The sequence below is a fragment of the Pan troglodytes genome, chromosome 8 (assembly GCF_028858775.2).
Source record: "Pan troglodytes isolate AG18354 chromosome 8, NHGRI_mPanTro3-v2.0_pri, whole genome shotgun sequence".
NCBI lineage: Eukaryota > Metazoa > Chordata > Mammalia > Primates > Hominidae > Pan > Pan troglodytes.
The window spans coordinates 36,076,239-36,148,327 of record NC_072406.2 but is presented as its reverse complement, the minus strand read 5'-3'; the positions used below and the strand labels follow the sequence as shown (position 1 = coordinate 36,148,327).

Below are 72,089 nucleotides of genomic sequence, written 5' to 3'. Positions count from 1 at the left end.
ACATATAATATCTATCATATATTACATATAATATCTGTCATATATTACATATAATATCTGTCATATATTACATATAATATCTGTCATATATTACACATAATATCTGTCATATATTACACATAATATCTGTCATATATTACACATAATATCTGTCATATATTACATATATCTGTCATATATTACATATAATATCTATCATATATTACATATAATATCTATCATATATTACATATAATATCTATCATATATTACATATAATATCTATCATATATTACATATAACATCTATCATATATTATATATAACATCTATCATATATTATATATAACATCTATCATATATTACATATAATATCTATCATATATTACATATAATATCTATCATATATGTAATATCTATCATATATTATATATAATATCTATCATATATTATATATAATATCCATCATATATTACATATAATATCTATCATATATTACATATAATATCTATCATATATTATATATAATATCTATCATATATTATATATAATATATATAATATCTATCATATATTATATATAATATATATAATATCTATCATATATGATATATAATATATATAATATCTATCATATATGATATATAATATCTATCATATATTATATATAATATCTATCATATATTGTATATAATATATACAATATCTATCATATATTATATATAATATATACAATATCTATCATATATTATATATAATATATACAATATCTATCATATATTATATATAATATATACAATATCTATCATATATTATATATAATATATACAATATCTATCATATATTATATATAATATATACAATATCTATCATATATTATATATAATATATACAATATCTATCATATATTATATATAATATATATAATATCTAAGTGTATGTGTAGATATATGGGTTTTTTTTTACAACCTATTTTCTTTTTTTTTTTTCTTTTTGAGTTTAAGACTGAGTCTTGCTCTGTCACCCAGGCTGGAGTGCAGTGGTGCAATCTCAGCTCACTGCAACCTCTGCCTCCCGGGTTCAAGAAATTCTTGTGCCTCAGCCTCCCAAGAAGCTGGGATTACAGGCGCATGCCACCACACCTGGCTAATTTTTGTATTTTTAGTAGAGACAGGGTTTTGCCATGTTACCTAGTCTTGTCTTGAACTCCTGGCTTCAAGCAATCTACCCACCTCAGCCTCCCAAAGTGCTGGGATTACAGGCATGAGCCACCACACCCAGCCTACAACCAATTTTCTTCCAAAGGGTCTTGAAAAAGGGAAACTTTTTTAAAAAGTTTATCAAAATATGAGTCCTAGTACTTTTTATTATTGTAACCATAAAGAAAAGGGCTGCCAGTGATGAACAAGTCTAGTGGTTTACAGGTTTTTAGAACACGTTCCTAGATATTCTAACATTAGTGAGATAGGATCAAGAAGAATCTCCAGAAATCTTGTTGGCTGTATTCCTACATTTGGATAATCTTCTGGAAACCCAGGTGATTTATCCTCAATGGAAAACTGTATTTATTGCTTCTGGGGAAATGTATTTGTTATTCATCTCAGTGACAAAAAATCCAGGAGTCATTCCAAAATGGAACAGAATAAGCAAAAGAAATGGGAGAGAGTCTCATGGAAAATGAAGCCCTCCAGCTCAAGTTCTCGTCCATCCAGGCTGCTGGCAGTGCCCAGCCACAGGAAACTCCTTAATGTCTGCACCTGCTATTGGGCTGGGCCAAGGCCGAGCAGGCACCAAGGTTAGGTGTGCCCCAACCGGCTCTAGGCAAGATGACAAATCGTGTGAACAGCAAAAAGATGCGCGGGTCAGAAAGGGTTACGTGCTGCCAGGCAACTTGCACCTCCTAACCATGCCCACCCTCCATCACCCCCTGAAGACTCTCTGACAGACAATTAGAGCTTTTGATTTAGTGGTGGCCACAGTAATGGATCAGGTCCCTAAAGGAAAATGATGACAGGCTCTCCTGGTGGACAAGCTTCTGTTTCTCAGCAGTGAGCAGAGCAAACAGAGCTTTGCACCCCAAGGCTCTGACATCTGCAAAGTCCCCGAACCTTAGGGTAACACCTACCTTATCATGGCCTGGAGCAAATTCGCATGCAGAGCAGTGACTGGAGCCTATCACTTGCTGCGAGACCGTCCACTGGGACGAACTGTCGTGGGACTCTGCGGAGTGAAAGCATGCCGAAGGAATGTAAGCCATTCCTGTTTACGCATTCTTGCTTTCCATATCACAATGTGGCTCAAAGCACCAGAGAAGGCACACTAGTGGCCGCTTTTATTTGGTTCCCACTCCTCAAGCTGACAGGAACTAGCTGTGGGACCTCAGCTGATCCCTAACTCCTCTGAGCTTCATTTTCTCCATCTGAGAAAATAGAAATGGACCAGAAAGATCCTGTTTGACGTCCAAATTATATTTTATTTCAACTTGAATAGTAGGCATAGAATGAGTCCTAGATATTATTATGTGCCAGATGCTGTGCAAAAGTCATCCATTGTATTCTAGACTCTTTCCAATAACCCTCTGGGGTAGGTTTCAGGGGCTACTGTCATCTCTGATTTTACACACAAGGAAACTGAGCCACAGAGAAGTTAAAGCCCTTTCCTAATGTCACACAGTCCATAAGTAGCAGAACCAGGATTCAGACAGCTGCTGCCTGCAGAGGCTTAACTTTTAGCTGCGCTGCTATATACCATGAGACCGGGGAGGGTCAATGTCAGTCTTCTTTATCCCCCAAGGGACCTGTCTAAGGCTGCACAGCTGGCAAGTGGTGTGGCCCCAGACAAAAAAGCCAGTTTTTGTCTGAATGTAAAGTCAATCCTCTTCACCACTGTAGTATCACCGATGTCAAACTCCCAGAAGCATAAATGGAAATGTTCAATGGCAAGGCATTTGTTAAACAGCAGCATAGCCATACAAAAGAATATGCCTTCAGATTATAGGGGCGGGCTGGGCACGGTGGCTCACGCCTGTAATCCCAGCACTTTGGGAGGCCAACATGGGTGGGTCACCTGAGATCAGGAGTTCGAGACCAGCCTGGCCAACATGGCGAAACACCGTCTCTACTGAAAATCCAAAAATTAGTTTGGCGTGGTGGAGTGCACCTGTAGTCCCAGCTACTCAGGAGGCTGAGGCAGGAGAATTGCTTGAACCTGGGAGGTGGAGATTGCAGTGAGTCAAGATCACGCCACTGTACACCAGCCTGCCAGCCTGGGCAACAGGGTGAGACTCAGTCTCAAAAAAAACAAACAAACAAACAAAAAAAACAGATTACAGGGAAGAATAATTATGTGAGAAGACGTTCAAAACACACTGTGGAAAGCAGTTACAAAACAGTGTGTGGCTTAAACCTATATGCAACCATGGAAAAGGTAAGGAAAAAGAAAAGTGAAATGCAATTTCTCCCCTATTTGGTTCATAAATGTGAACAGTCTAGCAATACCAAGGGATGATGAAGATATGTGGAAGTGGGAACTTTTTTTTTTTTTTTTTGAGATGGAGTCTCCCTATGTCACCAGGCTGGAGTGCAGTGGCGCAATCTCAGCTCACTGCAATCTCTGCCTCCTGGGTTCAAGCAATTCTCCTGCCTCAGCCTCCCGAGTAGCTGAGACTACAGGCACATGCCACCACGCTTGGCTAATTTTTGTATTTTTAGTAGACACAGGGTTTCACCATGTTGGCCAGGTTGGTCTCCATCTTTTGACTTTGTGATCCACCTGCCTTGGCCTCCCAAAGTGCTGGAATTACAGGCGTGAGCCACTGGGCCCGGCCAGAAGTGGGAACTTTTAGATGCTGCTGGAGTGAGTGTATATGGGCAAAAACTACTTCAGAAGTCAACTTGTCAATCTTGAAACGTGTATACCCTTCAACCCAGCAATTCCAGTTCTAAATACACATCTTGAAAAGCCCTTAAGAAGTGCATAAGGAAACTTGTAGAGGAGTTTCTTTGCAGCATTGCTTGTAATAGTAAAATACTGGGAACTGTCAACATTTTAACAATAAAAGAAGAAATCAAATTGTATATATTGACGCAACAGAATGCCACACAGCTGTTTAAACCAATCAGTCCGTGCTACATATATCAACATGAAGATATTACAGACATGTAGAGTAGAAGTAAAATCAGTGGGCCCAGCGCGGTGGCTCACGCCTGTAATCCCAGCACTTTTGGGAGACCGAGGTGGTTGGATCACCTAAGGTCAGGAGTCTGAGATCAGCCTGACCAATATGGTGAAACCCCTATCTCTACTAAAAATACAAAAATTAGCCAGGCGTGGTTGCGTTCGGCTGTACTTCCAGCTACTGGGGAGACAGAGGCAGGAAAATCACTTGAACCCGGGAGGCAGAGGTTGCAGTGAGCAGAAATCATGCCCCGGCACTCCTGCCTGGGCAACAGGGTGAGACTTCGTCTCAAAAAAACAAACAAAAAACCAAGAAGTAAAATCAGTGGCTGCAAATCAGTATGCATAGTAATTACCATTGTGTAAATTATATAAACATGCACACTGCACACGTGCGCACACGCAGACACACGCACACATGCACACACACGCACACACAGGCACACGCACGTGCACACACATGAACACACACATGCATGCGCACACATGCACGGGCACGCACACGCACACACGCACACACGCATGCACATGCACGCACACACGCATGCACATGCACGCACACACACACACATGCACGCACACACACGCAGGGCCTAGAAGGATATATATGAATTCATGTTATTGGTTGCTCCTGGCGAAGGAGGAAAGAGACTGGAACATCTGGGAGAGGAACCAAGGAGATGCCACCTTCCCCTGCAGCATTTCATGCACACACACAGAAAAACATACACACCCCCGTATTATCACCAGATCTCACATTGATTCATTCTGCTGGTGAATAGTACAGATGTGTTTGTTAGATTACTCTGTACTAATTTTCTTCAACTCCCCCAAGTCTTTCATTTTTATATAATAAAAAGTGTGTATTTACCTGGGGGGAAATGATCTCCAAAGACACACGGTGGCTATTTTTAGAGGTTGGAATTGTGGTGATTTAGATTTTCTTCTCTCCATTTTTTACTTTTGTAATAAGACAAAAAGTGAGTTATACGCAAATTTTTGTTGAATCTAGGAGCAAAGTGACAAGGAATTTAGACCCCTGAGTGAGGTATTTTCATCACCGCCCTCTGTGGTGGTCAGTGTTTCCACTCAGGACTTAAGGGTTAAGATATTGGGAAGAAAATGGAATTATGACGAAGTCTCTCCTGCAAAAAGAAAAGTTGAGTCAGTAGTGACCTTTATAAAATGCATGGGGAAGCAGCAGGCTGGTGACAACTTTCTGCAGACAAGAGAAAATAAAAACTTCTATTTTTGTTTCTAGCTTAGAGCACAGGTCTAAAACACCTGACGGCTGGACAGTATAAAAATTGGTCAAAAATATGGATACCTTGAAGGGATTTTAATTTCTTCATTAAGGTGTTTTTATTTAATAGGAAGAATAATTTGAATTGACAGATACTTCTACTAGTGCATCCAAATCACTTGTCATCTAAACTTGGACATTCTCGAGAGAGAAAGGACAGCTAACGTGGATCAGGACTCTCCTAGGCATGGGACATAAGGTCATCCTAACTATGATTGTCAGAAGTACTTTGTGCAGTAGAGCACCAAGGCTGCCATGCATCCAACAAGCATTCAATCATCCAATGAGCGTCTAGTGAGCGTCTACCATGAACCTGGCACTATGCATGTCCTGGGAGAGCAGCAGTGACCAAGACAGACTTGGGTGGCCTCCACTGAGCTCATCACCTCCATGGAGAGGACCAGCCCTGCTTTCAGAGACTCCAGAGCCCAGTCGCTCTGAGGCACAGCCAGCTCACACCCTGGCTTTTAAAGTCACACCTGAGACCTGCTATTCAAACCTGCATTGATTCCTGCATAGGTGGTGGCAGGAGCCTAGCGGCAGGGAGCACCACTAAGGAGAAGCTGGGAAACCATATCCAGACACTTGCAGCCCATCATCTAGCAGGGGAAGAATGCTGTTAAGCAAGTAACTACAAAATTCATGAATTGCACGTCTACTGCGTGACTTGAGAGCCCAGAGTGTATAACAGGAATATCTGACCTGGTTTAGGAGCTCATGGGTTTTTCCCAAGGAAGTGGCGTCAAGCCGAGACCTAAAGAGTGATAGGATTTAACCGGGTAAGAGGGAAGGGGCTTCGTGCAGAGCCCCTGCATACTTAAAAGCAAGAAGGAACACAATGCGTTTATGGATCCAAAAGAGGCCAATGTGGCTAGAGAACACAGAGAAATTCATATGCTTGGTTTATTTCTCTAGTTTCGTGTGTGTGTGTGTGTGTGTATTTAAAATCGTATCCTGTTCTTAAAAACCACACTTCACTCTGAGCATTTTACCCAGCAATGAAAGGCTTTCTGGAGGCTTCGAGTGAAGCTGTGTACAGACACAGTTTTTTTCCTGGGAAGTGCACAGGAAGTGCACGGCTGATGGGATGGGAGTAACAGAAGCCCTTCCCAGTGCTGGTGCAGAGGTGAGAACCCACTTCTGCCCCAGGCAGGTAAGACCTGGCACAGTTCCACAGTAGCCCGGGCCGAGCAGCTGTGTGCGGTCAGGGACCTTCTGTGCACTCTTAGGAGCTTGCTGGTTTTTACGTCCCAAACGCCCTCTTGCTGCTTCCTTGGTTAGGGTTTCATCTTTCAAGTGGCCTAGAAATCCTGCGTCCCCTGGCCAGCACAGCGAGAGCGGCCAGCTCAGGAGAAAAACGGCCGATCACAGTGACAGAGCCAAATCTGACGCTGAGAAAGGCAGGCATCTTGCCTCCCCGTGGCTGGCTCTGTCATTTTTTTCTGGGACAGCAGTTTCCCTCCATTGAGTATGTACGGCTGGAACTGAAGCAGTGTCGATCTGGGACGTTTGATTCCACGACACATAACTGGTTGGGGACAGAGGGTCCATCAGAACGATGAGTGGAGCTCTGGGAGCTGGGACCAGCATCCTGGGGTCAGCACAATGGCTGACACCCACGTTCCTGCAGAGTGCGCTGAAACCAGGCTCTATCAGCAGCAGCTCCCCACCCAGCCGCCCGGCGAAAGGACGGGTTACAGGATGGGCGTGGCTGCCAACTTCATTAGGCTCTCTCTCTGATGGTCTCTCTGTGGCTTCCGCAGGGAAAGATTATAATAGTAGGGCTAAAGAATTATGATAGTTGGCTGGGCGTGGTGGTTCATGCCTGTAATCCCAGCACTTTGGGAGGCGGAGGCAGGAGGATCACCCTAGGGCAGCAGTTCAAGACCAGCTTGGCCAACATGGCAAAACTCCGTCTCTACAAAAAAAAAAAAAAAAATATATATATATATATATATAATTTGTATTTTATATATATATAATTTGTATTTTTTATATATATTTGTATTTAATTTTGTATTTTTAATTTGTATTTTATATTTATATACATATATATATGCAAAAATTAGCTGGGCGTGGTGGCGTGCACCTGTAATCCCAGCTACTCTGGAGGCTGAGGCAGGAGAATCTCTTGAACCCAGGAGGCGGAGGTTGCAGTGAGCCCAGATCACGTCACTGCACTCCAGCCTGGGCGACAGAGCAAGACTCCATCTAAAAAAAAAAGACTTATGATAGTTAAGTAGTGCTAAAAAAGAAGCCTCACAGATTTTGGAGTCAGAAAAATCTGGGTTTGAGGCTGGTCCTGGTGCCTCATGCTTATAATCCTAGCACTTTGGGAGGCCTAGGTGGGAGGATCACTTGAGGCCAAGATTTCAAGACCAGCCTGGGCAAAATAGTGAGACCCCATTTCTACAAAAATAAAAATAAATTAGCCAGACATGGTGGTGCATGCCTGTAGTCCTAGCTACTCGGGAGATTAAGGCAGGAGGATCCCTTGAGCCCAGGAGTTTGGGGCTTCAGTGAGCTATGATCAAGCCATGGTACTCCAGCCTGGGTGACAGAGCAAAACTCTATAGAGAAAAGAAAAAGAAAAATCTGGGTTGAAATCTTAACTTGACCTGCTAGCTGGGTAACCTTGGGCAAGTCATTGAACTCTTTAACTGTAAAATGGGACTATCAACATCTATCTCATAGGATGGTTGTAGGGATTATATGAGATCATGTATACCAAATATTTAGCATGGTGCCTGACAGGTAGTATGTTCTCAGTAACCGCCTGAGCTAGGGAGAAAATTGTTTCTCTCCCTTATTATTCTTAGCAGAGCTGTGTTGGAGGTCACTGGCTTGAAGATTGAACCAGGGACAGTGGGGCTGTGATGGAGAAAGACAGCCAAAGGCTTTCACACTCTACCTGTTACTATCCATGGGCTTTTAGAACTCTGATTTAGGCTGGGCACAGTAGCTCACACCTGTAATCCCAGCACTTTGGGAGGCCAGGGCAGGTGGATCACTGGAGCTGAGTTCAAGACCAGCCTGGGAAACATGGCAAAACTTCGTCTGTGCAAAAAAACAAAATTAGCCAAGCATAGTGATATATGTCTGTAGTCCCAGCTACTTGGGAGTCTGAGGTGGGAGCATCGCTTGAGCCCAGGAGGTAGAGGCTGCAGTGAGCCATGATGGCACCACTGCACTCCAGCCTGTGAGACACAGCGCGACCTTGTCTCGAAACAAACAAACAACAACAACAAAAAACCCCCTGATTTAGGGAACTTTCAGGAGTTGGTCATCCTCAAACCCCAAATCAGTGGACTGCCTATAATTTAAAACCACTTTTGTCTGTCTGGTTTGATCAGGTCTTCCAAATGACAAAAACAAAACAAAACTTCCATGTCCCAGCCAGGTTATTGAGGGGAGATGTGAAGTAAAAATGAAAAGAGGTGGTCATCTAGATGTTACAACATTTGGAGAATCTTGTAAATTTCTTATTGCCTCAAAAATATTTGTTTAAAAAGCTCCATCCAAATTTGGTTATTATGATATGCATCCACTTGGTGGTCTCAGCCTCTGGTGACCAGAGCTAGGTGTATGGGCTGAGTCCCGTGGTCTGCATGCAAATATGCAGAGTGAGGTCACGGAAGGTGGACCCTGGTTGCCATCTGCAAGAGGAACAAGCCATCAGAACCCTCTGGCTTTCAGCCTAGGTCTCAGTTATTTGTCTCACAGGGTGCAGTTGATTTAAAAAGTTATAAAAGTACCCAGGGGTGATGCTCACATGGAATCAGAACCTTAGGACTATAAAATAAAGATCAATAAAAAAATCTTTTATGGATCCGTTAGCAACTTTCTGTGGGATGTGTTCTGGCCTTCCTTGTTTTTGACTGGGCAAGCTGCATTCATGCCCTCCTACGGGGGTGGATAGATGGCGAGGCATTTTCTTAAACACAGAAAGCAGGATTTTCCTGGCACGAACAAAGAGTGATCTCAAAAAAATAACTCGTCCTGGTGTTCAAGTACTGCCAACTAAAAGGGCCACAGAGGCAGTGCCCTAAAATGCAAGGCATCATTTTTGAAATTTAACTGGCTTTAGCTAATAACTCAATGTGGTCATTTAATTTATTCACATTTAATCTATGTGCGTATTAAAGATTATTACAAAATTAATATATTTGATGAAGAAAAATGAAAAAAAAAAACCAAATAGTGCAAAGTGAAAAACTCTTATTATGTCACCATCCAGAGGCTATGGCTGTTCATAAAGTGATGTAGATCCCCTCAGTGTTTTTCTATGCCCTTAACCAGAGCTTTCGTTATTTAGTGGTGTACAAAAGTTGAAGCTACAGCAAACATGCTGGCTTGCAACCCATCCTCCTCCTTATTTTAACTTCACAATTTCCCTTGAACATTTTCCTATGTTATCATGTCATTCATCTGCGACTCTAAAAGCTGATGGATATACCACAATTTTTCTTAGCCTGTCCTCTATTGCTGGACTTGCGTGCTTTTCCCAATATTTTACTATTATACACAACAGTAGCTATAGAAGTTATCTACATATACATCTCTGCATATATTTCAGATTATTCTTTTAAGGAATTACTGGCAAAGATATGCTATATATAAAAGGCATTGACAAATATTGCTAGGGGCTGGTTCCCTTGAATCCCTGCAGTAGTATATAGGGTACTTCTTGTCTACACCTGGCCTATACTATTGCACTCACTTTTTAAAATCCTTGCAGTTTGATGTGTAATGCTGAGGTTTGGGGTGCAGTTGAACCTGTCACCCAGGTAGTGAGCATAGTACCCAATAGGTAGTTTTTCTACCCTGGCCTCCCTCCCTCTCTTCTTCCTCCTGTGTCCCCAGTATCTGTTATTCTCATCTTTCTGTCCATGAGTACCCACTGTTTAGTTCCCATTTATAAGTGAGAACACACAATATTTGATTTTCTGTTTCTGCATTAATTCGCTTAGGATAATGGCCTGCAGCTCCATCCATGTTGCCACAGAGGACATGATTTTGTTCTTTTCTCTGACTGTGCAGCATTCCATGGTGTATATGTACCATGTTTTCTTTATCCATTCCACTGTTGATGGGAACCTGGGTTGATTGCACATCATTGCTATTGTGAATAGTGCTGCGATGAACATGCAAATGCATGTCTTTTTAGTAGAGTGATTTATTTTCCTTTGGGTATATACCCAGTAATGGGATTACTGGGTCAAATGGCAGTTCTATTTTAAGTTCATGGAGAAATCTCCAAACTGCTTTCCACAGTGGCTGAATTTACATTCCTACCAACAGTATATAAATATTCCCATTCCTCTGTAGCCGCACCAATATCTGTTGTTTTTTGACTTTTTAATAATAGCCATTCTGACTAGTATGAGATGCTATCTTATTGTGGTTTTGATTTGCATTTCTCTGATGATTAGTGATGAACCAAAGGATACTGCTGTTAATCACTCCCTTGCATGTCTTCTTTTGAGACGTGTCTGTTCACGTCTTTTGCCCATTTTTTAATGGGGTTATTTGGTTTTTGGTTGTTGAATTGTTTAAGTTCCATATAGATTCTGGATATTAGACCTTTATTGGGTGCATTGTTTGTGAATATTTTCTCCCATTCTGTAGGTTGTCTGTTTATTCTGTTGATAGTTTCTTTTGCTGTACAAAAGTTCTTTAGTTTAATTAGATCTCACTTGTCAATTTTTGTTTTTGTTGCTATTGTTTTTAAGAACTTAGTTATAAATTCTTTGCCAAGGCTGACGTCCAGAGGGTATTTCCTAGGTTTTCTTCTAGGATTTTTATAGTTTGAGGTCTCATATTTAATTATTTAATCCATTTTAAGTTAATTTTTGTATATGGTGAGAGGTAGGCATCCAGATTTATTCTTCTGTATATGGTTAGCAAGTATCCCAGCACAATTTATGGAATAGGGAGGCCTTTCTCCATTGCTTATTTTTGTCAATTTTGTCAAAGATTGGTTGGTTGTAGATGTGTGGCTTCATTTCTGGGTTTTCTATGTGTCTGTTTTTGTACCAGTACCATGCTGTTTTGGTCACTGTAGCCTTGTAATATAGTTTGAAGTCTGGTAGTGTGATGCCTCTGGCTTCTTTTTAAATAGGATTGCTTTGGCTATGTGGACTTTTTTTGTTCCATATGAATTTTAGAATAGTTTTTTCTAATTCTTTGAAAAATGACCTTGGTAGTTTGATAGGAATAGCATTGAATCTGTAGATTGCTTTGGGTAGTGTGGCCATTTTAAAGACATTGGTTCTTCCAATCCATGAGTATGAAATGTTTTTTCATTTGTTTGTGTCATCTGTGATTTCTTTCAGCAGTGTTTTGTAGTTATCCTTGCAGAGCTCTTTCACCTGCTTAGTTAGATGTATTCCTAGAAAATGTTTCTTGTATGGCTATTGTAAATGGGATTGAGGCAGTATTGTTTTAATTAGCATTTCATTATTAGTAATGATTCTGAAGCTATTTTCTAATATATTTTGGTCATTTTTAATTTCTGCTCTTGAAAATTGCTTGTCAATGTCTATTGTCCATTTCTCCATAGAATTTGTCTTTTTATTACTAAATTATAAGAGCTCCTTATTTATACTACAAAAATGTTCCCCATTTTGTCTTTTTCCTTTCAATCATGTTAATAAAAACAGAAGTTACCAAGTAAATGCAGCAGGCATTTCTGGTCTCTCCCTCCGACCTCTCCATAGCATTTCACAGAATTGACCATTTATGGCCTCTCTGGTCACTCTTTTATCCTTGGCTTTCATGACCTCACACTCTTCTGCTTTTTCTCCTCCTTCTTTGGCTGGTCTTTCTTATTCTCCTTGTGGGATGCCCCCCTCTGCCCATCACTTAAGTGTTCATGATCTTCAGGCTTTTGTCATTGCTCTTACCTCTCCTCACACTGTACACCCTCCCTAGGCAATCCACATCCACTCCCTTAACTTCAGCTATTCAATTACAACTATAGGCTGATGATTCCCATGTCTAGAACATCAGCTTGGATCTGCCTCCTAGGCATCAGATCCATATATTCAAGGGTCTATTGGACATCTTCCCTTTGGTGTCTCCCAAGAACCTCAAACACAATAGAAATCACCATCTTCCCCTTGTAGTAATACTCCTTCTCCTCTGTTCCTTATCTTCTTAAGTGGCTCCACCACCATTCTGGTTGCCTAATTCAGAAGTCCGGGTATCAACTGTGACTCCTCCCTTGCCCCCTTCCACACATTCAGACAATCAACAGGAATTGGAAGATTTTACCTCCTAAATTTCTCTCATTTCCACTTTCTCCATCTCATACTTGCAACACCAGTCCAGAAGATAATCATCTCCCTCTGCGTTACTCCAAAAACCTCCTAAATCTTCTCTCCATGCTCTCTTCCTTTCTATCCTTCCCATTACAGATAGAGTTATTGTCTTAGTCTGTTTGCATTGCTATAAAGAGATACCTGAGCCTGGGTAATTTATAAAGAAAAAAGATTTATTTGTCTCACAGTTCTGCAGGCTTTATAAGCAGCATGGTGCTGGCATCTGCTTCTGGCAAGGACTTCAGGAAGCTTCTATTCATGGTAGAAAGCGAAGGGGAGGAGGCATCCCATGGCATGAAAGAAAGAAAGAGAGAGAGGGAAGGGGTTCCAGGCTCTTTTAGACAACCAGATCTTCCAGGAACTCACAGAGCAATAACTCATTCATTACTACAGGGATGACACCAAGCCATTCATGTGGGTTCCACCCCCATGACTCAAACACCTCTCACTAGGCCCCATCTCCAAACTAGGGATGAAATTTCTTTTTTTTTTCTCTCTCTCCATTGCACTTTTATTTGAATGTAATATTTGGGATAATTATCCAAAAGGGCCAATATTTCCCAATTTAATCTGAGGTCATAATAAAACAAGCAACAAAACAGTGTTTGGGATTTCAGTTTCTCACCCTTATCAAGACTCACTGCCTCCCATCATCATATTTATTGAGCATTTACAGTGTACTAGGCACAATAGAACATACAGAAAACATTGTCCCTGCTCTTGAGGAGCTTACATTCTGAAATAAAAAATACACCTCTTTTAAAATGGCATTTTTGTTTGGTGTTTTCTGCAAAGTACTGACGAAATATTTTGTAAAGTGAGCTTTGGGTATAACTTAGCCCCATCATTATTTAGAGAATAGAGGGAGAGAAAGAGGAAGGATTAAAGGCAGACAATGACAGACCATTCGGGATAGGTAGGGTTTTAAAGGGAGATAAACACAGTATCATCAACTAAGGAGAGATTTGCTGCAGTAAATAGGATGAGGGAAATAGTGTGTGGGATGCAAGCAAAGGAAGCAGGGTGCCTTAGACACTGAGTGGAGCCAGAAAGATCAAGCGGCCTTTTCCCAAGTACATGGCCACCAAGTAGGAATGGTTGGTGACAAGACAGAAGGCTAAAAAAGGAGGGTAATCTTGTGCACCTGACAGATAGAAAGAATAAAGGATCAACACTGAAGGCAGGCTATAAGAGTATCAAGAAATTGTTAAAAACCAAAAAGTTATTTGGAAGCACAAAACTTATAGTTAATGCTACCCAATGTCATGATGGGCCAAGAACACTGTGGCTTCCTAAGTTAGAAAATGCCATATACCAATATTTCAAATGGAACATATTACATTTTTTTCCAATCAATCTCCCCCTCTCCCAGAAAAAATAGGAACTCATTTTTTTCAGGGTGGGGAGGAAGAGAGGGAATCATGGGACATGGAAACAGTAGTTATATTAGTAGTATTTTTGTTGTTATGATAAACTTTGTGTTTAAACTTGGTAAAAGCCCATTAGCTGCCAAGAGAGAATAAGGAATACACTTCAAAAAAATGTACAATTTCCTTTAGAGAAGTTTCAGAACCAAAAGACTAATTTACATGAAAAGCTGTAGAGAAAGTAGTTGAAAAGTCCATTCATAAAACGTTTATTCCACTTCCATGAATTTAATACGTGTGTTCTTAACAATTATGCTTGGATTGTTCATGAAAATTTCATAAGACATTAAACAAAGCTAGCCATCATCTCAAGTTATTTCCCTCTTCACTATTTTTACAGCACATGCATGTTAGGCAAGTATCAAAAAAAATCACAAAAGCAAAAAACCTAAAAAAAGTTAAATACATGGGTTTTTGTTTTACTGCTGTGCTTGATATACATGAAGTAGTGAATACCAAGCAATTCATTTTTACTGCATCTTTACTTTTACATTTGTTCTTAGGTTGCCTAAAACATTTAAATACAAATAAAATGAGTGTAGCAAAAATAATGAATGCTAACAGCAGGTAACTTTATAAATAATGGAATGTGAACCATTTCTGCCCTTATACAGAGTAAAATGGGTCACAACTGTGTCTAAAAGAACACTTCTGCAGCTGTGGTCAAAGGTATGAGATTGAGTATTCCACAATTATACATGGTTTAACATGTGGTATCCATGGGGCATCTGTTTCTACCACAGCCTTGTAAGTGCTCCATACCTTAAAGTACCCACAATTACTAAACCTGTGACTGGAACCAATGATCCCTTTTATTCCCCACCAGGACAAACCAATATGTAGGCAGTTTTCTTTGCTTAGACATGGAAGCAGTTTTAACACTGGCCCTTGTGAAGCCACAATATACCAAAAGTACTATGCCAAACATTTATAACTTGTATAAAAATTCCACGTCCCCATATTGAACACCTCAAGATGAAAACAGATAACTCCCTAAATGTTAACTTCCTCTCCTCCCCTAATATTAAACATAGAAACCATATGGGAAATACAGAAATTCAAATAGAAGTAACATAAACCTGTCATAAGTCATAAACAAAAAACTATTTGTGGGACAGCATGGATGACAAACGGTCTACTGTGTAAATTTTAGAATGAGGCAGACAAAAGCTGGAAGGCCGGTTAATTTTCCACTCCTTCTCCTGCTTCACCTTCGTCTACTTGGGTATCTGATGTCCACAGTGTCAGGTTGTCCCTCAGTAATTGCATTATTAGCGTGCTGTCTTTGTATGACTCTTCACTTAATGTATCAAGTTCAGCAATGGCTTCATCAAAAGCTGTCTTTGCAAGAGAGCAGGCTTTCTCTGGGGAGTTCAGAATCTCATAATAGAACACAGAGAAGTTAAGGGCCAGACCCAGTCTGATAGGATGTGTTGGTTGCATTTCCTTTTTGCTGATTTCAAAAGCTTCTTGGTACGCTTGTTGTGACTGATCCACAATCCCTTTCTTGTCATCCCCAGCGGCAACCTCAGCCAAGTAACGGTAGTAATCTCCTTTCATTTTCAAATAGAAGACTTTGCTCTCTGCTTGTGAAGCACTGGGGATCAAGAACTTTTCCAAAAGAGACAGTACATCATTGCAGATATCTCTTAGCTCCATCTCAATTTTCTCTCTGTATTCGCGAGCCATCTGCTGTTTTTTCTCAGCTCCTTCCGTCTTTTGTTCAATACTTGAGATGACCCTCCAAGATGACCTATGGGCTCCTACAACATTTTTATAAGCAACTGAGAGGAGATTCCTTTCCTCATTGGATAATTCAGCTCCTTGCTCAGTTACAGACTTCATGCAGGCTGCCATGTCATCATATCGCTCAGCCTGCTCGGCAAGTTTGGCCTTCTGAACCAGCTCATTTTTATCCATGACTGGATGTTCTGTGTCCAGAGTGGGTGGTGGCGGTGGACAGACAGGGGCTCAGCAGTCTTTGGGCAGTGGCAAGACTGAGACTCTGGGGATGGAATTTCAACATGAGATTTGGAGGGGACAAATATCCAAACTATATCAGTTATTTTCCAAAATATACAAATCTGATCAAGCTAGTCCACTATTAAAATCCTTTAATGGCTTCTCATTACACTTGAGATAAAATTCAACCCCTTTACTACTAGATGCATGGTGTGCCCACCTGTTGAGTTCTTCAGCCTTTTTTCCTGTAAGTTCTTACGCTTTTTCTCGAGTCTAACACGACTACCATATTTCAGTAAATCTGAAATATCATCAACCATAAGATGCAACATTATTTTATGTGACATTAAGAAAAAACAATTCTGCCAATTAAAATGGTAAAATCACTTCATTGCAAGAGATGTCCAATTTCAGAGATGCAAAAATGGGAGAAAATCTGGGTTTGGTACCAATGAAACAGTTCTTTTCTTAGCTCTGTGGAACCAGCTTCCATCATGTCTGGGCCTCCCCATGTGCTATTTCCTCTTCCTCCTTCCTCACACTCCCCCTCGTCCTCATAACATCCCCCACATCCATCTTCAGCAAAATTAAACATTAGGTAAAATTGGTCCAGTGCACCCATTCTTCTTTTGTTCTCTTTTTTACTAAAATCGCATTTCCTTCCCCAACTGAGCTGAAGTTTGGAAGAGATGTTGGGGCTTGACTTTAGGCTTTGACAGGGCATGGCCTTATTCTTTTTTTTTTTTTTTTTTTGAGGCAGAGTTTCGCTCTGTCACCCAGGCTAGAGTGCACTGGCGCGATCTCGGCTCGCTGCAAGCTCTGCCTCCAGGGTTCATACCATTCTCCTGCCTCAGCCTCCGGAGTAGCTGGGACTACAGGCGCCCGGACTGCGCCCGGCTACTTTTTTATATTCTTTTTAGTAGAGACGGGGTTTCACCATGTTACCCAGGATGGTCTCGATCTCCTGACCTCATGATCCACCCGTCTCAGCCTCCCAAAGTGCTGGGATTACAGGTGTGAGCCACCGCGCCTGGTCGGCGTGTCGTTATTCTTAAAGCCTATCTGGGATCTCGGCTTGGTGCCAGATGCATTGAGAGGTAATGAAATTTCTCAGACAGGGCATTCCAGAATGCCCCAGCACTGCTAACCCTCTGCTATCGGCATCACCTTCAATCCTGAAGAAGTTGCTGTCTGGTAAGTAGACAGCAGCTTCTACCATGGGGAGCTGCGTCCTGTGCATGTACCATCCAGCCATGCCACGTATTCCCAGAAGGCACCCTCCTGAACTCCCAAGGGCCCCATCTGCACAGCTCCCTCCTTTCTGATGCCTCTTCATCCAGATTCCAAACATTTCAGCTGATCCAACTTCTAGTTTCTGATCTCTGTCTCCTCAGCTCAGCAAGGTCACTGTGCTCTACTTGGAGTCTGGCTCTCTGTGTCATCCCCAGGCAGAGAGTTGGGTGACTGCGGCTCACTTGTGAAATTTCCCTTCTCTTGCTGCTAGTATAATGAACTCTTCTGACCTATGTATCACCCAGCTTCAAAATCATCAACATTTGGCCAGTCTTCTTCAATCTATATCACTAGATCTAGATTACTACCTCTAATCTAGACACTATCTCTGCTGTCTAATCTAAATCACTGTGCAAATTACTTAGAGCAAATCCTAGACAGGTCATTTCACTTATAAACATTTCAGCATGCATCTCTAAACAGTAAGAATTATTTAACAAAACCCCATAAAACACTATTTTACACAACATAATAACAATATTTTCTTAATATCATTATATATATGGTAATGTTCAAATTTCTCCAGTTCTTTCATAAACTCTTTATAGTTTTTTCAAATAGTGATCCAAGTAAGGTCCCATACATCGCCATTGGTTGCTGTTTCCTAAGACTTTTAAAAATCTTTGGGTTGTTTCTCTCTCCTCCTTACAAATTACTTATGGAGGAAATCAGTCTGGATTTTCCTAACTGCAGCCCTGTTGTATTATTTAACATGTTCCTCTGTCCCCTGTGTTTGTTCTGATAGACCAGCAGCTCTAGCTAGAACTTGATTAGATTCATGCTGGAATATTTTGGTAAAACTACTTGCCCCTCTTTTTGTGATGATCATTGCCTAGACCCATTATTTCAGTAGGGATTGTGACATGGTAATATAGAATGATAGATCAAACCATTTATTAAGTGGATTACTTGTATAAAGAGAAATTGCTTCCATTTTTCCCTTTATTTACCATAATTTTTCCCTTCCTTCCTCTTTCTTTCTTTTTCTTTCTTTCTTTCTCTCTCTCTCTTTCTTTCTCTCTCTTTCTCTCTTTCTTTCTTTCTTTCTTTCCTTTCTTTCTTCTTTTTCAAGGCAAGGTCTTGCTCTGTTGCCCAGGCTGAAAGGCAGTGGTGTGATCGTGGCTTACTGCAGCCTCAACCTCCCAGGCTCAAGCTATCCCCCCTGCTTCAGCCTCCCAAATAGCTGGTACAGCAGGTGAGCCTCACCACACCCAGCTATTTTTTTTATTTATTTTTAGTTTTTTAGCAATGGGGTCTCACTAAATTGCCCAGGCTCATCTCAAACTCCTGGCCTCAAATGATCCTCCTGTCTCATACTCCCAAAGTGCTGGGTTTACAAGTATGAGTCACTGCACCCAGCCCCAATTTTCAAAATAATCATTTGGTTATCTAATAGCCTCAAAAGTGAGCCAATAAAGGTTTTCTTTCTATTATGAACTAATGGACTTAAACATATTTAAAGTGATTCACTATATTGTCGATACTATTCTTATTGATCCCCAACTTTTCCCATTTTTAGTCACTGTGAGCCCTTGCAAGTTGGATCCTGAGTTCTTTTGACACGATTCTAGTTAAGTGGTTGTTTTGTTTGAGACAGGGTCTCACTCTTGCCCAGGCTGGAGTGCAATGGTACAATAGCTCACTGCAGCCTTGAACTCCTGGGCTCGTGCAATCCTCTTACATAGCTGGAACTACAGGCATGAGCTGCCATGCCCACTATTCTTTTTTTTTTTTTTTTAATTTTGTAGACATGGGGTCTTTCTCTGTTGCCCAGGCTGGTTTCACACTTCTGACCTCAAGCAATCTGCCCTCCTCAGCCTGTAACCCTTAAAGCACTGGGATCACAGGCATGAGCCACCCCAACTGGCCTTAGGTAAGTGTCTGATAGCTACCTTGCTTTCTGGTAAGAAGCCTAGATAACCCAGGCTCATCTTATACATTTCCCATCCCAGATCTGGAGAAACCCATTTCTTCAAGGAGCCCTGGTTCCTTTCATGGGGAAATATTTAGAGATCACAAACTGCTCACTGTCCCTGGCTTGCTCCTTGATTTAAGGTCTTTTCATGGACAGAATTGGGAAATAATTTTTAAAGATAAAACATAAAATGTGTTTTATATTATTACATACTAGTATTTCCAACTCAAATGGAAAATTGTAAGGTTTTTAAATTAACTTTTTGAAATCTTCCATCAGTTTCTTCTTTCTTATGGAAAAACCCATACTGCAAGTCCCAGTTCCCAATGATACTAACATAATTACTTATTTACCAAAAGTAAAAGATAGTGAAAACAGTTTAATTTTTTCTTCTTTTACAGTTCTTTTTGTCCGAGGTAACAGCCAATTATGGATATAGAGTGGAATTACCATGTTTTTAAATTACTTAAAATTCCTACTCTCTGTGTGGTCATGCCACTAACATGACGTAGAATTGGGTTCACTGTCTCATTTTGCTTTTGGTTGTTTGGGGATTGCTTTTTGAAATTTAACTTTGTTTTAAAATTCTGTGAAATGTTTCCATAGTTTCAAAGGCAAATCTACAAAAGAAAGTTTATTTGGAGAAATCTCCTTTTTATTAGAAGACTATCAAGGTAGGCTTCATTTCTTTTCATAATTTGATAGTACCCCATTATGTGGCTGTACTATAGTTTATTTAACCAGTACCCTACTGATGGATATTTGGATTATTTCCATCTTTTGCTCTTATAAACAGTGCTGTGATGAATATCCTTGCACTTCTATTTTGCTTATTTTTGCCAGTATATCTTTGGGATTGATTCCTAGAAATAAAATGGCTGGGTCCAAGTGTAAATGTATATTTTTGGTAGGTATTGCCAAATTGCCTTGGATAGGGGCTATGCCACTGTGTATTCTGATTAGCAATGTATAAGAGCATCTATTTCTGTATAATCTGACCAATGGAGTATGTTAGCAAACTTTTGAACTTTTGGCAATCTCATAGGTAAGAAATAATATCTCTATGAAGTTTTAATTTGCTAAATGTAATTTTCTTTTTACCACTGAAATTAGAATAAAGAGGTATAAATTGTTTTATTTTGATAATTTTCTCTTTAATTTAGCATGACAATCATCATAGGTATACAAGCTACATCCAGGCTTGATTAGCCTGTGGCTACAACCCATTACCTTTTTTTTTTTTTTTTTTTTTAATCACAGGGTCTTGCTCTGTTGCCCACACTGGAGTGCAGTGTTGTGATTATGGCTTACTGCAGTCTTGACTCCTGGACTCAATTGATTCTCCCACTTCAGCCTCCCGAGTAGCCAGGACAACAGGCACAAACCACCACTCCTGGCTAATTTTTTATTTCTTTGTACAGATGGGGGTCTCACTATGTTGTCCAGGTGAGAACTCCTGAGCTAAAGTGATCCTCCCACCTTAGTCTCCCAAAGTGCTGGGATTATGGGGGTAAGCCACCTCTATGGGCTAACTTTTAATGCCCAAACTACAGTAGACATGCCTGAAAAGAAACATAGCCATCCTTATGTCTCCTAGTTATTTTGGGAAGTCTCCAAAAACTGGAAGCTCAGTCAGCCTGTTTCCTGTTTCTGATCCTTATCCAGTATCTTATAAAGAATTTCATAAATAGTTCCTTCCTTGGATGGTTCAAATCCCATCTAAGGGGCTAGAAGGAGATCTGAGACCGTCTTCCACTCTATCAAACAAAACATGGGTATCCATGAAGCAAGCAGACACAGGAACATGATACATCACACTGGCATCTTAGCTGCACTCACAGCATCCCCTGAGCACTGAATGTCCTGCTGCACTGGCACTGCCAGTGGTCTCGCTAGCACACGGGCATGCATTTACAATCAGCTGACTGTAGGACATGATTGAAAATGACTTAAAAGTCGCAAGTCTGTAGTCCCAGCTACTTGGGATACTCAGCAGGCTGAGGCGAGAGGATCACTTGAGACCCAGGAGTTCGAGCTCAGCCTGGACAACATAGAGAGACCTTGTCTCTAAAAAGGAAAAAAAAAAAAAACAGACAAAGAAAATGACCTTAAACCAGTGTTTTATTTTTTTAACTTTTATTTTAAGTTCTGAGGTACACATGGAGGTTTGTTTTATAGGTAAACTTGAGTCATGGCAGTTTGTTGTACAGATTATTTTGTCACCCAGCTATTAAGCCTAGTGCCCATTAGTTATTTTTCCTGATCCTCTCCCTCCTTCCACCCTCTGCCCTCCAACAGGCCCCAGTGTCTGTTGTTCCTCTCTATGTGTCCATGTATTCTCATTATTTAGCTCCCACTTATAAGTGAGAACATGTGATGTTTGGTTTTCTGTTCCTGCATTAGTTTGTTAAGGTCGGGAGGTGGCCTCCAACTGTATCCATTTCCTGCCAAGTACATGATCTCATTCCTTTTGATGTCTGCATAGTATTCCATGGTGTACATGTACCATTTTCTTTATCCAGTCTACAATTGATGGGCATTTAGGTTGATTCCATGTCTTGGCTAGTGTGAATAGTGTGCAGTGAACATACGTGTGCATGTGTCTTTATGATAGAACGATTGTATGCCTTTGGGTATGTCCCCAGTAATGGGAATGCTGGGTCCACTGGTAGTTCTGTTTTGAGTTGTTTGAGGAATCACCATGCTGCTCTCCGCAATAACTGAACTAATTTACACTCCCACCAACAGTGTATAAGTGTTTCTTTTTTCCAAAACCTCATCAGCATCTGTTATTTTTTGGCTTTTCAGTGATATCCATTCTGACTGGTGTGAGATGGTATTTCATGGTGATTTTGTTAAATCAGTTTAACAGGCGAAATAATGGAGAAAGTGGACAAAATTACCTGACAATACATTTTAATAGAAAATCATCCTGGAGTGTAAATGTTAGCAATACAAATACTAAGGATTTGAAAGATTCATTTTTAATGAGTATTCTTTTAGAGATTTACTTGGAAACAAAAATCAAATTAAAAATTCATGGAAGGTTCATGCCTGTAATCCCAGAGCTTTGGGAAGCCAAGGTAGGCAGATCGCTTGAACCCAGGAGTTTGAGACCAGCCTGGGCAACACGGTGAAAACCTGTCTCTACAAAAATACAAAAAAAAAGTAGTTGGGCTTGGAAGCGTGTGCCTGTTGTTTCAGTTACTCAGGAGGCTGAGGTGGGAGGATCACCTGAGCTCAGGAGGTCAAGGCTGCAGTGACCAGAGATCACACCACTGCATGCCAGCCTGGGCACAGAGTAAGACCCTGTCTCAAATTTAAAAAGATGCACTAATGACCATCAAAAGCTGCTTCATAACACTTCAGATGCCTCCAATGAGTCTAAGAGCTGTGAAATTAGGGAAGACGGGACTCCCCAGCAGCGCAATACCTAAGACTGTGAAATCAATCAAGCAGCCGTGTTTATATAGTAAAAGGTAGAAAATAGATTATTTTAATTGCTAATTGTTCTTGAGACCTTTACCAAGATATATTTTTAAATGTGGCCTAAATGCTTCCCTCGACAGGCATAGTGAAGGAATTACAGTTTATTCAGAGGCTGACATGCTGCTGATTGAAGTACAAAGAAGAGTAATCAAGGTGGTGGGTTTTTTTCATATGGCTTTCAACATTTACAAAGAAAATGATTTCAAGGGGTACATGCTAGAAAGAAACAAGTCTATAAACAGTTACCAATCAGCCAAATACACCAATTGCTAGGAATATTCCCTCCACCCGCATCTCTTACCAACTCCCATACCCCGTAATCAGCATCTAAATGCCGCATGCATTATTCTTTTGTTCATAACTCTGAGGGAAGGGAATGAAGAGTCAGACTGTGTTCAGAGACCCCAGAACCACATCTTAGATAACTTTACAGACACAAATCTACCATGATAGTGTTGGGGAGGCAGCCACGCAGGATGCTTCCATTTAGGATAAAATGAGCAGAGACCAAGAAGCAGAAGGCTGCACAGACGAAGCCTTGCACTGGCTCTGCTGTGGAGGTTGGCCTCCTGTCCTCCTTCGGAACTAGACTCAAAGGGGCCTCAGACAGTGAGTTTTAATTGGAGAAAAGGCTAGAGACTGTGAGGGGAGGAAATAAGACATACATACAAAGCAAGCCTGTGTGGACTACCCATTCTTATAGAATTCCTCACTCCTGGGTGTCTTGAGAAAAAGACCTTTTCCTGGAGTCCCAAAGCCCCCTTGGTGTCTCATGGGACACCTTGTGGTATCAGTGGGTTAATAGACTTGAGAATCTCTGAGTCACTGGCCATGTCAGGTGTTCAAATCCTTCTTGCATCATGGGAAATGGATCATGCTCTTAAGGCCCATGCAGAGGCAGAATCCAGCCATGATGACCCTGGAGACCCATCTTGAGATATTCTTAGACAGGCTTCTTAAAATCCCACAGACTGATGGTGGGTTCTAACATGCCTGTGAATTATAGGAAGAACATCTTACAGAACCATCAGTTAGCCTATAGGCTGAGGTAGGCACTTTTAAATTTTATGTTGTTTAATTTTTTATTTTTTAAGAGTCTTGCTATATTGCCCAGGCTGGACTTGAACTCCCAGGCTCAAGTGATCCTCCTGCTTTGCAGCCTCACGAGTAGCTGGGATTACATATGTGAGCCACCATTCCCAGCTTAGGTCTGCAGCTTTTTAAGTGCCTACTGGGTCAAATTTTAGACTTAGTTTTAAAGCCAAGCATAACTCTGTGACCCAGGACAAGAAAAGCAGTGGTGCCCCCTTGGCTTCACTATTTCATTTTTTTATCCTAATTAACTTTTTCCAAATTTAATCTCTGCCATTCCCAGTGGGATGTCATACATCTGGTTTACTCTCTTGGCTGAGGTGGCATAGTTTTAGGGGTTTCCACTTCATCCTTCTTATCACGGTTGTCCTTACTCCACAGTCAGGTAAACCATGTGAGATCTCCCCATCTAGGAAGTCTATCCATCCCAATAATGTCCTCAGGGACCAGCAAAATGACCACAGGGTGAGTCCCATGAACTCAATGGCTCTCTTGTGGGATGAATCTGGAGGAGGTTCATGTGCCTGTGTGCACCTGCACTAGGACAGAGGGGCCATGATGCTTTTTAGGTTCCACTTGTAGGAGCAATGACTAACACCCTTCCAGAGGACTATGCTCCTCAGAAAACAACTGCAAAACCTGGACTCAATACAAAAGCAACTCTGAAGTACTGAGTGAACAGAAGCAGACAGTCTCTAGTGAAAAGTGTGAGCTGGCATGAAGAAAGGATGATGGGGAGCCGAACAAATTGGTTCTCATCTGTCCAGACTTTAGCCTGAGGCTAAGTGAATTCCATGTGGTGCACACAGTGGAAGTGGGGGTGCAAACATGGAAAAAACCTGCAGCATTTGTGGTCTGAGAAGCCAGAAAAGTGAAGCCAAGAAATTGTGAACATTGAAAAGAGAGGGGGAAAGTTTACAAGGGAAAGGCAAGAGAGGGGATCCCCACATTTTGTGTGTCCACGTTTCTGACTGACTCCTGAACTATGTACCATGGAACAGACAAGCCTTCACCAGACGCCAAAACTGCCAGTGCCTCAATCATGGACTTTCCAGCCTCCAGAACAGTGAGAAAATACATTTTTGTTCTTTATAAGTTCCTCAGTCTTCGTTATTTTGTTATAGCAGCACAACAACAAAAGACAAAAGCCAGAGATAGCACGCAAAACTTGTAAGCAGCAAGAGGAAAATGACAGATTGTACCGGGGAGCAACAATCCTAGTAACATCCAACTTTTCTTCAAAAATCATGGAAGGCAGAAGAGAGTGGAGCAAAAAACCTGTCAACCCAAGATTCTATAACCAATGAAAATAACATTCAAGAATAGGCCAGGCATGGTGGCTTATGCCTGTAATCCTAGGACTTTGGGAGGCCAAGGCAGATGGATCGCCTGAACCCAGGAGTTTGAGACCAACCAGGGCAACATAGAAAGATCTCATATCTACAAAAAATAGAAAATGTAGCCACGTGTGGTGGTGCATACCTGTAGTCCCAGCTACTTGCGAGGCTGAAGTGGGAGAGGATCACTTGAGTTTGGGAGATTGAGGCTGCAGTGAGCTGTGATCACACCAGCGCACTCCAGCCTGGGTGACAGAGTAAGACCCTGTCTCAAAAAAAAAAACGAACAAACAGACATTTTCATTTAAAAGAAAAGTTACAGAATTAGTTACCAGCAAACCTGCACTGTAGGAAATACTAAAGAAAGTCATTCAGTCTGGAGAAAAACCATATAGAAACTTGGATTCTCTGAAAATAATAAAAAGCATGAGTAATGGCAAGTACCTGGCTAAACACAAGTTTTTTTTTTCTTTTTGCCTTTTACCTCTTAATTATTTTAATAAACCACATTTAAAAAATTATAACATGGTCTTGTGGGGTTTGTAATGTTATAGATGACTACATATAAAAACCATAAAATAGAAAGGAACATGGACTAATAGGATTGCAAGATTTCTATATTTTATGTGAAGTAGTGAAGTAATCATTATAAGCACCCAGTGAAAAGTTAAGTGTGTGTGTGTGTATTCCTTCCACAACCACTAAAAAAAATTAAGAAGTCTAGCTAAATGAAAACAGGAAAATTAAAAAGGAATTCTGAAAAATATTCAAAGAATTCAAAAAGAAAAATCACAAAAGAAGGAACAAAGGCAAAACAACAGAAGAGACAAAAATAAAAAATAAGACAGATCCCAAATGCAAGCATGTGAATGATTGCAGTAAGTGTTGATGAACTAAACAATGCAATTAAAAGGCAGAGATTGTCAAAACGGACCAAAAAAAAAAAAAAAAAAGACCCAACTATATGTTTATTAGAGAAGAACCAGCAAATATATTGACTAATATGTTGAAAGAAAATGGGTGGAAAAATACACCATGCAAACAGTAGACATCAAAAGGCTAGACTGGCTATACTGATATCAGACAAAATATACTTAAGCCAAAATGTACACTGCATATTTTTAAGTGGAGAATTTTATATTATATGAAATTTTATGTTATGTCAATTATATCACAATAAGAAATGTATTATCATATAATTTCATTACTCCATAATGATAAAAGTCTTATTGTCAAGGACAACACAACAGTCGAAATTTGTATGCATCCAATATATGAAGCAAAAATACATGAAGCAAGTAACTGACAGAATGAAAGTGCAGAAGAGATAGTTCCACAAACATCACCGCAAATATTAACATCTCTACCTAGCAGCTACTAGAACAATTAGACCAGAAAATGAGTAAAGACATAGAAGTTTTGAACAATATTATCAACCAACTTGACTTGATATTTATAGAACACTTCACCAAAAATGGCAGAATACACATTATCTTCAAGTGCACCTGGTGTGTTTGTCAAGATAGGCCATATTTTGGGCCACAAAACACAACTCAATAAATTTGAATAGTTTAAAATCACGCAGGCTATGTTCTCTGTCCACAAAGGATTAAACTGGAATTCAATAATAATGAGATAACCAGGAAAATTTCAAATATCTGGACTTCAACATACTTCTGAATAATCACTAGATCAAAGAAGAGTCACAAGTAATATTAGAAAATATGTTGATAATATATCATATACATATGATAATGAAAGCATATCAAAATTTGTGGGATGTAGGGTAAAACAGAACATATAGGGAAATATGTAGCTTTAATGCCTACATGGGAAAAGAAGCAAAGTCTAAAAATAAAGCTCAGTGATCTAAGCTTCCACCTTAAGAAATTACAAAAATAAGTCCAAGTTATGCTCAAAGTAAACAAAAGGAAGGAAAGGATAAAGGGTAAAAATCAATAAAATAGAAAAGATAAATGGCACGAACCCGGGAGGCGTAGCTTGCAGTGAGCCGAGATCGTGCCACTGCACTCCAGCCTGGGCGACAGAGTGAGTCTCCATCTCAAAAAAAAAAAAAAAAAAAAAAGAAGTAGAGAAAAATCAATAAAACCAAAAGCCACGTTTTTGAAATAAATTCAATAAAACCGACCAGCTGTAGCCAGACTAGTGAAGAAAACAGAGGAGACAAATCCCCAATATTAGGAATGAAAGAAGGGGTTTTTCTACACGTCCTTCAGACATGAAAAGAATAATAAGGGCATACTGTGAACAATTCCATGCTGATAAGCTTGACAATCTAGATAAAATACTACTTAAAAAGCAAATTTTTTTTTTTTTTTTTTTTTTTTTTTTTTTTTTGAGACGGAGTCTTGCTCTTGTCACTCAGGCTGGAGTGCAGTGGCGCTATCTCGGCTCACCGCAAGCTCCGCCTCCCGGGTTCATGCCATTCTCCTGCCTCAGCCTCCCGAGTAGCTAGGATTACAGGCACCTGCCACCACGCCCGGCTAATTTTTTTGTATTTTTAGTAGAGACGGGTTTTCACTGTGTTAGCCAGGATGGTCTCGATCTCCTGACCTCGTGATCCGCCTGCCTCGGCCTCCCAAAGTGATGGGATTACAGGCATGAGCCACCTTGCCCGGCTTAAAAAGCAAATTTACCAAAACTGCCTCAAGAAAATTTGGCAGCCCTATTTAAATTAATAATAAAAACTTTCCCACATAGAAAACTCCCGATCTAGATCACTTCACTGGGGAATTCCACCAGTTATTTAAGGAAGAAATGACGCCAATCTTACACCAACGTTTTCAAAATATAAAAGAGGAGGGAGCATTTCCCAGATCGTTTTATGGGGCTAACATTACCTTTATTAGAAAATCAAATACATCACAAGATAATAGAACTACAGAGCAATATTACTCATGAGCATAGAAACAAAAAGTTCCTAACAAAATATAGCAAATAAGAACCAATAACATGTAAAAAGAATACTATCTATCATATCCAAGTGGGGTTTATCTCAGAATGCAAGGTTGGCTTAACATCAGAAAATCAATCAATATAATCTACTCTATGAATAGAAAACAGAAAAAGAACCATATAATTATTTAAATGGATGCAGAAAAAAACATTTGATAAAAATCAACACTCTTTCATGACTAAATCTCTCAACAGCTAGGAATAGAAGTCTTCCTCATCCAATTAAGGTTATAAAAAAAATCTACAGCTAACATTAAACTCAATGGTGAATATTTAATGTTTTCTACCTAAAATCACAAACAAAGCAAAGCAGGCATATCCACTCTCACTATTTGCATTTAAATTTGTATTGTAAGACCCAGATAGTGAATAAGGCAAGAAAAAGAAAAAGGCAAATTGGAAAGAAGAAGTAAAACTGTCCTGTTTGCAGACATGATTTTGTATGTACAAAGCTCTAAGAAATCCAGAAAAAAGTTAAAAGGATTAATATAAGTCTATTTAGTAAAGTTGCAGGATACATGTTCAAAACACAAAAATTAATTGTATTTCTGTATATAGTGAAAGAATAGAAAACAAAAATGTAAATAACAATTCAATTTATGACAGTATTAAGAAAATTAAAATATTTTGGCATTAATTTAACAAAATATGTGCAAGACCCACATAGTAAAAACAACAAAATATTTAAAGAAAAACTAAAGCATACTTAAATAAACAGAGAAACATACCAGGCTGGTGGACTGGGACACTCAATATTTTTAAGATGCCAGTTCTCCCCAGATTGATATATCAATGCAATACCAATCAAAATTCCAGCAAGACTTTTTGTAGAAATTTCCAAGCAAATTCTAAAATTTATATGGAAATGCACATGTTTTGGTTATGTTTTTCCAATTGTGTTCTTTTTTCAAAATTGTTTTAGCATAAAACAACTAGCCAAGACTTGCTATAAACCTATAATTTCAATACAGTGTGGTATAAATGCCATAAGATTTTCAAGACTTGCTATAAACCTATAATAATGTCAAGACTTGCTATAAACCTATAATAATCAATACAGTGTGGTATAAATGCCATAGGAATAGATATATCAATGGAACAGAATAGAGAGTCCAGAAATAGACCCATGCTAATATGGAAATTAATTTTTTGAAAAATGTCAAGGAAATTCAAGGAAGTCTTCAGTAAACAGTGCTGGGATAATTGGCTATCTGTAGAGGAAAAAATTCTAATTCTCCAAATTAGAACTCTATACTCAGGGAAAATATTCCTCAGAATGAAAGGAGAATAAATACGTTTTCTCACCAACAAAAACTGAAAAAAAATCATCACTAGGAAATATGAACTAATGGGAAAAATAAAAGAAGTTCGGCCAGGCACGGTGACTCACGCCTGTAATCCCAGCACTTTGGGAGTTCTAGGCAGGTGGATCACAGGCTCAGGAGTTCAAGACCAGCCTGGCCAAGATGGTGAAACCCCGTCTCTACTAAAAACACAAAAATTAGCCGAATGCGGTGGCAGGCGCCTGTAATCCCAGCTTCTCAGGAGGCTGAGGCAGGAGAATCTTTTGAACTCGGGGGTGGCAGAAGTTGCAGTGAGCCGAGATCGCACCACTGCACTCCAGCCTGGACGACAGAGTGAGACTCCATCTCACAAAAAAAAACAAAAAAAGAAAAACAAAAAGAAGTTCTTCAGGCAGAAGAAAAATAATCACACAGGGAAACACAGAATTGCAGGAAGAAATAAAAGAGCAACAAAAGAGGCAAATATGTAGGTAAATATAAATGAGTATCAACCACATATACTAAAAACATATTATATATTAGTATGTTATATATTAGTGTATATTTATTAGTATACATATTAGTGTATATTATATATTTTATACTGATTCATTATATACTAATTATTAGTATATATTAGTACATATTTTAGTATATTATTATAATGGTTTGGGGGCTTTAAAATGTGTGTGAAATGAAATACATGAGAATAGTAAAACAAAATGTGAGAGGATGTTAATAAAGTGTTCTAAGGCTAACATTCCTGGAGAACTCAAAATAAGTAATAATTTACATATGATGGTAACAAGTAAGGAAGCATGTTGTAATTTCCATGGTTGCTACTAAAAGAAATGTAAAATAATATATAACAAGTTCATAAAGAGAAAAAAAGTATAAACAAGTTTCCTTTTTGCCCATAAAGTCACAAAGAGAATGATTTATATACTTTCAGTAACAAATTATTCAAGACTCTTGATTTGTGAAATACTTGAGTTGCTATTAGTCTTGGTATAACCAAATGCCTGCTACCATGTGAGCCAATTCTTATTTGTCATTTTTAATTTAGAGGTTTTTTGTTTTTTTGTTTTTTTTTTTGTTTTTTTGTTTTTTTTTTTTTGAGATGGAGTTTTGCTCTTGTTGCCCAGGCTGGAGTGCAATGGTGTGATCTTGGCTCACTGCAACCTCCACCTCCTGGGTTCAAGCAATTCTCCTGCCTCAGCCTCCCAAGTAGCTGGGATTACAGACATGTGCCACCATGCCCGGCTAACTTTGTATTTTTAGTAGAGATGGAGTTTCTCCATGTTTGTCAGGCTGGTCTCAAACTCCTGACCTCAGGTGATCCGCCTGCCTTGGCCTCCCAAAGTGCTGGGATTGCAGGTGTGAGCCACCACGCCTGGCTAGAGTTTTTTTTTATAAAAGAGCATGTTCATTGACTTAGCCAAAAAGCAAACATAAATTTTAGTGAATATTTTATTTGGACATTTTAAAGTTTAGCTTTGTAACCAGAAGGTATGAAGGTGAACATTTATTCATAATCATTTAAATCTAACCAAGTCCTATTGCAGTTTATTTGTGGGTAGAATGGTTGGAAGTAGCATGCTCAAGACATTTAAAATTTTGAAAAAAAAGTCATGCATCTGATTGATCACCATATATGCTCCCAGAGCACAGCTCCTCCGTAATCCTGCTCTTCAGTGCTAGCATTGTTGATTCCTTGGATCCTGTATTTTCCTTCCTCTTCTCACTTGATCCCTTACTTATGTCTGTCAAGGACTGAAACGCAGTGGAAGGTGCAGGGAATTTTTGTAGGAATTGTTTGGCTTAATAGTCCATCAGCCTCCTGATGTTCCCAGAGTCATGCCCTTGTCTCAGGTGAAGCTGTGGAAGTGTTTGATGGAAACAGCTGTCCCTCTGTCGTTTTGTGAAGTTCTACTCCAAGTGGGAGTTGGGTGATATGGTTTGGATGTTTTCCCTCTCCAAATCTTAAGTTGAAGTATAATTCCTAGTGCTGGAGGTGGGCCCTGCTGGGAGGTAACTGGGTCATGAGGGTGGATCCCTCATGGCTTGATGCTGTCCTGGTGACAGTGAGTGAGTTCTTGAGAGATCTGGTTGTTTAAAAGTATGTGGCACCTCCCTACCACTCTCTCTTGCTCCTGCTTTGCCATGTGAGACGCCGGCTCCCCCTTCACCTTCTGCCATGAGTAAAAGCTCCCTCAGGTCTCCCCAGAATCCGAGCAAATGCTGGCACCATGCTTTCTGTACACCCTGCAGAACTGTGAGTCAATTAAACCTCTTTTCTTTATAAGTTACCCAGTCTCAGGTATTTTTTTTTCTTTTTAATTTTGTTTATTTTTCTAGTTTTTCTTTTTTTTCAAATTCTCCCAGATCCTGATCAGGTACTTCTTTATAGCAACACAAGAACAGCCTAACACACAGGATTAAGTTGATTCCAGGTAAATAAATTAAGAGAAGCAATGACTCGCTGGAGACAGCAGCAAATTCAGCCCAGTTTTATTGCAAATAAAACAAGTCATTCAAGTGAATTGTGGAAATTGAGGGTGCACATGAAGGGGTGGCAAGGGAACAGGACTCTTGAAGATGGTCAGTGTTTCCTTGGTTTGAACTTCAAAGCCACACTGTTGATGCAAAACCTCTGACCATTGGGCCCAGGTCCATCAGGAAACACGTGACCTAGATGAGCTTCACACTGCAAAGGACAGAAGCCTCTGTTATCTCCAAATGCAAACAAAGCTCTTTATGTAAAACCAGACAGACGAACCCCCCCAGAATCACTCCACTCCGGAGTCTGACATCTGTGTTAGGAGAAAAAGTCTATTGCATCCGAATTCAATTAAGAAATGAAAGAAAGCAGAACACAGTCATGGTAAATAGTTTTACTTTATCAATAGGATGTGAGCAAGTTATTAAATTTGGGCCTTTACAGTTACTCATCTAAAAATGGGGATAATTATCATACCTACATAAGAGAGCTGTGGGGACAATTAATTGATATATTACATGTAAAGCATTAACATAATTCCTGGGTAAGTACTGAATAATATTGTAGTACCCAGTGTATTATTATTATTTATTACTTAAGGCAAAACCACACTATCTTAATCAGCTTGCCTCTAATGTTTTACAAAACCCATGAGTCAGAAAATGTGAGCAGCTAAGGATATCAAAATGAATTTGTGATCTGGATTTAAGCCACTCTCTCCTACGGGGCTCACAGAAGGCAGAGGTGCTGACGTCACCCGCAGCATTGCTCTGCAGGCCAGTGACACGCTGCAGGGTGCAAAAGGAGGGTGGAGAGATGGAGGTGCCAGTCACACTGGGTAAGTCAAAGATGAGATGCCAGTCACTCTGACAGGATAAGGACTTCCTGCTCCTTATCCCCGCTCAAAAGAAGGTGAAGATCCTACCTCTGTTCTCATCTCTGTGGAAGGTTAGAACCAGGAAAGGCCACATAAGAGAGAGGCTGGAGAAGCCTTTTCTCTTTTTTGCAGTGCCCAGATTGAAGGGAGAGAGTGATCGTTATTGGCATGTGTAGAAACCCCATGTGTTCTGGGCTGGGTGTGGTGGCCCACGCCTGTAATCCCAGCACTTTGGGAGGCCGAGGCAGGTGGATCATTTGCGGTCAGGAGTTTGAGACCAGCCTGGCCAACATGGCGAAACCTCATCTCTACTAAAAATACAAAAATTCACTGGGTGTGGTGGCAGGCACCTGTAATCCCAACTACTCGGGAGGCTGAGGCACTTGAACTCAGGAGGTGGAGGCTGCAGTGAGCTGAGATCATGCCACTGCACTCTAGCCTGCAAAACAGAGCGAGACTGTCTCAAAACAAAACAAAACAAAACAAAGCAAAACAAAAAAGAAACCCCACGTGTTCTGAAGACAAAAGTACCCCTATAAAAGGACACCAGATTTGCCAAGAACAAGAGAGCTCTTTGTGGCATTGGGGGCAGCGTCAGGGAAAGTAAAACAAAATGAGAAACCTCACCTGCTTGCAGACAACCTCTGTGCGAGCTGATCCTAACGAGGTATCCAGACGTCTCAGGATCCCTGTGTGGCTTTCATCAGAGCCAGACGTACCGTGAGCCTCGGAAAACGAAGGCCACCCAGTGCCAGAGCAGTACTTTTTCTCAGAACTGTGGAAGACATAAACGATACTACAGCTGCTAATGACACTGTCATTAACATGCCAAGAGGTGCCCCGATGTGTTGTTCCAGGCAGCAGGATCCGTTCCCACTCTCCTCTGCCAGATCCCATGCCCAGTTATTCGACAGTCAGTCCCCCCGGAATCGTCCTCACTGCACCTTCACTATCAAAGCCATTGCCTCTCGAAGTGGAAGGACTTCTTGATCCTTTGATGCTAAAGACTTCTTTCTGGATATCCAACAAGGATCTAAAAACACATGGTGTTTTGTGAACTGTGTTGCATATTAGGTAACACAGATCAAACCCATGTGTTGAAAATGTCAAAAGGGGAGAAATCAAAACGAAATACTAATGCTCGGAGGAAGTCATCATCATCTTAGAGCAGCGCAGAAGTGTAAGGTCTGATGAGAAAGTCATGCTTGGCAACAGGAATTTCAGGTTATCTCAACACAGAAGCCTGACCAGGGATTCAAAAGCTGCCTCTGGCCACTTCTTAGCTGTGTGAAACCACAGCTCTTGAAGCCTCAGTTTGCTCACCTAGCAAATGGGAATAATATCTACCCTACAGGGCTGTTTTGAGGATTTGAGGGGAAACTGAAGTGTGATATAAAGCTTAGCACAGTGCTGGGCACACGGTAAGTTCCCTGAATGCTTGCTGTGATGGTGATGATTAGTATTAATTAATACGCCTGGGTACCTGGCATCAATCACTGCAGTGAAACCTAACCCTCCAGAAGTCTCCCAGGGACTCATGATGCTGGCACAAGGAGAAGGACAGCAGGCAAATCCACTCACCAAAGACCCACCCTCTAAGTGCTCTCATGGATAAGCTCCCTTAAATGGCCCTGGGAAAATAGACTTCAAAAATTGCTGTGACAAGGAAATGGCTCTCTCTATCTAAGGAAGAAAGAGAAGAACTGAATGTTAGACCCAGCCAAAAAAAAAAACTAATCTAAGAAGAAAAAGTAGCAAAGAATCAAATCCCTAGACTATGAACACAGAAGGAAGCCTAGCTGACAGCACAAACTCCCACAGAAACAATTGTGTGATGCAGCAATTCTCAAACATTTTGGTCTCGGCACCCCTCATGTCCCCTCTGTGTCCCCAAAATTAATAGGGATTGCTGAGAGCTTTTGTCTGTGAGTTACGTATGTCAACATTTAACAAATTATACATTATAAATGAGAATTTAAAAATATGTGTGCATTAATTTTTTTTTAATATAGGTTGAGTGCCCCTTATCTGAAATGCTTAGGACCAGAAGTGTTTCGGATTTCAGATGTTTTTGAATTTTGCATTTTACTTGATGGCTAAGCATCCTTAATCTGCAATACTCCAGTGAGCATTTCCTTTGACTAGCATGTTGGTTCTCAAAAAGTTTCTAATTTTGCTGGCATGGTGGCCCACGCCTATAATCCCAGCTTTTTAGGAGGTGGAAGCGGGTGGATCACTTGAGCTCAGGAGTTCGAGACCAGCCTGGCCAACATGGTGAAACCCCCTCTCTACTAAAAATAGAAAAACTAGCTGGGCATGGTGGTGCATGCCTGTAGTCCTAGCTACTTGGGAGGCTGAGGCAGGAGAATAACTTGACCCCAAGAAGCAGTGGTTGCAGTGAGTGGAGATCAGTCAACAGAGCGAGACTCTGTCTCAAAAAATAAAAAAGTTTCAGATTTGGGTGCATTTCAGATTTCGAATTTTCAGAGTAGAGATGCTCAACCTGAAATAAATTTATTATATGTTAACATAACATATATTTAAGGCAAATAATTATACTTTTCAAAATGAAACAAACATTTCATGAGAAGAGTTGCACTGTTTTACAATTTTGCAAGGCTCTTTAACATCCAGCTTAAAAAAAAGACAACTGAATCTTCATATGTGCCTCTGAATTCAGTCTGTTGCTATGTTGTTTTGATTGGAGTATAAGAGGATGTGGCCTCAAGTGGTCTCAAGTGTGGTTGGAAAAGCCCCTAGAAAGGTCCCCCCCAGGAATCTCTGGGGTCCTCAGACCAGGCTTTAAGAACCACAAGTATAGCCATTAGAGGAAGGGCTTTGACTTCTGAAAGATTTGTGTGTGAATCTGGGATCTGTCTGTTACATCTGTATCACCTTGGCAAGTCATTTACTTTTTTGAAGCCTCAGCATCCTAGTCTATAGATAAGTATAAACTAAAAATAAAGTTCTAAGCCACCCACTGACTGAATAGAGCCCTTCTTGGCCAAGAGGACTCCAGAAAAACCTTTAAATCGAGTTTCCGGTCATGATGGGACAGGAGGTCAGACACACCTCATTATACCCCCTCCCTTTTGTGGTTTAGACACAACAAATGACCAGCATTAATGTTTAAATAGAGATCGTAAGACTGGCAGAACAGCCTCTTTGTGGCAATAATATACCAAATTATAAACAGGACCTAAGGCCATGCCAGGCGAGGGTGAAGTCATGCACCCCTACACTTAAAGAATCAACTCTAACTGCCACAGGGGTTTTCTTCTTCTCTAGCAGCTAAACAATCACTGGCCTTGAGATAAGCAGTGTTGAAGCAATTGCAGCTCATCTACCATCAGACACTGACTAGCTGAGACCCTCTGTTCCACCAACCGTAACTACAGCTTTGATTGCACAAGAGACTGATTTTAGTAACTTTCTCCTGATTAAAAGACCATGAACTGGTTCTGGATGGTTTACAGAGGCTGTGCACTTGTGGGCCTTCATATCCTGAAAGACCTTTTGATGTATAGGATCTAATTATAATACATTTAAATGTTAAGTTTCTACCCCCAAATAAACATAGGTCATATGTTACATGCATGTTTGTTCAATATGTGTATGTCAGGACCATCTTCACAAATTTTCATAGCCCCTCCTGTGATCTGTTAAATAGGTATATTTAGCCAACCCTCTCAGCATAAAGCTCCTACCCCAGCTGCTCCCCCTTCCAAGTGCCTGCATCTGCTCTTGGCTGGGAGCTCGCTTCCCAGCCTGTGGGATGGCCACCTTGAAGGCTGTAACCCTTTAGAAGAAATAAAGTCTCCTTTTCTAAATTTACAGATTGTATGATTGTTTTAAGCTAACAATAGCAATGGCATTATCACCTCACTTTCTGTGTGTGCGCTTAGCATAGTACCTGACACATGGCACTTGAGTCGGTAGCTATTTTTTAATATTTTTTTATTATTAATACCAGAAATCTATGGAATGTGAGCAGTTGTGGGTCCAGCTAGAAATGTCTGCATATTCAGGTCGGATTCTTTGCAACCCTCCTCCAGGGGTGCAGAAACATTCATCTGGCCACTCTGCTCAGGGAAAAACATCATTAAGTATCTTTTAATCCCAGTCTTTCCATCCTCAACATTATAAATCAACTAGTGATCATTAAAGGTATTTTGATTGAGAATTATGAATACAATAAAATTTTTTAAATAAATGAAACTAAGGCTAATAAAAACTCATTAAAGCATTTTATGGGAAACAATAAACCTTTATTGATGCAATTAGCAGAATCTGGAGATTTTTACCAAGTAATATGAGAGGCCTAACATATATAAGTTAAGACTGGGAACCAAAATATTAAAGCCAATCAGAAATTCCAATATACATATTTAAGTGATTAGCAGATTGTAAGGTTTGCCCTTGAAGAACTAAAACCATTCTGAATCATATACTCTAAGGGATTTTTACTTTGTTTCGTTTTATTTGCTTTGGTTTTCCTTGATTTCTGGAAGTTCTGCAGGTCCCAAACCAACAGCACAGGCACTTGGTGATAACTGACAACCCTAACCTCTTAGAAGAATTTCTATTCCTTTGAGGGAATGGAGCATACAGAAGGTTTTTTAACAATATTACTTAGTTACTCATGGTACATACGACATCAGGATATTACGTAAAAGGTGAACTAGTATCAGGCTCTGTTTCCTCTTATTTTAAGAAGATTTGTGATCATGAAATATGTGATCCCACAATAGATTTTAATAAACACATTCCAAATAGGCTCATGTAGAAGAAGAAAGGGAGAAGGAGGAGAGGAAGTGGCAGTGATGGGCAATGTCACTTCATTCCGAGTTAAGGAAAGAGAGTCTGGAGTCCCTAGGAGTGTGACAACACATTCTGGAAAGTGTTCTTGACCCAGACACCTTTGATTAAAGGTCTCTGATTTGGAGAGGCAGAAGCTCTCCAAAACTGTGCACCAAACTCATTCCAACAATTATAGGATGATGAGGAGAATGACGCTAAGTCTGGTGGATGAGGCTGGGAACAAGGCTCTGGGAAGGGAACTCATGAGTTACACTGGCTGGGATCACTCTCAGAGGCTGGTTATGTCTTCTGGGAAACTTACACCTGTAATAAGGAAAGCAGGCACCAAAAGGCGATGGCACCTATGTCAACGGAGCTGCCCATGTGGCTTAATGGAAGCTCAGCTAGTGAAGAATGTGGGCTCTGGAGTCCAAAACTGTGGGTTCATATTTTGGCTGGCTACCTGTGAGCTGCAGAACCCTGGACAAGTTATTTCATCTTCCTAGCTCTCAGTTTCCTCACGTGAAATGAGAATGATAATAACACTACGGGGAGCTGCCGAGAGGTCTGACGAAACGATGCACATGAAGAGCCTGGGCATGGCACCTGCCGCATGCCCAGAGGGCTCCTTCATTGCTGGGGTGCTTCCCACTCTCAAGAAGAGTGCAGTGGAGCCTAAATCCCTGCACTATCACTTACTAGACAAGTGACCTGGAGCAAGTTAGTTAAATTCTTTAAGCCTCAGTTTTCACATCTGTTAAGTGGGGGTCTTAATAGCTCCTTATTGGAGGGTGAGGATTGTTTACAAAGTACTAGAGCCCAGTGTCTGGCATGTAAGTGCTCAAGAAGTTGCAGCCACTTCCCTCACATTTTCACAGTGATTTCATAATCACAGCTTTTTTTTTTTTTTTTTTTTTTTTTTTTTTGAGATGGAGTCTCACTCCGTCACTCAGGCTGGAGTGCAGTGGCTCAATCTCAGCTCAATGAAACCTCTACCTCCTGGGTTCAAGCAATTCTCCTGCCTCAGCCTCCCTAGTAGCTGGGATTACAGGCGTGTGCTACCACGCCCAGCTAGTTTTTGTATTTTTAGTAGAGACAGGATTTTGCTATACTGGTCAGGCTGGTCTCGAACTCCTGACCTGCAGTGATCCACCCGCCTTGGCCTCCCAAAGTGCTGGGATTACAGGCATGAGTCACCACGTTCAGCCCGTAACCACAGCTTCTGATAGTCCCAACATTGCTATGATGTCTAAGCAGCAGGATGGATATTATTAATCAACCAATCAATAAGTACTTATGGAGCATCTAAGTATTAGTTTCCAAGGTGGCTGTAACAAAGTACCACAAAATGGGTGGTACTCTCTCACAATCTTGAAGATAGAAGTCCAAAGTCAACGTGTCCACAGGGCTCTGAAGCATCTAGGGAATCCCTCCTTGCCTCTTCCTACCTTCTAAGGTAGGCAGTCTTCGGTTTGTAGCTGCGGATCACCAATCTCTGCCTCCGTTTTCACATGGCTGTCTCCTCTCTGTCTGGGCTTCTCTTCTTCTTATAAGGACAGCAGTGATTTTGGAATTAGGGCTGACCCTACTCCAATATGATCTTATCTGAACTAATTATACCTGCAGCCACCCTATTTCCAAATAAGGTCACATTCCCAGCTTACAGGGGTTAAGACTTCAACATGTCTTTTTGGGAGACACAATTCATCCCTTAACAACTTCCATGAGCCTTGTCCAAGAAGCATAAGATGGCCAAGGGACTCAAAAGCTAATCAAGTTTATCTCCTTAACTAAATAAAATACTTGATCCAATAGGAGAATAATTAGGTCCTAAATTGTGTGATACTGATAAATTAATAGGAATTTGAAGCAGATTAAAAAGAAACCCACAGTGTGTGCTATCAGAGAAGGTTTCAGGAGAAATCTGGGATCCAAAAATAAGTGGAATTTCAATTAGTATTAGTGGGGCTGAGCAGATCCCAGGAGGCCAGCTCAGCATGAAGGGAAGTCCCAGGCAGGAAGCAGCCGAGCTGGAGCAGGGAGCTCAAAGGAGTGAGCCCTGCATTTACTTGTTAAAAGAACTACTTAGTTTTGGTTGACCAACTTTCCCTTCACTTTCACTCCACACAAGCATTTGAAGGAATTATTTTTTCTGTACCTCTGCTTCCTACTATAGATACTGGAGACCAGAGACAGAAAGAGAAGGAAAATGAGAGGCAAAACCAGAATATATTTCTAAAACTCCTCTTGAACAGGAAGAAGTCTCAGGAATATAGTCTGCATTTGTATGTTCTCATTAATTAGAATATATCCTCCAGAATTCCTCAGGATCAAAAGCGCATTCATGTATACAGCCCTAAGAGGGATCTATTGCTTAAGAACACATCATTACGCCCGGGTGCACTGGTTCACGCCTGTAATCCCAGCACTTTGGGAGGCCAAAGCGGGTGGATCACCTGAGGTCAGGAGATCAAGACCATCCTGGCTAACATGGTGAAACCCCGTCTCTACTAATAATACAAAAAATTAGCCAGGCATGGTGGCACACGCCTGTAATCCCAGCTACTCAGGAGGCAGAAGAATCGCTTCAACCTGGAAGGCAGAGGTTGCAGTGAGCCGAGATCGCGCCACTGCACTCCAGCCTGGGCGACAGAGCGAGACTCCATCTCAAAAAACAAAACAAAACAACAACAACAACAACAACAAAAACATCATTACTAACTTGCATCAAGTGCCTGGCCTGAGTCAGTCATGTCTGGCATTGCTCTATGCTTTTCCATGTATTAATTCATGACTCAGATTATCCTCCCAACAACCTTATGAATTAGGTACTATTATCTTCATTTTACAGGTGAGGAAATCAGACACAGAAAGGTTAAGAAATTTGCTCAAGGTCACACAGCAATGGAGCCAGGATATACACCTTGGCAATCTTAACCATTCTACTGCCTCTCCCATAAATGAGTGCATCTTTAAGAATAGTATATTCTAGAACATAAATAATCTTCAGGAATATATTATTTCCTTCAGCTGCAGTAGCAGCAACAGGAAAGGGGAAGAGATACAAACTCAGAAGTCTTTAAGAATGCAAAATGGAAACTTTTCAACTCAAACAACTAAATGGTTACACAAAAACAAATAAGGTTGGTGAATTGGCAGTCTCATAAACTGGCCACTTGGTCAATGGGCTTTTGGAGAATCAGCTGGTTTTCCTATTAGTCTTGGCTGCTTCGCAACCTCCAGGACCTGGGGTTGGTCACTTAACTTCCTTAATTTGAACTAGCATTGTGCTAATATAGTAGCCTCTGGCCACATGTGGCCTTTTAAGTTTAAATTAATTAAAATTAAATGGAAAAAGTCAGCTTCTCAGCCATGCTAGCCACACCTTGAGTGCTTAACAAGCTTATGTGATGAGCGGCTACCACATGGCCAGATACAGACATCTCCATCACCACAGGAAGTTCTACTGGACAGAGCTTTCTGCTCTGGACTCAGGACCCTCCTGGCTCCAGTATTCTGACACCACAACTAAGCCTGCAAGGTGAAAGGAAGGGAAGAAGGCCCCCCCTTTTTCAGATGCAGAAACCGGAACATCAAGGAAGGGGAAGAGTGAAGACTGTGATTTAAGAGAATGCTCTTGCGAGGATGATTTATCTTCTGTATTCACAGTGCGAAGAGAGGGAGATAGAGCACTGCCTGGTGCCTGCGGTAACAAGGGAGCCCTTGACACGCTGGCAGCATGGTTCTATGGCTGAAAGCTCATGGGCCATCTCAAAATCCTACCTCTCCTCTTTAACACAACCAAAGGTCAAGAAATAACTATTGTCTCAGAAACCTGAGTCCCACATTTTACTGTGCAAAAATTAACCTCCTTCTAGTTTCCCCCATGCCAACGTGAATGCATCCGGGCAAAGGCCCGCCCATCTGTGAGCACGGAGGAAAATCGATGCTAATCGCTCCTCATCCTTGCAGGCAGGTCCGGCTTCCTAAGGCAGCCTACATCAGCAGCCAGCCGGGCAGGAAGGCCCAGACTGCTCAAAGCCCAGAGGACAGAAGGAAGCACTGCCTAATGGGCGATGCACAGAGCTGGCTTGATTTATATTTTATTCTAAACCAATTTAGGGTTGATGCAAAAGAAAGGAAAACATCTTTGAAGTTCTGAAAAATAGGACTTCAAAGATATTTTCCTTTCTTCTCCATCGAATCTCCTTTTTTTTAAGACTGTTTCCTGCATGTCTAAACAAAAAAGCCTTTGTTGAGAGATTTCAGATCCTGATTGACTTAAAAGAGGCTTTGAAATCAAGGGACAAATAAATTTACTTTTAGCTATATAGAAGAGGGTATGGTATTCGCTACTGTCAAGCATTGTGGGGAATCTATCCTCATAAAATTCTACATTTCCTAAATTAAATTATAAACCCATTTTCCCTGGGAGAGAGTTTTAATCACATGGCCCAGCAAATATAATCATGGTTTAGATTTCTTTAAATACTTTCCCTCTAAAAAAAAAAAAAAAAAAAAAAAAAAAAAAACTCTAATAGCTTTATCATAAGGTGCCCACTGAGTTTTATTTCCTTGCTATTTCTTGAGGATAGAGAAAGGAAGAATATAAGCTAAGAAGTCTTGTTAATGGCTCTAAATGCTAGAAAAAAAAAGTCAAGACAGGCAAGTATCTTATATGAATAGCTCTCCTTACAGCAACAACGCAAAATGAGAAGAGCAATTTAAAAAACAAAATGGGTATTATGGGTATTTATTTATCCAAGATCTCAAATGAAACAGAGCAGTAAGAACCTGGAGGTTTGGTCTCCTTCCGTAGCTCTCGATTCTTTATCTTACCTGAAGAGTGGACTGTCGCAGCACACGCAATGATACATTCCTGCTTCCTTGCTATTCAGGTAGATCCCACTGAAAGGCTGAAAGTAAATTAGATATGTCACGTTCAGATTTCTCATACTACTGGCAGGAGTTGAAACAGCAGATTTAAATCCTGGGTAAGTCCCCAAATCAAGGAATTTCTGTACTAGTTTGACGAAGTGCAAATAACGCCAGAGAGAAAATTATAATGTACCCAATGAAGCAGCCTGCAGATGTATTTACAGCCTGGGCTTTATTGCACCCCATATTCAAATTATGACTTTGATAATCTTTGTATTCATACAGGACTTTTCATCCAAGAGCATCAAAGTCGGTGAAAAAGCAAGAAAACAGAGTCTTGTCCTCTGTGATTGTGTGAGATTTCGGTCTCCCTTTTAAAAGAGTTAATACAACAGGAATCTAGTCCACTGTCTAACATACTTTGAAATCTCCAATTAAAGACAGAATATAAATACATAAAAAGCATAGTTCAGTGAGATCAGGCATTTTGCCTTTAATATGCTTCACATAATGTTTAGGACACAGCATACTTCATAAATGTTAAATAATGAGCTAGATTCCCCACCCCCTCAGTGCCCAGGTTACTACTTAGATGAAATTACTGCGTTCATTGTGGGTTACAGGGTTTGCAAGTTTTCAGAGGTATTCTGAGAGGAGAACAAGGAGACAAGTCAATGAATGAGCCAAGTCAATATTTTTTAAAATGTTATTTCTCAAACTTGATTTTTTTTTTTTTTTTGAGATGAAGTCTCACTGTCACCCAGGCTGGAGTGCAATGGCACGATCTCAGCTCACTGCAACCTCTGCCTCCCAGGTTCAAGTGATTCTCCTGTCTCAGCCTCCCGAATAGCTGGGACTACAGGTGCACGCCACCACGCCTGGCTAATTTTTGTACTTTTACAGGGTTTCACCGTGTTAGCCAGGCTGGTCTCGAACTCCTGACCTCAAGTGATCTGCATGCCTCGGCCTCTCAAAATGCTGGGACTACAGGCATGAGCCACTGCACCCGGCTGATGACTTTTTTTTAAAGACCATTTTTGCCCAATTTCTTTTGTCATCTCCCCTGTCAAAGAAAATTAAAGAAAAAACAACCCTTGCACAAGCTGACCATGAAGATCCGCTATCACAGGGCCTGGCGGCAGGCACTGTCCCCTCCTATGGGCCAGAGGAAAGCCAGAGCACAGAACAGCTCACCAAGTGACAAAGCTGACTCAGGAAATCTTCAGATCCCTCCAGGCTTCCCAACTCAAAAAATTCACAGTTTAAACATCCAAATTCCCTGTGGTAGTATTAACAGCACATTTGCAGTGAGCTGTATAAAAGACAATTTCAAATTAACCTACTGAGCCTACCATCTGGGTACACTTGGATGTTTTCCTTCTTTAAAACCCTAAACTTAGCTGCAGAAATCCGAACAGTAGTGAGCTGGTCCTTTATGGCCGGTCCCCTCAAATGCCTGCTTCCAACACTGGCACTAGTTAGCAGCTGTGAAGAAGAGGAAGTTGGCCAGGTGTGGTGGCTCATGCCTGTAATCCCAGCACTTTGGGGGGCCGAGGCAGGTGGATTACCTGAAGTCAGGAGTTCAAGACCAGCCTGGCCAACATGATGAAACCCCATCTCTACTAAAAATGCAAAAAAATGCCAGGCATGGTGGAGCACGCCTGTAATCCCAGCTATTCGGGAGGCTGAGGCAGAAGAATTGCTTGAACCTGGGAGGCAGAGGTTGCAGTGAGCCGAGATTGTGCCACTGCACTCCAGCCTGGGCGACAGAGCCAGACTCCATCTCAAAAAAAAAAAAAAAAAAAAAAAAAGAGGAAGTTTCCCATCCTTCCCACCTGGGCTGAAGATGAATGCATGCAAAACAGGACTGCCAGTCCTAAGGCTGATCTAGAAAAGCCTTTTCATAGGATCCAGACAGCCTGGAAAGACTCAAAACATAATTTCATTATTGCAGGGGGGCAGCTGGACAGAGGAAGTGATAGATAACTGCTATCACAGTAAGCAAAATAAAAATTAAAACATCAGTGAAGGCCAGGTGCGGTGGCTCATGCCTGTAATCCCAGCACTTTGGGAGGCCAAGGCAGGTGGATCACCTGAGGTCAGGAATTCAAGACCAGCCTGGCCAACATGGTGAAACCCCATCTCTACTAAAAATCAAAATATAAGCCGGGTGTAGTGGCAGGCACCTGTAATCCCAGCTACTCGGGAGGCTGAGGCAGAATCGCTTGAACCCAGGAGGTAGAGGTTGCAGTGGGTCAAGATTGCACCATTGCACTCTAGCCTGGGCAACAAGAGCAAAACCCCATCTCAAGAAAAAAAAAAAATCAATGAAAAGGAATACTCAGCCAACATAGTTTCTGAGATGACATCTACCCACTCTCTCCTTGCCTAGCTTCCTGATGTTTCCCTCCCTCTCCAATTTTATACAAGTCCTGTAACTTATTTAGGGTTAAACGCAGCTTCTATCTCATTTCTAGTATTGACATGATAATCTAATATAAACCCAGGCTGAGCTGGGTGCTAATGTTGCAGAGGTGGGCAGCAAAACAGTTTCTGCACTCAAAGAATTTGCTCCCTAAGTGGGAGGAAGACACACGTGAGCTGACAATTTATACCATGTGGTGACAGCTATGATAGAGATGGCATGGAGTTTGGGTAGCGCTGTACCCTTCACTACGAAGGGGGGAGTTTCCACAAAGGCTGTCTGTATCAGATATTATCTGAGATGGGAGGAAGTCTTTTTATTTCTTAACCTTTTATTATTATTCTAAATTGCACAACTGATGGTTGTTTATTATAGAAAAATGCCAACACTAAGCTGACTTTTGAAGAGTAAGAGTTAATTGAATGAGGAAATGGAAGAGTATTTCTGGCAGGCAGAATACCTTGGGCAAGGCCCACATGAAAGAAGAGGGCAAAGAGGAGGATGGAGAGAGATGATGCCGGAAGGCAGGTGAGACCAGGCCAGATGGGGTTGGTTAGATCACGACAAACAGCTTAAACTGTGTCCTACTGGAAATGTGAAGCTACTGGAAACTTGTGAACTGGGTGTACGCCTGATTGGAGTTGGTTTTTAGAAAGATCGCTTGACATTCAGGTAAAGAATGAGCTGGAATGGGGCAAGATGCCACCAGAGGCAGAGGGCAATCCGACCTCCATCACACATGCAGGCCTGGAGTGTGCTCCTGCTCAGGCAGAGCAGTGGAAATAAAAGAAAGAGAAGAGATTCAAGAATACTTAGAAGAGAGAATCGAAATGCCTGGCTGCACAGGGAGGGGCCAGGGTCAGAGAGAGAATGATGTTCAAGATTCCCCTGGGATTGCAAGGTGTGCTGGACCAATGGCAGTTCACCATTCCATCTTGTCAATACAACGCACCTGCTGGAAACAGATGACACACTCAAGAGGGGATGACTGCAGATAACTTCACACAGGACTGTTTACAAAGGTGCAGACGGGGCCAATGGAAATCCACAAGTGAGGGCAACGCATCCCTGGGCTAATGACTCTGAGAAGCCATGGCCTCCACTAGGCCTGTGGGACAAAGGAAGAGGGAGTGCCCAGAACCTGGTGAGGCTGCACCTGCAGGGGAGGGCTGCCACCTGCAGTACAGGAACACAGCCACTGCCATCCTGCAGCCCCACAGAGAGAACGCTGGGCCCTAGCGATTTCTCCATCCCACCTTTTGATCTCACTGTTGTCTCCCACTGGCTAAACTGAATCAATAGCTGGGGGAAAGGGAGCTGCTCACTCTTCCTAGAGCTCAGAGCAGGGGAGCCCGCGGAGAGTGGATCTGGAGAGTAGACAGAGAATGACCTGCACAAAACCTCCCTTCTATTGATACTTGACTTTCAGTTATTGCTCAGCCATCCTGTAAATTTATTCGTTGGTCTAGCAGAGTGCTAGCATATTACTGTTGCCCAAGAAAAAACATGCGGGAGTGAATTTTAATTTAGAGTCACCAAAGAGAAGCCTTCGATGTTTTATTTCTCTTCTCTTAGGTGAACAAAGCTAATGAAGGCTTACATTTCTGCAATACTCTAAAAAGTTAAACGTGGAAATGGATCCATGGAAAGGGATTTATAACATTAGTTAAAATAATGAATGATGCTCATTTTGTCAAATGGCCAAATGCAGAGAGTATATTGCACCATCTGTTTGAGAAGCCCACAGATTTATTTTCCTAAACATCTGGCAGCTCATCTCTAGGGTCTGTCTATGTACCAAGCCCTGCCTGGCTCTGTACCTGAGAATTAGGGTTGGCTTAGAATACTCTGGGAATACATACAACTGCTCACAGAGTATCATGTGGTTCCCTTGTGCAATCTACACAAATGGCTAATGTAGTCTCTTTCCCAACAAGGGCTTTAGTAAAATCCCGCCTACAGGAAGTTTTCAAAAATACCAGCATTTCAGGGGACTTTATTGGGATGTGCTGGCCCTTCTGATGACTTTAGCATTGGAAAAACTGAGGGTGAGACCATGATTACAATGGCAGTGCATGTGGGTAGTGACATGAGTTTTGCAGGTGCTGACAAAGGAAAAAACATTCATACTCTACTATGTTTGAAGCCACAGGGCTGGGGTCCACTCTGTGGGATCTGCTTCACTAGTAAAATTATCTAATAACAAAGTTCAATTCAAAAAAGCTACATTCCAGTAGCTATATTTGGGTCTAAGACAGACCACTTGTTAAGAAACGCGGCACTATGTTCTCATTTATATGTGAGAGCTAAAGAATTTGAACACATGGAGGTAGAGAGTGGAAAAATGGATAACAGAGCCTGGAAAGGGGGTTTCCTACCCTGGAAAGCAGGGGGTAGGGGGAGGATGAAGAGGAGTGGCTTAAAGTCCACAAACATACAGTAAGAGAAAAGGAATACACTCAGTGTTTGATGGCAGAGTAGGAGGATGACACTTAACAAAAATGTATTGTATTCGGGTGACAGACACCCTAAATACCCTGACTCGATTACTATGCATTATATATGTGTAACAAATTTTCTCAAGTACCCCAGAAACTTGTACACACACACACACACACACACACACACACACATAGACACACAGAGAGAGAGAGATAAATGTAGCACTGTAAAAAGTGGTGTTATAATGAGGAACCACTGAGGGTTGTTCTCTCAGAAAATGAATGAAAGCTGAGATTGCCAAATGCAGTTTAAATAATGTTTCCACCTCTTACCCGGCAGTCATTCAACATTCACAAAAGTTGATTTTTCGGATGCCTACTAGGCCAGCCACCACGTTAGGTGCCAGGGGTTACAGCAGTGATGGCAAATGCTATGAAGGAAGAGTTCTGCTAGAAGCAACCCTAGCTGGGGGCTAGGAGAAGGTTTGCCAGAGAAAGTGAGATTTGGGCCGAGAGCTACAAGGTAGGTCTGAATGAATGGGTGGAGAGTGTGGGGAGGGATGACGGGAGAGAAGAAGGAAAGCTGGGTGCAAAGGCCTTAAAAGAGAAGGGAGCCCAGGGCATGTGAGAGCTCAAGGGTGGTGTGGCCAAAGTACTGGGTCAAGAGGGAAGATGGCTGGATTTGAGGATAGGGGTGGGAGCCAGGGGCCGTTAGGACCTTATTAGCCATCTCATACTTTTCTTTTTCCTTGAAAGCACTGGGCAGCCACCAAAGGTTTTGAGCTGGGGAGTGATATGGTCAGATCTGTGTTTTCCAAAGAACTCTTTGGCTGCAGTGTGGAGAATGGGTTGGCTGGAGCAAGAATGGCCATGCACAGAGAAGGTGATGGTGACTTGGCCCCACGGGGAGGTGACAGCGGTGCATGGAAGTGAAATGACAGGAAGGTTATTTAGGAGTCAGAATAGAGATGCTGTGTCCAGAGAAAAGTTTCAGGTTTCTACAACTCGATGGATATCAACACCCCGAGAAGGGCACAATGGAAGAGGAAGACCAGGCCTGTGGAGTGTTGCTTGGCAGCTGGGTTTCATAGCTGGACCTATTCCAACTGCCCCCTCACTGCCAACACATGCAATCAGAAAACTGTAAACCAGCTTAGCTTACCGGTTCCGTTCCCTTTTCTCTTGTGACGTAGAACTGCTCTGGGGTTAGTTTCTTTTGCCACTCACTCTTGGCAAGAGGCAGCTCACACGTTGCAAGAGACCCTGTATTGTTAAACAGGAATTTTAAAAATTAAAACAAAAATGCCTGATGGACTTTTCTTCCTTGGCCTTTTTCCCTAAGTGTACTGTCACCCAGCAGAATAATCCAGTCCCTTCCTCTCTCTCCCACGAGTTTATTCTTCATGGGGACCAGAAGGCTCAGGCACAAAATGCCTTCATTGACTATTTAATTTAATAAGAAATTAACAAGAAGTAGAGAGCCAGTTTTCTAGTCTTCCTGGGGCACAGAAGTGAAAGAGGCAGCTGAAATATGAAAGAATGCAGAATACATTCCCTTCGGGTACCTAAGGGTAGAAACTGATCTTCTCTTCTCTGATGACTTTTAGAGGAGCAGTTGCTGTCAGAATCTAGCCAGAAGTAGTTGAGGCATTGGGCAGAAAAGAACTGTGAGCTAGTCGGTTATTAAACTCTTCTCCCTTGCTAGTTTATAAGGATATCTCTGATTTTCTTTGTCAAGGGAGGTCTCTATTTTAAAAATCTTCTTGCATGGAACAAAAGAAGAAACTCCCATAGCATATAGTCCTGAAAGAGAAACAGACCTACCATAATCTATTATGATGCTTCATGGTTTTTGTCCATATTTTGTTTTCTTCTTTCCTACTCACCTTGGCATCTATATTACTACATTTATTCACGTGAGTGTAAACCAAGTAACTAGAGCAATACTCTCTTTAGCCAAAGGGAGTAGGAAGCCCAACTCCTATAATAAATGTTTTTAATCATCCAACATTAAGAATCTGAAAGGATTTTATAATGTGTCCAACTCTTCAGTTTGCAGATGAGAAACAGAGGCCCAAAGGGTTAGTAATCTGACTATGGCACTGAAGATGAAACGTTGAATGCCCGTGATGCCAGCACCTATATATCAAACACGTCAGAAGTTACAGTTGAAATTCATTTTAGGTTACAAAAAAAGTCCTAAATTATCCTTCGGCAAGAAAAGACTTATCTCCTCTCCAGTTTATAATACTGAACAATACTGCATTTCCAGTGATACATATAGTTGATTGCTTACATTTTGCTAAAAGGTTTTTAGGCTATTTAATATATTAAAAGTTTTCTTCTTTCTTTTTATTACTGTTATTATTTTTACACAAGGGCTCCCCTAGGAGGTATCTTTTATTAAATATACTCTTTATAAGACTACAGGGGTTTCTTTTTGCTATGAAAATAGATCTCTGAAATTCCTATGGAATATACCTCAGTTAACACATGATTTTTGGGGTATTCGACACTTTGGGAACAAAACAAAATGTATTTATGTGATAATTACTATTGCTCAATGGCCTTCAGAGTTATCATGCAGAATGTCAAGTAATAAATGAAGAAGGAAGTATAGAATTTTTAAAATCACCATTTTGTAAAAATCATCAGAGGATTCTAAAACCCCTGGGTGAAAGACTACTGGGGAACAGATAGTCACATCTTCTCAAAATACAACCCCAAAGTTTATTAATTACAAAAAAGAAAATGCCACTACTTTAACCAAGTAGGCTAAGTTAGCATCACCAACAGTGGGACAAGTGACATCCTGTCTTCCTGATGTGATGCCCTGGAAAGGACACAACATCACCAGTAAAGTTTTCCTGCCGAAAACATTCAATCAGTGTCTCATGAAGAAAAAATCACATAAGTGAAAATTGAGGGAAATTATCCAAAAGAAGGACTGTCCACAACTAAAACCAATGTGTGACCCTTTATTAAATTCTAGATCCCAGAAAAAAAACAAGAGCTATAAAAGACATTGTTGGTATATGGTGGGAAATTTGAATATCAACTGTGTATTAGACAAGGGTGCTCAATTTCCTGAGAGGAAAACTGTCTTGCAGTTTTGTAGGAAAACATCTTTGGTCTTAGGAAACATGCCGAAATATTTAGCAGTAAAGTGTCATGATGTCTGCAACTCTCAAATGGTTTAGCAAGAGAAATATAAATAAGTAAGTGTGAGTGTGTGAGTGTACGTTTGCGCGTGTGTGTCTCAGTGTTGGGGAGAGAGATGGGGAAGAGCACATGAATCTAGAAAGGAACTGCATCTCTATGAGATTTTTCCTAATAGCCCATAATCCCAGTTTAATTGTGAGGAGAAACATCAAACAATCCCAGACTGAGGGACATTCTACAAGGAACCTGACCAGTCCTCCCCAAAACTGTAAAGGTCATGAAAAACAAGGAAAGACAGAGACAGTTTTGACAAATGTACTATGATGATGTCAGAAGATAACCAGGGGGATCTGGATGAGGGGTTTTGAGAACTCTGTACTGTCTTTATAACTTGTCTATAAATCTAAAATTATTCCAAAATAAAAAAGCTTATTTAAAAAACTATCTTCTCCATGGCTACCCCTGTACCATCAAGCACTACTGGAGAAAATCCCCCACCTGGGGAGAGGGTTGTCCTTATAAACTCAAAGTTACTCATCTCACTGGGGTTTCAGTGAACCATGGAACCATCTTTCCCCAGTCAGCTCTCTTCCCATTTCTCTGCAATGAGTGTTTTAAACCTTTTCCACTCTCAGGAATGTAAACTAGTACAACCACTATGGAAAACAGTGTGGAGATTCTTTAAAGAACTAAAAGTAGAATACCATTTAATCCAGCAATCCCACTACTGGGTATCTACCCAGAGGCAAAGAAGTCATTATATGAAAAAGATACTTGCACACACGTTTATAGTAGCACAATTTGCAATTGCAAAAATATGGAGCCAACACAAATGCCCATCAATCAACTAGTGGATAAAGAAATGATGGTATATATATATATATATATATATATATATATACACTATGGAATACTACTCAGCCATAAAAAGGAACAAAATAATGGCATTCACAGCAACTTGGATGGAATTGGAGACTAATATTCTAAGTGAAGTAAGTCAGGAATGAAAAACCAAACATCGTATATTCTCATTCATAAGTGGGAGCTGGGCTATGAGGATGCAAAGGCATAAGAATGATACAATAGACTTTGGGGACTCAGAGAAGAAAGGGTGTGAGGGGGATGAGGAATAAAAGACTACACATTGGGTACCATGTACACTGCTCGGGTGATGAGTACACCAAAATCTGATAAATCACCATTAAAGAAAGAACTTATTCATGTAACAAAACACCTGTTCCCCCAAAAGCTATTGAAATTAAAAACAAAACAAAACAAAACAAAAAACCTTTTCCACTTTCCTCAAACCATGGTCTCTATCTACTACGTCTCCCCTTCCTCTCAACAGATTTCACTTTTGCAAAATCAAAAGCCACAAACCTTCTTGCTACCAAACCATCACACTTACTAATACCTACATCTACCCTTTTTCCATCTTGTCACAGTGGAACAAGTGACTGCCTCTGATATGGTTTGGCTCTGTGTCCCCACCCAAATCTCATGTGACATTGTAATCCTCATTGTTGGAGGTGGGGCCTGGTGGGAGGTGATTAAATCATGGGGACATATTTCCCCTTTGGTGCTGTTCTCGTGATAGTGAGTTATCGAGAGATCTGGTTGTTTAAAAGTTCACCTCCACCTCTCTCTCTTCCTCCTGCTCTGACCATGTAAGATGTGCTTGCTTATGTGCTTGCTTCCTCTTCACCTTACATCATGATTGTAAGTTTCCCGAGGCCTCCCCAGCCATGCTTCCTGTACAGCCTGTGGAACCATAAGCCAATTAAACCTCTTTCCTTCCTAAATTACCCAGTCTCTGGTATTTCTCTATAGCAGTGTGAAAACAAACTAATACAAGCCTCTTCCTGTCTGTTTTTTTGCCACTTCTGTTCAGGATCCTGTCTCTTCTTGGTCACCTCAAATGATTTAAAAAGAGAATGCTTTAGCCAGAGGCACTAAAAAGAGCAAGAACAAGCTTTGCTAGAAAGAGTGTATGTCCTGGGTTCCTCCTCCCAGATCTAAACTCTGGTCCCGTGGGGGAATTTGTGACACCTAATCTCTGGCTATCATTGACATTTGTCAAGGAAAGGACTAAACGCATCATGATAAAACACCCTCCTCTTAGCTTTGGCAAAGATCTTGCATTATCCCTGTGGATAGGTAAGAGGACCAACTTCAGGTACAAAGGTTGGAATTTACAGTCTGTGAAGCTGGCTTTATCTTCCTGTCTCCTTTCAGGCAGGAAGTGGAATGGGCTTAGAAAAAAACCCTATTGTCTCCTGGAAGCACTGTCCTTAGTGTGACTCAACAGGCAGTACACTATAGTAGCTGACACTGGAAAGTGGGAATTAGAGAAGAGCTAAAAGTCAGTGGGACTCTCATGAATTGAGCTTTAAAACATGTACTTCTTTCGCTTTGAACCTAAGGCTTGAGTTGGTCTGGGTTCCCAGCTCCCTCTCCCACACCTCTATATTTTGTTACACGTATTAGAGAGTGACTATCTGTTCTTCAGACACCACCTTCTCCCTCTGCCCTAATTTTTTTAAGAGACCGAGTCTCACTGTGTTGCCCAGAATGGAGCACAATGGCTATTCATACGCATGATCAAAGCACACTACAGCCTTGAACGCCTGGACTCAAGCGATTTTCCTTCCTCAGCCTCCCAAGTAGCTGAGACTACAGGTGCGTGACACAGTGCCACGCCATAATATTTTCTTTTTAAGTTTAAAATATATAACTAGTATTTAAATTGCTAACCAAAAGAATTAAGCCTTCATCTAAGTACAATATGGAAAGGACATTTTTAATGGTTCTTTTAATCCTTATCAATGTGGACCTTTTACACTATTTTTAATGTGTGCGAAAACTTTAGTGGGTAGGCAATAATGTGTAGACTAGTTTTTGTTCAAGCACCAATTATGCAACATTTAGCTGCAGAATTTGCCAGCCTAGAAGGCTCAGTCAAGGGCAGACAGACTTTGCTTTGAGAGCAAAATGACGAACGCTCAGTTGGGTACACCCAGGTCAGGTTATATGTGGGCTGTATCACTTTAAGAGGTTTCTTTGACCTGGATGTTATGAGCTGAATTGTGACACTCCCTGCCCCCCAACTTCCAAATTCATATGTTGAAGTCCTAATCCCCAGTACTTTAAAATGTGACTGCATTTAGAGACAGGGCCTTTAAAGAGGCAATCATGTCAAAATGAGGCCATTAAGAGGGGGCCCTGGTCCAATAAGACTGGTGTCCTCATAAGAGGAAGGGACAGCAGAGAAAAGGCCGCCTGGGGACACAGCAAGAAGGCAACTATCCCCAAGTTAAGGAAAGAGGTCTCAGGACAAATCTCAGGACAAGTCTTGGCCTTGGACTTCCAGCCTCCAGAACCGTATGAAAATGAATTCCATCGTTTAAGCTGCCCAGCCTGTGATATTTTGTTATGGGATCCCTAGCAAATGAACACACTGGGGCTTTAGAAAACAACCAAAGTTTAAATAAAAATTACAGTATGAGTAAATTCTGAGCAGTTTTATCAAACAGCAATTTAGGCACGTGTAAATTAGATACACGACAAGGTCTCTCCCTTGGGAATGAGTCAAGTCTTCTGGCTACCGTGGCTAGAGAGAGGTTTCAACACTGGCTGTGTCCTTTTCTGTGTGTGTGCAGGTATTTTCTGTCCTCTGCACCACGTGCTCATCCTTTGGGGGCTACACATTTTCCAGATTCCCTCTACATTCTCTTGCTATCTTCACTATGAAAACATTTATCGGTTGCTGCTATTGCATGAGATAACTACACAGCTTTACTTTGAATTATGCCTTAATAAACTCAAATTCCTTGGAGTTCCCTTCTCTCTGTGTGCTGTGATTTGCACAGGCCATATATCTTGTTGGTCAGAAGTTCCACGGGGTGGGCCTTGATTTTTTCACCCCTAAGGAAATCCACTCTTGGTCCTATGGTCACCTACTGGGTGCCTCCTTTGGATTTTGCTAACCTTCCTGGCCACAGTTGCTATACTGCCAATTGTCACACATAAGCCCACTCCATTTTGATAAATAATGTGTTGAATCTAATGGAACTCTTTAGAAACTGGTATTAAAAGAATCCCCAGCCCATTCTGATCTGCAGAACTAGTCTCTCCCACCAATGCCTGGACTATTTTAACCCTATGCCCAGGACAGTTTCCTAGCATAGTCATCTCTAGAAAGAATATTTTCCTGAAGCAACAGATTTTTTGCTCCAGAATATTTCTTACTTTCCTTTTTCAGTTTGCTCTTTGTCAATCTGGATTAAAAAAAATCACTCTAAGCATATGAGAAATTGCAGCACTGGGAAAAAATACTGTCATTTCAATATCTTCTCATTTCCCCCCTCCCAATGTCTCCCTCTCTCTCAACACTCCCTAAGCCCATGATGTAAGTTAAATGTAGCTACATTTTTGTCCTTTCCACTTATTTATGTAATCATAACTAACATTTATTGTGTGCCTAAGTGTCAAGCATTGTAACAAAATATTTAATTAAAAAGTTATTCTTCACAACAACCCTACCATTATCATTATCCTTATTTGACAGAAGGAAAAAAAATCTGAAGTTTAAACTTTCCAAATTCAAGAAACATGTCCAAAGACATTGTTACAAACTGAATATTATATGTTCTCCCTGCTCCTCTCCCCACTCCCATATGCTAAAGCCCTAACTCCCAATGAGATGGTATGTGGAGGTGGGGCTTGGGAGGTTATTAGTTTTAGATTAGATCATAAAGGTGAGCCTCTCTTGAGGGATTAGTGGTCCTTCCTGAGACAGTCACCTGAAGGCAGAGTGAGAAGGCAGTCAACTGCAAGCCAGGAAGCAGGTCTGCATCAGGAACCAAATCTGTTCCCACCTTGATCTTGGACTTCCCAGCCTCCAGAACTGTGAGAAAATGTTGTTGAAGCCACCCAGTCCACGGTGTTTTGCAATAGCAGCCTGAGCTCAGACACAGAGCCAGGAAGTAACCGAGAGCCAAGACTCAAAATCTGCATCTATTCATACCCAAGCCCTTCACCACAGAACTACTCCCTGTTTATCATTTTTAATGGCTGCCTAACAGTTTGTTGGATTGAATTTTCATGATTTACGTAAGTATTTCTTAACTGGTTTGGGTTACAGCCAGTTTCCATTTTGTAAGAGACTAGTGCTTAAAGCATCTTTGCATATATCTCTTTGTTCTTCTTTTGAACTATTTCCTTCGAATAGATTCCCAGGAGGGGTGTCTGATAAGGTACACAGCTCCTGTTACCTACTGGTGGCTGGCCAAATTTTATTGTTGCTGGAGAACTTCAGATCCCAGGGCAATTCATTAGGCTGCTTCTGACAGCAGCAATTACAGCCATGAAGTAGTTACCGCTAAAACCACCATCCTTTTTCAAGGGGTTATAGAGAGCTCGTCGGTAACTGTGACCTGTTTCTATCACCTGTGGTTCTCAGCAATACAATGCTTGGCACACAGTAGGCTCACAACAAATGTCATCAGACTGACTAGAGACACCAGTGATTAGAAAGGCCATAGCTGGAAGTCATGTTGGATGAGCTAACATTCCACAACGCCAACGCTTTTATTTAGTTACGTATTCTTTCAATATCGCATTTCGAAAAGTTCAGGGGCTAAAAAGAGCTCAGAATGAGTTGGTACATTTTCATCAGTTGGGTATCTCTGAATGTCTTCAATGAACACATATAAAATTGGATTCAGAGTGGGTCAGTCTGGCAACCGCCCAGGAATCCAGTCCCCTGGGGCAGTAAGTTACCCTGAAATAGAACTGAAATACAGGGGTAGCTGGCACAGGTCTCCCGAGGTGACTCCTTCCTGCTTGGTGAAATGTGCAGGTACCCAGATCCAAGAGAGGATCCAAAAGCATTTAGCAGAAACACACACACACACACACAGAGAGAGAGAGAGAGAGAGAGAGAGAGACACGCTCGCCCTGGTCTCTGTCTCAGTCATTAACAATGGCTGTCACCTTAAAGAAGGAACAAATGATCAACCCAGTCTCCCTGGCTCTTAGACACATTTATGGGAAGTCAGCAGGGCAGGAAACACCCACAGGAACCCCAAGTCTGAACTGCCTGCTTCTCAGATGCTGGAAGGAAGCCCGCGGAACTACGAAGAGGGCTGCAATGCAAAATACTAGGGGCCTTCGCAGGGGCGCGCGGGCCGGGCTGCTACAGCCCAGGCCGCGGGCCTTCGCCTGGAGTCCCCGATAGGGGTCAGGGGCCCCCGAGCCCCACTTATGCCCCCACTCCGCGAGCCAAGAAAAAAAAAATTATGCGCACATTTAGAGGGATCATTTGTTCATTTCCTTGGATTCTCACAGGGGTCAGTCCCCACCCTGCCGCCACCAAGTTTACAATCCACTGTCCCAGATCCTCGGGCTGGGGGGTGGGGGGAGGGGCGCGCCGAGGAGGGCTTAGTAGGAGGGCAGCGCCCGGCCTGGACCGGCCCTAGGCTCCTGGGTGCAGCCGGTGAAATGAAGCCGAAAGCCGTAGGCGGCGGCGGGGCCTGCGGGACCCGCGTCCTACCTGCCTCCCCCAGTCCCGGCCCGGTGCCGGGCCCGCCGCCGCCCGCTTGGCCCCGCACCGCCCGCCGAGGCGCAGTTCCGAGGGTCAGGCCCCGGAGCAACCAGAGGAGCCGCGCCATGACGCCCGCTCCGGCGCCGCTCCGCCCTCTGCCCTCTGCCTTCTGCCCGTCTCTGCCCCTGCCCCCATCCCACCCCTCCCCCATTCTCTCCCGTCCGCCTGCGCTAGTCGGCCTCCCTCCCCACGCTCCGCCCACACCGCCAGTCCCCTCGTCTCCCTCCCCCTCTTCTCCCTCCCCTGCCCCTCCCTCCTTCCCTCCTTCCCTCCTGCTCCTCCCACTATGTGCCCTGGGCCCTCCCAGGTCCCCGCCCCTCTTTCCTCCCACTCTGCCTCTCTCTCCCTCTCCCTCTTCCTCTCCTTTTCCCCTCGCCTTTCCTCCCCCTTCCTCTCCCCCTTCCTCTCTCCCTTCCCTTCCATGAGACCCTCCCCAACCCATCTCTGCATCTCCCAGCTCCTCCCACTCCTGCTCCTCCCTCGCCCTGCCCCCCTCCACCTATCCCCACTCCACTCATCCGCAGCCCAAACACTGATCTGTTTTAGTTTGCATTTTCTAGAGTCGTCCATAAATGGAATCATCCCATATGTACTTGATTTTGTCTGGCTTCTTTCACTCAACATAGTTACTTTGACATGCCTGCGTGTTTTTGCATGGAACAATCATTCATTCCTTCCTGAGCAGTATTCCATTTATGGATATACCACCGTGTGTTTAGTCAGCACTTGATTTAGGCTGCTTTCAATTTTTCCTGATTAGAACTACAGCTGCTAGGAACATCCCTGTGCAAATCTTTGTACAGAGATATACGGTTTTTCTTCTCTGGGGTAAATACCTGGAAGTGGAATGCCCAGGTCGTAAGGTAGGTGTAACCATTTAAGAAACTACTATACTGTTTTCCCAAGTGGTTTTTTTCTTTACCTTCCCACTAGCAGTCTATGCGAGTTCCAGTTGTTCTTCATCCTTGCCAACACTTGAAAGTCCAGAGATTTTAACTGTAGATGTTCCGGTTCTGTGTAGTGGTAGCTCATTGTGGCTTTATTATGCATTCTCTAATCGTTAATGATGTTAAGCATCTTTTCATGTGCTTATTTGCAGCGAGTGTATTTTCCTTGGTGAAGTGTCTGTTCAGATCTTTTGCCCATTTAATGTTGAGTTGTTTCATTATTGAGCTTAGAACACTTTATATATTTTGGATGCAAATCTTTTATCAAACATATGCTTTACAAAGATTTTTTTTCCCCAGTCTCTTGTTTGTCTTTTCTGTCTCCTAATATTGTCTTGGGAAGAGCAGTTTTTAATTTTGATGAAGCCCAATTTATCAATTTTTTAATGGATTGTTCTTTTTTTGGTATCATATTTAAGAAATCTTTGCCTAATCCAAGATCACAAAGATTCTCTCCTATGTTTTGTTCTAAAATTTTTATAGTTCTAGGTTTTACATTTAGGTCTCTGACCCATTTAGAATTAATTTTTATATATGGCCAAAATTTTTGTTTTGTTTTGTTTATCTGTTTTGTTTTTTGCATATCTATATCCAGTTGTTCCAGCACCATTTTTATTGATTGATTGATTGATTGATTGAGACAGAGTCTCTGTCGGCCAGGTTGGAGTGCAGTGGCACAATCTTGGCTCACTGCAACTTCCATCTTCCAGGCTCAAGCAATTCTTCTGCCTCAGCCTCCTGAGTAGCTGGGATTACAGGCGTGTGCCACCACGTCTGGCTAATTTTTGTATTTTTAGTAGAGACAGGGTTTCACCATGTTGGCCAGTCTGGTGTTGAACTCCTGATCTCAGGTAATCTGCCTGCCTCGGCCTCCCAAAGTGCTGGGATTACAGGCGTGAGCCACCAGGCCTGGCTCCTAGCACCAATTTTTAAAAGACTACTCTTTCTCCACTGAACTGTTTTTGAATCTGTGTCAAAAATCAGTTTCCTATCAATGTGTTGTGTCTATTTCTGGACTTCCTATTTTGTCCCATTAATTAATTTGTCTATTTTTACATCAATATTACAATATCCTGATGACTGGACTTGCAACCAGCTAGCATTGGTACTGTACCTCTGTTCTTTTTTAAGGTTGTTTGGGCTATTTTAGGTCTTTTGTATTTCAACATAAATTTTAGATTCGGTCTGTCAATTTCTACACATGATCTTACTTAAGTTTTGATTGGGATTGCATTGATTCTATCCATAAGTTTGGGGGGGAAATTAATATCATAACAATATTGAATCTTTTGACCCATGAATAAAGATATGCGTATCTATTTATTTAGGTCTTCCTTAACACCTACTAGTAGTGTTTTGTAGTTTTCACTGTATAGGTTTTGCACATCTTTTGATAGATTCATCCTAAAGCATTTCATATTTTTGATGCTGTGGTATTGTTTTATCAATTTCAATTTCTGATTGCTAGTATGTAGATTTTGTATATTGATCTTGTATTCTGTAATCTTTCTAAACTCATTTCTTAGTTCTAGTAACATTTTATGGATTTTATCAGATTTTCTACATAGAAAAATCATGTCATCTGTGTAGAAAGAGTTTTACTCTTTCTTTTTAATACAGATGTCTTTGATTTCTTTTTCTTGCCTTATTGCACTGGCTAGAGCCTGCACAGTGTTGAATAGAAATGTTGAGAGTGAACATCCTTGTCTTGTTCCTGATCTTAGAGGAAAAGTATTCAGCCTTTTACCATTAAGTATGATATTAGCTATAAGTTTTTCATAAATTTTCTATCAGATTAAGGAAATTTCTATTTGTAGTCTACTGAGAGTTTTTATCAGGAAGGGATGTTGGATTTTTGTCAAATGCTTTTCTGCAGCTACTGATATAATCATACCTTTTTCCTATTTTCTTTTTGTAGTTTGTTACTTGATTTTCAAACGTTAAACCAACTTAGTATTTCTTCAATAAAGCCTGCTTTGTCGGTTTTATTATTTGTTTCATGTATTGTTGGGTTATGTTCTATGTATCATGGATTACATTTTTTTAGAATTTTTGTGTCTGTGTTGATGAAGGATGTTGGACTGAAAGCTTCCTCTCTTATAGTATCTGTCTGGTTTTGTATCTGAGTAATAAGTAAACAAATTCAAATCCAGAGAGGTTAAGTACCTTGTCTATGATCACACTGCTAGTTAGTTGAAGAGTTTGTAAAGTTCCCCTAAAGTTTAGAATTTAGAAAATATCAAGGAATACCAGTTTAACTCACCCACCTTCACCCCCAATCCCAAGCAAAGTTAATAAATTAACTTAACATTGTGACATTGTGGGAAAAAAATCATGGAGTCTGGTGTAAAACACATTCAAGTCAGAATATCTTAAATTTAAAAGACGCATGAGCTTGATCAAGTATTCAACCTGTGACCGATCAGTTTTCTTATCCCCAAAATGGGGTTATTGGAAGGATTAGATACAACATACGTTAAAACACCTAGCAAACCCTTTGGTACATACTTGGTTTTAATAAACGTTAGTTGTTATTGAAGATTTAATGAGGACAACGGTAATTGGTAAACAGAGCTGATAACCAATCTATCCTTGCGTTTCTACATATCCTCACACTCCCAGAAAGACATTCTAAGCACAGAGGAAGTCCCTCCCTCCCTACCACCATTCTCCTTTACACCTGCTAGGAGGACCTTTACCTCATCTGTGATCAAACCCTTACTGGTCTTAAAATGTCCCCTCTTCTCACCACCATTTATCTAAATCCAACTTAACCATCAAGGCCATGCATTAACCTCACATTCTTGGACACATGGTCTTAGCCTGAACAAAACTCTACTTTATGTTTTCCCTTTTACTTTGTACACTGAGTGGTAGAGACTATCATTTGCCTGGCCAATATCCACTCTCTCTACTTACAAACAGATCTTTGATTTTATTAAGAGTAGCAATATGCCTAGCTAAAATGTTACATCTGTCAGCTCCCTTGTAGTTGGTGGCAATCATATGATGCTGTTATGGGCAATGATAGGAGCAGACATCACTGGGAGCTACCAGGAAAACTAGTTAAAGAGGAGCTGGCTCAGCACTGGACTTTTGCTCTGTCTTTTCTTTCTGCTTGGAAATTAGTCATGATGGCTGGAGCACTGGCAATCTTCTGGTATACATGAAGATGAGACCCACATCTTGATTTTAAAGAAGTAGAAGACATGAAGGAGCCCAGGATTCTGAAGACAGTGTGGAGTCAATATGCTAGTCTTGGATTGCCTGCCTTCAGATTTCCAATTACATGAGAGACCAATAAATCTATATTTTGTTTAAATCACTGTTACTGGGATTTTCTGTTTCATGAAGTTGACACAGTGTATATCTGATGTCCTGAATTTGATTGTGAGAATCTTTAGGAAAGGCAAAATTCTATAACTTTGACTCTTTGTATATCCAACACACTTCTCTGCAAACTATAAATTTGATAATAAAATCCCTAAAAGATAAGATAGAATGACCAAAAAATGAGAGATAAGTGCAAAAGCCAATTTGCTTTTCCCTACCAAAAAACCATTTGGGAAAGAATGAGGGACTGGAATAAGCTTTGCACAATTAATCTGCACTGAAAATACTTTATCTGCTTCCATCTGCCCAAAGTTCAATGTCGATACTCATTTTTGTTCTACCTCAATCTAGAGAATTCCTAGAAACTAACCAACTGGAATATCTAATATATATAAAATATAGTTTTAAAGCTCTAAAGGCAGTGAATGAAGACTTAAATAAATGGTTCGATAGAAAAAAATAGCATGGGATAAGCTCTGGGTTCAATTTCTAGGTGTTCTCCTAAGCAGATACAGATGTTTTAGACAAACCAGTCTCTGGGCCTTGGTTTGATTATCTGGAACATGACACGAATACAGGGGAGGGTGGCCTAGAACTAGAACTCAAATTATATCTAAACTCTCTTCAGTCTGTAATTATATGACGGGTGGTGAAAAATGGAAAGATACACTTGCTGACCAAAGAGCTGAAATTACGAAGGTTAAAATACATTCAACTTATAGATTTAAGCTATGTCACTTATAATCCCAATGGATTACTTTACAGGAATTGAAAAAATAACAACTGAAATAAATGTGGATAAAAATAGACTTTTATGTTAAAGATAATATTGGAGAAGTAGCCTCTCACATGTTAAAAGTGCTTATCAAGGAAGAGTAGATATGAAAACAGTGTTCTAATTGAAATAATAACCAAAAAATAGTCCAGGGAGATAAGAGGTTCCAGAAATTAATACATATTTAACCTATTAGAAACAAGGGGATATAAAATTATTCAGTATATTTTTTGTGGGAAAGTGACTATCAATACAGGGGAAATAACCTTGGCGTCTAAGGCTTAGATGAATAATTCACTTCAAAACAATTATTTTTTGAGTTAAAAGTAGTATGTGGATATGTGTATCATGTCAGAGCTCAGAGTACAATACCCCCAAGTATGGTGCTCTGGTATGCTGAGCATTTTTGAATTAAATGAAATTGGAAAGCTTTAGAAGCTGCCTCAGAAACAAGGACTTTCTAACTTTTTATTTCTTCCCCACAAGTGAAGAGAAGGGCTTTCTCCCACTGAGTCTTCCAAAAGAAGTGCAGTTGTCTTAAGATCTCTTTACTAGGAATCTTATCAGATAACCAGGAAAGATTAACTACTGGAGAAGAGGAAAGACTAAAAGTCATCACTATGCCCTGAAACACTTTTTATCTGTTCTTCTGATGGCACCTCTGAGAGATTACTTTATTATTTAAGATTTATTTAAGATTATTTAAATATTTACTGTTTAAATAAAAATTAAATGCATAATAGGACAACCTTTGTTCACAGTACAGTTCTGCCCCTCACCTTCCCATAACTGTGGGTCCCATTCTTCTTCCAAAAAGAATAATTCAAAAACTACTGTCTGCTCTTTGGGCCTATTCAATTTTCCTGAAAATTATTTACAATCCCTCAAAATTGCCTAAGTTTCCGCCATCACCCTCTTCCCTATGAAGAAGATATATAAGTTTCAACAATTTGGCCTTTCTTTGAGTCTCATATTTGCGGGGGTCTTGTGACCATGTGCACTTTAATACATTTGTATGCTTTTTCTTCTGCTACTCTGTTGTCAGTTTATTTCAGCAGTCTCACTTCAGAGGGAAAGTTTAAACTTCCCTACCACACATACACAAACACACACACACACACACACACACACATGAAATAAACAATACTGCATATATCCATTTTGAAATAAAAATAATTTTCGGACAATAAAAGCAATAAAAGGAGTTAGCACTGAACAAATGATAAGGTTGACAGGTTCAAGTGAATGAAATTTAAGTACATACATACATACCACAAGATGAAGAACAAAAAATGATTACTCTCAAATTAGAAAAATTAAAATGATAAAAATACGAGAGTATTGTCATACACATAACAGTAAACATTTAACATTATATATATTAGGGAAATTAATATTATCTATATGGCCAATTTCAGGTCTGACTGGACAGATGGTTAAAGAATATGAACAGATGGTTTGCACAAGGAAAAATACAAATAGCGAACAAACACTTGGGAAAATGTTTAGCTTCCATAATAATTAAAGAATTAAAAATTAAAATGGCCTAATATATTGCCTCATGCATATTAAATTATTAATAATAGTGTTTTTTTGGAATTAAAGCTACCAGAGCTTTAAGAACTCATACACTGTCTGTAGAAATAGGATCATACTTTTTCTGGAAAGAAATCTGACAACATGTACTAAAGATGACAATTTGGCAAATTGGCTTTGGGGAGCAAATCCCAAGGAAAAAAATCAATAGTAAAGAAAGCTCCAGTTTTGCAGAGAAGTTTACAGTTATGCTTTTCATAATGGCAGATGAATCCAGAGTCATTAACAGCCAGGAAATGACTAAGTAAATCTTGACATAGCAATACAATGAAACATTATATAGCCATTAAGATGTCAAATATGAAGACTACCTGGATTTATGGAATGGTCTGCATGAAATAATGTCAAGGAGAAAAAAGTAGAATACAAAATAGTTCATACTTGACAGTAAAAGTGGGTAAAAGCATGCACATGGAACCAATCTCTACTGAGGCATACCATTTTGGAAGAGGTTAGGATTGTTTGGTGAAAAGATACTTCTTTTGTACTTTTCTCTTCAAGTGACTTTTTACATTTAACAAAATTTCATTTTAGATAAATTAGAAAACAGAAGCATGTAAAGAAATTATTGAACACTGTCTCAAATCATTACTGATAATATTTGGTGTATATATTTATTCAATCTTTTTTAAGTATACTGTAATTGATGGCTGATAGTTTAATTACTTTCCCTTCCTTCTGAACTATACTCTGATTCTTCTTTGAGAAACAACTCCCCTTCCCATTCTCAGTCATGAAATTTAGATAAGATGGCTCCAGAGCAGAATTTCACAACCTCAGCACTATGGACATTTTGGGCCAAATAATTCTTTGGTGAGCGTATGGGTGGGTCGGGGGGCATAGGTTTCAATTGTCCAGTGCATTGTAGGATATTTAGCAGCATTCCTGGTCTCCACCTCCTAAATGCCAGTAGCATCCTCTTCCCGTGTGACAACTAAAAATGTCTCCAAACATTGCCAGATGTTCCCTTAGGGGAAAAATCACCCACCATTGGTTGAGAACCACTGATCTAGACTTAGACCCTGATTGACTTAAGCCACTTAACTGATTCCATCCTATTACCCTCAAGGATATGATCAGAGATGGGCACACAAGCCAAACAGAACCGCCAAGGAGCAAGAAATCAATTGTCTGCCGAGCCCATGGGGAAAGAATGACAAAGTTCATTCTTTCCCCGGTCAGGACAGTGCGAGAATGAGAGCTGAGATCTGGAAGCATGAGGAAGAGTCTGTCGTTTTGGTGACTGGGCTAGGGAACATAGTGTAATACTAATGACAAAAACAATCACTTGGAAAACAGAATAGAGCGGTGTGGAGAATCTGAGTCATTGGTGATGTTGTTTGAGCTGCTAGAACTCACCTGAAGGTTACATCTTGATTTTCATCATCTTAATAAATTTCCCACTGTCTTTTTAAAAGTCAGTTTGAAATGGGTCTTTTATCTTTAGAACCTATAGGTCTAATTGAATTGTATTTATATTTTTTCACTTAATTTTTCAGGAGTATCTTTTTTTTATTTTTTATTTTTCTTTTTTTGAGACAAGGTCTCATTCTGTTGCCTAGGCTGGAGTGCAGTGGAGAGATCAGGGTTCACTGCAGTCTTGACCTTCTAGGTTCAAGTGGTCCTCCCACCTCAGCCTCTCAAGTAGCTGGGACTACAGGTACGCACCACCCTGCCAGCTAATTTTTGTATTTTTTGTAGAGATGGGATTTCACTATGTTGGCCAGGCTGGTCTTGAACTCCTGGGCTCAAATGATCCTCCTACCTCAGCCTCCCAAAGTGTTGGGATTACGGGCATGAGCCATGGCGCCTGGCCAGGAGTATCTTTTAAAAATTATTACATAATTATGAGATACTTAAAATATCCAGAAAACAAAGACTACAATGTAACATATCTATAACAAGCAGAGTGTATTAACATACAGAGGTTAAAAGTTTTAAATATTTGCCTCAGACTCCTGTCTTCCAACATTGCCCAATCTCTCTCTCTCTCTATCGACTAAACATGGAAATACATGTAAATTCTCATTCCCCATTCTCCTCTTTTCCTTATCTTTCTCCCCATTTCCATGTGTGTTTTTGTACTTTTTCAACAGATGACTGTATGTTAAAAGAGTTTAAGCCATCATTCAGTGTATTTTAAAACCTCACGAGAGGTATTATACTGTCTGTATACATTTGCAACTTGAATTTATCATTCAGTATTACGCTTTTTAAAGATTTATTGAGAGAGAGAGTTTGAGTTCATTCATTTTAGCTGTTGAAGAGAATCCATTGTATCAATAAACTGGAGGATATCCATTATCCTCCTTATAGACATGATGTGGTTTGAGTCTATGTCCCCCTCCAAAATCTCATGTCCAATTGTAATCCCCAGTGTGGGATTGGATCTTGGGGGTGGATTTTCCTTTTAGTGCTGTTCTCATGATAGTGAGTGAGTTATCGTGAGATCTGGTTGTTTGAAAGTGTGTAGCCCCTCCCACCTCTCTCTCTTCCTTCTGCTCTGGCCAGGTAAGACATGCCTGCTTCCCCTTCACCTTCTGCCATGATTGTAAGTTTCCTGAGGCCTCCCTAGCCATGATTCCTGTACAGCCTGTGTAACTGTGAGCCAATTAAACTTCTTTTCTTTATAGAATGCCCAGTCTCAGGTATTTCTTTACTGCAGTGAGAAAATGGACTAGTTCAGAAAATTGAAATGCTTTCATTCTTTAGCTATTACAAACCATGCTACAATGAACAGCTTCATACAAGTCTCCTTGTGCATGCAAGATTTCATTAGAGTAGACATCTAGAAATGGAACTCATGGATCAAAGAATACACTCATCTTCAGTTTTCCTAGGACTCCCCATCATTCGTCAAAGTAGTTGTACCTGCAGTGTCTGTGGTTTCCTGTTTTCCCTACATCTTCCCCAATATTTGATGTTATGAGATTTACTAGTTTTTGCCTATGTAGTGGGTACAAAATGGGGTCTCATTGATTTTTAATTTTCAGTTCCCTGATTGTTAATGGGATTTAGAATTTTTTCAGATATTTACTGGCCACTGCGGTTTTCTTTCTGAATTGTGGACATGTTGTCTCTTTCTTTCCGAGTATTTCTTTTTTATTACAGCCTTATTGGAATCCTTTATTATTATGCACATCAACTGTTTATTGAATATATGGGTTCCAATTATTTTCTTCCATTATGTGGATTGGAGTTTTACTTTGCTCATGATATTTTTTTCTATAGATATTTTGTTTTTTAAGTAGTTAAATTTGTCTAGCTTTATGCTTATAGTTTATTTATGCACTTTTATCATGTTTATTCCCATATGTGTGCATATAATTTTCTACAAACAGTACATATTCTTGTCATTAGTGTAGGTATCCGTTTCCACCTTGTTTTCTCAGTCATTTTTTTTTTAATTTTCAGCTATGGATTTTTAAAATCTATTTTATTTATTCTAATGAATCTTATGTAATAATGATATGCTCCTAGGTTGTCTTCTAAAGCTTCACATTTCAGTTTTTAGTCCACTTGAAATTGCATTTGGATGCAAATATAGTGTGATGTAGGGATCTAATTTAGTCTTTTTCCACATAGAGAGCTAGTTGTCAGAGTCATTTATTAAATGTCCATTTAACAAGCCATTTATTAAAAAGTATATTCTGTTCCATTGACCAGTTTTCTAGCTCTGTACCAATACCAGTTTCAATACTGTAATTTTAAAATTAATTAATAATCAATCATTGCATCTATTTATGGTATTCAAAATGATGTAGTATAGAAAGATTAAAACAAGCTAATTAATGTATCTATCACCTCACCCCTTATCACTTTTTTTGTGGTAAGAATGTTTAAAAACCTATTCTTTAAGTAATTTTGAAACATACAATACATTGTTATTAATTATGGCTGCCATGCTGTGGCTTAAGATACCCAAAACTTATTCCTCTTGTCCAACTAAACTTTGTACCATTTGACCAACATCTGCTCTTTCCCTGCCTTCTCCCACTGCTCCCCACTCCTCCCTGGCTCTGATAACCACCATTCTACTTTCTGTTTCTATGAAATCAATGTTTTTAGATTCCATGTATAAATGAGATCATATAGTCTTTCTGTGCCTGGCTTATTTCACTTAGCACACTGTCCTCCAGGTTCATCCATGTTGCAAATGACAGAATTTCCTTCTTTTTAAAGGCTGTATAGTATTCTGTTGTGTAGATATACCACATTTCCTTTACCCATTTATCTGTTGATGGACACTTAGCTTGCTTTAATATCTTGGCTATTGTGACTAATGCTGAAATGAATATGGGAATGCACATGTCTCTTCAACATGCTGATTTCAATTCCTCTGGATATATACTCAGAAGTGAGATAGCTGGATCAATACTATCATTTCATATTAAGCCTTAGTATTTGGCAAATATAAATTTTCCTTCTTCAAAAATGTATTGGCTATTTTTTGCTCTCCATTCATACAAGTGAAATATAGAATCACCTTCCATGTGAAGTCTAGTAGCATAAAAAATTCTATTGAAATGTTGATTGGAATTGCTTTGAATTTATAGAGTAAGAGGCAGACAGTTGCTGCTTTTTAAAATAACATTTGAAATTAAAATAAGTTAAAATAATGAAGTACTAAAAGAAAACTTAGGTTTTCTTTTATATTTTTCTATAGTTTTATGCTATTGTCCATAAAGTGCTTGTACATCTTTTCTTATATTTATTCATAGAAACCTTGTAACCTTTGTTGCTATTGTGTGTGTGTTAAACATTCTAATTTCTTGTTGTTGTGTATTTGAGGGTAATTTTAGTATATTTATACAGTCATGTATTGCTTAACGAAGAGAGAGGCATCCTGAGAAATGCATCATTAGGTGATTTTGTCATTGTGTAAACATCATAGAGTGTACTTACACAAACGTAGATGGTACAACCAACTACATAACTAGGCTATATGGTATAGCCTGCTGCTCCTAGGCTACAAACCTGTACAGCATGTGACTATACTAAATACTCTAGACAATTGTTAACACAATGGCAAGTATCTGTGTATCTAAGCATATATAAACATAGAAAAGGTACAGTAAAAATACAGTATGATAATCTTAATGAACTACCATGGCATATGTGGCCTATTGTTGAAAGAAATGTCATTATATGGTATATGACTGTATTTTACCGAGTAATCTTGCCAAACTCCCTTCTTGCATTCAACAATGTGTCTTGAAGAATTTCTTAGATTTTCTATGAAAACAATCTCATTATCACATCATCTTTCTTCCTTTCCTGTCCAATACCTTTAATTTCTTATTGTGCTGGCTGAGACCCCCATTCAATGTTGAATAGAAGTAGTGATAGCAGGTGCCCTTGTTTTGTTCCTGACTCTAAAGGAAATGCTTCTAACATTTCCCCGATACAGAGCATAGATTGTTGGAGATTTTTGGTAGTTAATCTTTATTAGGATATAGAAGTTCCTTTCTATTCCTAGTTTACTAAGAGTTTTTGTCATGAATGAGCGTTGGATTTTATTTGTTGACTTTCCTGCTGCAGTGAGATAATCATATAATTTTTCTCTTTTACTATGTTAATGTAGTGTATTATATTAATAGAGTTTCTACTAATGCTAAGTCATCATTGAAATTTTCAGGTCATTTTCATGACCATACTTGGTCATGATGTGATTTGTTATTTTAAAACATGCATTTAATTTGGTTTCCCAATGTCTTTTTTTAGGATTTTTGCATTTATGTTCAAAACTGAGTTTAGTTTATAATTTTCTTTTCTCTTAGTTCCATTGCCTGCTTTTTAAAAATTAAGCTTATTCTAGTCTTACCAAATGCATCTCGAAAGCTTATGTATATTGCTCAAAATTCAATCAGTGTGTGTGTGTGTGTGTGTGTGTATTTTTAATGGCTTCACAGTTGTTTGGATGTATCATAATTTATTTGCAAGTTAAAGAAGATACTTTGTATATAGTTTGTTGGTGATTTTAATTGTAAATATGATGAACAGTTAGTAAAACCAATATAAAAATAGTATTTTATTATTCTGATCTATCTGGTTCTGTTCCCATATCACAGAGGTTTCCTAGCCAAATTGTTGGGCTAGCACTTACCTTTTAGCAGAGGTGAGTTTCCCCTCCAGAGGCCTGGCATCTTTCCTACTCTGCAGACTGGCATTATTTCAGGATGAATCTGGGTTTGGTCCAGGGAACTCCGCCTCTGGTCATTGATCTCCTGGGCTCTTCATGTCTGAGGCATCTTGTCTTTATCCCCACACTCTGCCAATTACTTTTCTTCCATTCAAATGTGAAGACTTTTGCTGCCTCTAGTGCTCCTTTGGGTCCTTTACTTTCTGAGGCTAATCTAAATGTGTTCCTTTTTTCCTCAAGGGAACCACCCCTTATCCATCTGGCATTCTAGAATAAAAATCTAGAAAGCTGAATTCTAACTCAGTAATTTCTCTGCTAGTCCTCCAGTCCATGCACTTCCATTTTCATGAGTCTTTGTTTACATATGAAGTATGGTTCCAGGACGGTTCTACTGGCTCTTTTTTTTTTGGCAGGGGTTGTTGGGGGGCGAGGTGGGCGGCGGCAGGGTCTCACTCTGTTGCTCAGTTGAAGTGCAGTGATGCAATCATGGCTAACTATAGTGGCCAACTCCAAGATTCCAGCAATCCTCCTGCCTCAACCTCCTGAGTAGCTGGGATTAAAGACACGCACCCCCATGCCTGGCTAATTTTTGTATGTGTTTGTAGAGAGAAGGTCTCACTATGTTCCCCACGCTGGTCTTGAACTCCTAGGCTCAAGTGATCCTCCCACCTCAGCCTCCCAAAATGCTGGGATTACAAGTGTGAGCCACCGCACCCGGCTTCCACCGGCTCTTGTTGTATCTTTAGAAATAGTCTGGTCCTTGAAACCCAAATATCACCCTCTTGTGGCAGAGAAGTATTTCAGCATGGAGGAAGGTCTAGATTATCCTCTAGTTGCATCTTAATTTCACTGGGTCCACTGAACAAGGCTTTCAGAGCAAACATCATTGTGCCTTTGAGCACCTTCAGCAACTTCTTCGAAATCATGGGGGCAAATCTCTGAACATATTTACAGGGGGTGGTGAATCTTCTGTCTCCAGATGGCTCACCACAACAAGTTAATCCCACTTCATGTTACTGGTAATTGAATTCTCCCCTGAGAAGGAAATTGTATGAGATCCATGAACATTTGATGTATGGATATTTCTAAACAGCCTGACTTGGAAAAGATTAAAACAGCCTTGTATTCCCAATCCCTCAGACCTCCTCACCGGCAGGACCCAGATTTTAATCTGCTCCAGGTGGCTAAACTCAGGAAGGCTTATATCTCTCAGCATCTTCAATTAATGCCAAGTGTAATCATAGTTGGCAGAGTTCAGGGTGTTCTGGCACATTCAAGGGACGGGCAGAGAACCTCCCTGCCAAGTCCTCAGAGTCCTATCTTTTGGACAGCACTTTTCATAATCAAAAGCTACCATGATTAATGAGCTACAGGCAATGGGTAATCCCCCGTACTTAAAAATCAGAACCATGGAAAAAGAAGTAAGAGCAAATTATTCCACATAGCCTTGGGTTTCTTGACCTCAGAAGCTTTGTGCAAAATCTTTCTTTTAGGACCTTTGCCATGCAGACAGCTGAAACCTGATTGAGTAAGAGAGAGGCTGCCTGCTGCTCTGCGTCAGTGAGTGTATTTGTTTAAATGTTGCCCATGAGCCCAGAGGCGTTTGAAATTGGCCACATTTAAAAGTAAAACAAAGCATCAAGACATTGGGTTTGGAAAATAATTACATAACTGGGCTTGCTTTTTTGCCTGTTTGACTGGCATCTGGTCCGAGGCAACATGAAGCAAGATGCTTCCAGAGCTTGTTATAAGGACAACTCTACAGTGGAAACTGACCCCCAACACTGCTTTCAGCAAGTCCTAAAAGTCCAATTTATACTGCAGGATTGAAAAGGAAGTTTTACCTTAGGAAAAAAATTAGGACTTGAGCAAACGTTTTTCTTTAATTTGATGGCTATGGAGAAGTTTTGTTTTGTTTTTCAAAGAGAAGCTTTGTAAATTTCCCTAGAAACAAGGAAATCAGAGTTGCAGAGCAGATGGAGAAACTAGTCCTTGTATTTAATGCCTTTTCAGAAATACTACCAAGATAATGGAGTAAAAATCACCTCTAGAAACTT

General features: G+C 40.5%; 2 protein-coding genes across 2 annotated transcripts; both read right to left on the bottom strand.

Moving 5' to 3' along the window:
* Positions 1 to 13,329: 13,329 nt before the first annotated feature.
* LOC741140 (14-3-3 protein zeta/delta-like) lies at positions 13,330 to 16,700 on the bottom strand. The gene has a single exon (XM_054660820.2). The coding sequence runs from the start codon at positions 16,123 to 16,125 to the stop codon at positions 15,388 to 15,390; it is 738 nt and encodes a 245-aa protein (XP_054516795.1). The 5' UTR covers positions 16,126 to 16,700; the 3' UTR covers positions 13,330 to 15,387.
* A 15,346-nt stretch (positions 16,701 to 32,046) lies between these two features.
* Positions 32,047 to 57,360, bottom strand: MSRB2 (methionine sulfoxide reductase B2). The gene is made up of 5 exons (XM_001155268.6): positions 57,189 to 57,360; positions 48,636 to 48,736; positions 42,569 to 42,645; positions 33,557 to 33,704; positions 32,047 to 32,259 (listed from the first exon to the last, which is right to left on the bottom strand). Exons 1-5 carry the CDS (start codon positions 57,304 to 57,306, stop codon positions 32,155 to 32,157), a joined length of 549 nt encoding a protein of 182 aa, XP_001155268.4. The 5' UTR covers positions 57,307 to 57,360; the 3' UTR covers positions 32,047 to 32,154.
* Between the last annotated feature and the right edge of the window lie 14,729 nt (positions 57,361 to 72,089).

Coding starts and splice junctions, on each gene's coding strand:
- MSRB2 (XM_001155268.6), bottom strand. CDS start 57,306: ATGGCGCGGCTCCTCTGGTTGCTCCGGGGCCTGACCCTCGGAACTGCG. Junction 48,737..57,188: donor GCCGGGACTGGGGGAGGCAG/GTAGGACGCGGG, acceptor TTAACAATACAG/GGTCTCTTGCAACGTGTGAG. Junction 33,705..42,568: donor TGCGACAGTCCACTCTTCAG/GTAAGATAAAGA, acceptor TGTCTTCCACAG/TTCTGAGAAAAAGTACTGCT.
- LOC741140 (XM_054660820.2), bottom strand. CDS start 16,125: ATGGATAAAAATGAGCTGGTTCAGAAGGCCAAACTTGCCGAGCAGGCT.